The following is a 72,089-nucleotide window of genomic DNA, read 5'->3' on the forward strand; positions in this document are numbered from 1 at the left end:
CTTCTACCTGCATCTCATTCCAATTTCCAACGAGCCACAGGCAAAAGCATTCAGCCCTTCACCATTAAATATGATATTAGTTGCTTTTTTCATAGACACCCTTTACCACGTTGAAAAAATTCCCTTCTATTCCTAGTTTGCTAGAGTTATCATCAGGATGGATGTTGTATTTGTTGTCGAATGCTTTTTCCATGTCTATTGAGATCATCATGTAGTAATATTTTTTAAATCGGACAATATGGTGAGTTACATTGATTTTCAAATGTTAAACAAGCCTTGTATTTCTGGTAATTAATCAATTACTAATTAACCCAAGTGGTTAACCTTTCTTTAGAGTTTTAAAATATATGTTTATGAAAGATAATGAACTGTAGATTTCCTTTATTGTAATGTTATTTGTCTGATTTTATTTTCAGGATAATGATGGTATCATAGAATGTATTGGGAAGTAGTTTCCTTTCTTCAATTTCCTGGAAGAATCTGTATAGATTTGGTATTATTGCTTCCTTAAATGTTTGGTGGAATTCACTAGTAAAGCCATTTGGCCTGGAGTTTTCTTTGTGGGAAGACTTTTAACTGCATATTACATTTATTTAATAGATGTAGGACTATTCAAGTTATCTATTTCTTCTTGGATGAGATTTGGTAATTGGCATATTTCAGAGAATTTATCCATTTCATATAGGTTTTCAAACTTATTCACATGAAGTTATTAATAAAATGTCCTGATTTTAACATCTGCAGCATTTGCAGTAATATTACCACTTTCATACCTGAGGTTGGTAAATGATGTTTTCTTTTGTTGATCTCAAAAAATTAGCTTTTATTTTCATTGATTTTTTTCCTCTGTTTTCTGTTTTGTTAATTTCTTCTGTAATTTTTACCACTTCATTTCTTCTCCTTTGTTTTTTCTTTTTACTTTTCTTTTTGTAGTTTCCTAAGTTGGAAGATGATGTCATTGATTCGAGACCTTTGTTCTTTTCTTTTTCTTTTCTTTTTTTTTTTCTAGAGAGAGGGTCTCACTCTGTTACCCAGACTGGTATAAAGTGGCATGATCACTGTGGCCTTGAACACCTGGGCTCAAGTGATCCTCCTTCCTCAGCCTCTCTGGTAACTAGGATTGTAGGTGCACTCTGCCATGCCCAGCTAATTTTTAAATTTTTTGTAGAGATTGGATCTCACTATGTTGCCCAGGCAGGTATTGATCTCAAGTGATCCTCTCACCCTCACCCTCCCAAAGTGCTGGGAATACAGGTATGAGCCACTGTACCCAGCCTTTTCTTTTCTGATTGGGATATTTAGTGCTATAATTTCCCTCTAAACATGGATTTATTGGCACCCCACAAAGGTTGAAATATTGTTTTTCATTTTTATTCAATTTTAAGTACTTTCTCATTATCTATTTAATTTCTTCTTTGATATTTAGAATTATGATTTTTAGTTTCCAACTATTTGGCGATTTTTCAGAGATCTTATTGTTATCAATTTGTAATTTAATTCCATTGTGGTAATAGAATATATTATATATAACTTGAATCCTTTTCAACTTACTGAGGATTGTTTTACGACCCAGAATATGGTCTCTCTTGGTAAATATTCTGCATGCATTTGAAAGTATTTGTATTCTTGTTGAGTGACGTGTCCTATAAATGTCAATGAGGTTGAGTCGGTTGATAGTGTTGTTCAAGTTTTTATATCTTACGGATTTTGTCCAGTTGTTCTATCTATTTTTGGGAGAGGAACACTGAAATCTTTGGATATAATTGTGGATTTGTTTATTTCCCCTTATAGTTCTATAAGATTTTGCAGTTCTATAGCATATGTTTTGAAGTTCTGTTATTAGGTGAACAAGTGTTTAGGTTTTTGTGTCCTCTTGATGAAATTGACTCCATTATCCTTATGAAATGACTTTCTTTGTTCCTGGTAATTTTTCTCAAATATATTTTGTCTGATATTAATATAACCACTTTAGCTTTCTTCTGAATAGTATTAGAATGATATAGCTTTTTCTATCTTTTTACTTTTAATCTACTTACATCTTTATGTTTAAAGAGTTCTGTGGGCAGTGTGTAGTTGGGCTTTGCTTTTTTATTCAGTCTGATAATCTCTGCCTTTTAAAAGCAATGTTTAGATCATTTATATTTAATATAATTTTTGTACAGTTAAATTTAAGTCTGTTATTTTGCTATTTGTTTTCTATTTGTTTTATATATTCTTTATTTCTTGTTTTCTATTTTTATTACCTCTTCAATTGAGCAAGTTTTATGATTCCATTTTATCTTCTTTTTGACCTATTATCTATAACTTTTCTTTCTTGCTTTAAGGTTTATGGTATATATCTTTAATTTATCGTAGTCTACTATTATGTGATATTATGCAACTTCATATGCAGTGTGAAAACATTGCAATAGTATATGTCCATTCCCTTTATGTTATTGTTGTCATACATTTTACATTTTACTTATAAATAAGTTACAAGCCTCACAATACATCATCATCTTTTGTGTTCAGCTAGTTGTGTTCAGCGGTTAACTAGTTGCTATGATTTGAATGTCCTTTCCAAGTTCATGTTGAAATTTAATTGCCATTGTCACAGTGTTAACAGGTGAGACATTTAGGAGGTGATGAGGCCACGAGGGGCTCCTCCCCATCAATAGAGCAACGCTGTTACTGCGGGAGTGAGATCATCATCATGGGCGTCTGGTCCCCTTTCTCTCTCTGTCTTGGGTCCTCTCTCTTCTGCCATGGGATGTCAAAGCAAGAAGCCCCTCAGCAGATGCCAGCGCCATACTCTTGAGCTCTCCAGCCTCTAGAACCATGAGCCAAATAAACTTCTGTTCTTTTTAAGTTGGTTTGTCTGTGGCATTGTGTTAAAGCAGGAGAAAATGGTCTCAGACATTAGCAAGAGGATGTGCACAGAAAATTTAGTAGGGTAGTCAGTGAGGATGTCATTAAGAAAGTGCCTTTTGGGTAAGAGTCTAAATGAGGAGAGGGAACAAGCCAGGTGAATATCTGGGGGAAGGATATTCCAAGCGGGAGAATAGCAGGTGCTAAGGAATGTGGTAGGCTAAATAACGAACGGCCCCTTAAAGACGTCCAAATCCCAGTCTTAGGAAGCTGAGTATGTTGCCTTGATGGTAAAAGGGATGTTGCAGAAGTAATTAAGGATATTGAGATAGGAGATTATCCTGGACAATCCAGGTAGACTTAATGTAATCACAAGAGCCTTTATAGGATGTAGACAAGAGAGTCTGAGTTTGGAAAGGAGGTGTGATTGCACCATGCCACTGGCTTTGAAGATGGTGGAAGGAGCCATGAGCCACAGAACACACGTGGCCTCTAGAAGCTGACAAAGGCAAGGAAAGGGAGTCACCCTTCGAGCTTCCAGAAGGAACTCAGCCCTGAGAACACCTTGATTTTAGCCCAGTGAGGGTAATTTTGTATTTCTGACCTCTAGAACTGTAAGATACATTTGTGTTGTCTGAAGCCACTACCTTGTGGCAATTTGTTACAGCAGCAGTGAGAAATGCATACAGGGGTGATTGTGCCTGATGTGTTTGGGAGGTAAGGGGTGCAGAGGTCACGTGGGTCTTTGCAGGCCACGTGGGGACTTTGACTTTCACTCTGAGTGTGGGGATGATCTGGTCTATACATGATCACTCTGGCTGTCGGGTGCAAAATGCGTAGCAGGGAGACCAGCAAGGGACTATGGCAGTAATCCAGGGGAGAGTCACCGGTGGCTCTGTGACCGCTCCTCCGCCTCGCTTGGCTGTGCTTCCCGGCACCCGGTTACCTCCATGCTGGCCTCTCAGTGTCCCTGGCCTGGCAGTCCTTTGCCACATGGCGCAGCACCCTGCCCGCAGTCCCACCTACTGAATCTCAAGTGGAGCTGCCTCCCCTCCCTGACGGGCAGGTACGGCCCGAGTCTGATCTTCTTTCTTATTTTTCCCGCCCTCCCTCCCCACCATGTCTGATCTCGACTGTTGTCTTTTTCCAGACTCCGTGGAACCTGAAGCCCGAGGTCTGTTGCCTTTGTGTGTTTTCTCTTCTGTACTTTCTGATCAGTCTTAAGTGTGCTTTAGGTGGTTAAAAAATTCATCCAGGGTAAATTCTGTATTCAACCAGAAATAAAATAATTTGATTAATAGCGAGTATACTTACACAGGGCTTACTAGGCTTTAGGATCTGGTTGAGGTGATATATAAAGATTAAATCATATAGTTGGCACAACTCCATAAGGGAGATGCTATTTTCACTCCTTATTACAGACGGGGAAACTGAGCTACAGAGAGTTTGAGCATTTCTTCTACATCACATAGCTATTAAATGGCAGAGCTGGGATTTGAACCCAGGAAGTTCAGCCCCAGAATTCATGCTCTCAAATACCGCTCAGTACTGTTCATTAAAAGGAACCAACTATTATATTACCCCTTCAAATAGTGTTATTTTGTTTTAGTTTTTGCTGACCCTGAGACTTCAGTGAATGCAGACCGTCATCTGATGGGAGAGGCAGGAGGGAGAGACGGAGGAAGGAGCTGTTTCAGGGCAGGGGTCTTGGCCAGACGGGGGAGGCGGTGGCCCAGGGCGCCTGGCTCCACCGAGTCTGTGCCACGAAGTGGAGCCCGCAGGAAACCGGGGTCAGGGGGAAGGATCGATGCCCACACCCCGCCTTGCTGGAACACCAGGGCCCATCGCTGGGGCTGGCAGTCATCTGACAGATGCATCTCAAAGGTTTCGTTTTGGTTTTAGTTCTTCAAAAGTCACAGGCTTGGACCCCTTCTCACAGTGGGAATGATGCTTGCTGTTAGGGGTTGAGTTGCGTCTCCTCAAGAACAATGTGATTCCTGAGGTGTCTTAACCCCCAGGACTTCAGAATGTGCCCTTGTTTGGAGACAGGGTCTTAACAGAGATACTCAAGTTAAAATGACATCATTAGAGTGGCCCCTAATCCAGCATGACAGGTGTCCACATGAAAAGGGGAAATTTGAACACAGGGAGAAACGCTGTATGAAGATGGAGGCAGAAATTGGGGTTCTGCGTCTCTAAGCCCAGGAGCCCCACAAGCCAGCAAACCACCAGAGGCCAAGACAGGTTTTCCCGCCGGTCCTCTGGAGGAGCCAACCTTGATCTCGGAAGTCCAGCCTCCCAGCGTTTTTATTGTTCCCCTCCCAGTTGCTGGTGCTCTGTCACGGTGGCCACGCAGACTGACACCTGGGCAGACGTCTACGTCTCACTGGGCAGAAACCCGCATCTTCCCATTTTCTCATTCTCTCATCTCTCTTATTCTCACTTCCCGTCCCCCACGTTCCCTCAGGCTCAGGCGGTCTCTCTGCCCTGTCCCCCCCGCCCCCCATCTGCAAAGCATCCCATTCTCGCTTCCGTTCCGGACTGTCCGCTTCAGGTGGACAAAGGACCTGGGGAGCGTCTCATCTTGGGGACAGATGACTAATTCCTCCCCTCGGTTAGTGCATTGCCTGACTTTCGAGACCAGAGCGAGGCAGATGCTGGCGCTGGGGCAGGGCATTGCCGGAGCGTGGAGAACGCGAAACGGAAAGAAGCTGAGTCAACTCAGCCCTTTGGGCTCACTGAGCTGCCCCTGGCTTGGAAGCGTATTAATTGTTAGACACTTTGAACCCGCTCATGACGCAGGAGGGCACCGTGCGCCTTGCTGTGTGTCCCCCTAGGGTCTCCCGCTGAAGTGGAAAAGGGGGGCAGAGCCTCTGCCTGTGACCCCACCTTCTCCTGAGATCCCCCCACCGTGGGTTCCCCAGGGAGGAGAGACAGGGTCACACCAAGGGCTCAGAGTCAGTTAGCTGGGGTCACGCCTGGCTCCTCCACTCGCTAGCTGTGGATTTTTTTAAATCTCAGTTTTCCTCACCTGTGAAATGGGGACAGCAATTGACCTCCTGAGCTCGTTCTGTGCATGAACTGACATGAGATGTGTAAGTCACTTAGAACACGCCCTGGGAGACGGGAACTGCTAAAAGAAAACCGCGTGACCTGTTGTTCTCCCCAGCACCAACATGGGGAGGATGCATTTGCCACCGACGCCCCACGACAGGAAGGGCACCGGTGTGACAGCGGCACGTGCTGAGAGGAAAGAGGAAGGTGGCAGGTCACATGACCAGCTCCTGCCCGGAGGAGAAGGGCACGCTCCAGTTCGTCAGTACCGACTGGCGGAAGCTCTTTTGGATATGAGCAGGTGCTGCCATGAGTCAAGGTTCTCTGACAGTCGGGCGCTTGTGGCCAAGAACTTGCTCTGCAAGAAGGGCTCTCCTCCTCCCCCCCGCCACCCCGCCCCCGGCCGACGGCTCGCTGCATGGCCTTGGCCGCCGGCAGCCGGGTGTCCTCCTTGCAGTCACAGAGCCTGCGGTGCTGCAAGGAAGGGCCCCGTGGCCTCTACGGACCTGGGGGCTGTTTATTCCAGACTCGGGCTCACTGCTACCTAGAATTGAAAAAGCCTCATTCTGAGCCACAAACGTGTTGGTGAGACCCTCTTCCTGCTTACTGTTTCTCCGACCCTGCTTAAGGCAAGGTTCCCTCCCATCCTGTTTAGTGTGTAACTGTAGCTGTGCTTTGCAAGGCATGGTGATTTGCAGTAAGGGTTCCCTTCTGCCCGGCACGTGCCTGCACGGTTAACGCGGAACTGGAACTGCTTCTCCCTGCACAGCAGTCAGTCGCCCTGGGCCGGCTGGGAGGAGGGGCTGCGTGGATCCTTGGCAGACTTAGAAGTGTGTGCAGTCAATAAGCACCATCTCTGAGTTCCAGCACAGAGCACTGGGGGTGCATTTTGAGGTTCTCTCTGTCCTCCCGAGGGCAGGGGGAGGCAGAGACATTGCTGGGTTGGCAGCATTAGAGTTTGGATTTTGTGGCTTGGGAGTGGCTGGTGTCGACTCTGCTGCTCAGAGTAGATCTTCATACCAAACGGACAGTGAAAACCTAACAATGAGTGTTCCCGTGAAATTGTCAGTTTGTGACATTCCGCAGCCCTCACCCAACCCACCACCGGCTCTGATGTCTCTGGAAGCATACTCACCATCCAACCATGCTCAGCCCGCTGAGCTTCTGAGACACCCCGGTTAGCAGGGGGCTCCACGCTACTGCTCTTCAGCAGCTGCTTGCCGAGACTCCGCCGCACGCGTGGTCGGGACCATACGCTCCCGTAAATGCAGATGCCCCTACGTGCTCCTTACCGGGTTTCTGTCTCGATTCCCTGATTTGCAGTCCACATGCCACAGTGGCAACAAACACTTCCCGAGCACCTGCTGCATGTCAGACGTTGCTTGCTTGTTACAAAGACGAGTCAGACATGGACACTGTCCCCAAGGGGCACCGGTTCTAAGTTGGGAAGATGAATGTGTCCAGTGCAGGGTAAAAGAAGAGGTGAAAACAGACACTGCAGGAGCCTTCGGAAGGACCCCACCTGGACGGGGACAAGCAGGGGGGATCCAGGGAAGATTTCCCCGAGAACCTCCCACTCCATTCATGCGATGAAGCCCTGATTGTCAGTCTTGTCCAGAGGCTGCATCCCGTTCCCTGTTTCTGCTGCAGATGGCTGGGCCCTGCTGTCCCTCCACAGCCCGTGTGGACCTAAGACAGTGTGCACTGCCTGAGGACCTCTGGTGCCATGCTGCACCCCAGACAGCCACCGGCCGGGCCACTTGGGGGCCCGGCCCACAGGGTGCTGTGGCTCTGGGTTCTGCTCTAACAGCCTGGCTGAGACCCTCCTGACCGAGTCCATTTAAATGAAGGCAGGACCTTCTGTAAATTGTCACTTCCATGCTCACTACACAAAAAGAGTTCTCCATTGTTCCTGGTGATACTGATTTCTGCAATATATATTAACTTTATTTTGGCCATTCCGTCTGATGCTAATGATGTCATATTGGTGTTGCCCTCGTCTTGACCTTCAGTGGGCTGGCTTTTGGGTATCTTGTATATACTTGCAAGTGCACAGGTGAGAGGCCAAGGGCAGATTCTCGGGAAGCAAAGAGCCGGGCGGGAGACGGGCTGGCTGGTCCCCTTGCAGCCCTGCAGAGGACCTGCCCGTGAGCACGCGCAGTCTGCCTGGCAGGGAGTGTGCCGCTCCCGCCATCCTGGCTGTGGGGCCAGACGTTGTGTGCGAACGTGGGGGTGTAGGTTTTGATGCAGTTTCAGTAGGTTAGGAGTATACATACAATGAAAATACCTAATTTTATAAAATAAATCTTTGGTAAGAGCCCATTCAAAACCCACTTGTGACATCTCCCTAAGGCTCTATTTTCCTCTTTACTTAAAATTCCTCACCAAACTGGGCCTTGATCTGTCCAACCCACTTGGAAACCGACTCCGGCTTTCCTGGCAGTACTTTTCCCACTTGTAAACTCTGTCTCTGCCAGAGGCGGCCGAGGCCTCGCGGCTGTGTCCTGCTTCCTTTTGTCACCCTCCCCCCCACCCCCGGTTGTCCCTTTCCTAGAACTTTGCCAGGCTCATGTGAACCTTGCTCACCAAGTACTGGACTATGGATGTCATTTGTTTTTCCATCCAACCCTTTTTATTTTCCCTAAGTGAGTTATATTTTCAGTTTGAGCCATCTTTTAGGGAGGCAGTTCTCGAAGCTTCTGTGACGGAAGCGAACTCTCCTGGGGGCAGGAGTGTTCTTCCTTCCTGTGCTGATGCGTGGGTGTGCTTTTAGGAGTTTCTAGAAGGCAGGTGAGGAGGAGACCCCAGGGACCTGCCACCCCTGGGAACTGCGAACTGTGAAGTGTGTGCGCAGGGCACGGACGCGGGCAGAGCAGAGTGGGCTGGAGCGACGGGGGGGCTACCCTCCCTTCCACGCAGGGGCACCGAGTTCTCCCGCAAGAAGTGTGGTGACTTCCCTGTCACAGCAATTGATGCCAGGCTGAAACTGGTCTCCGGGCAGGAAATGGCCCCACGTGGCTGCAGGGAGGTGGGAGTGTGAGAGATTTCAGCATCAGACTCAGCGGGGACCTCAGCGCCAGCAACCTGACCTTCCTCACCGCTCTGCCTCCGCCTCCGCATTCCGAGCGCTGCCTCTGCCGGGACCTCCCGGCGCTCTACCACCGGGCCTGTTTTTCTAGTGATTCTAATGCCAGCTGGCATGCTGCAATCCAACTTTAGCACTAACGGCTTGGAGTTAGAGCAGGCCTCCTAGGTTAAAGGACATGGGGCACTCACTACAAGACTGTCCCCACTCCCGGCTGGCCAGCTAAAATCTGGGGGTTTCCTATGACCCTCTTGGGGTTCAACAATTCACTAGAATGACTCAAGAACTGGGAAAGCTACTCTTGGGATGAGAGCTTCATCATGAAGCACGCAGGTCAGAAACAGCCACATGGAGAGGTACATAGGGCCGAGGTCTGGGAGGGTCCCAGACGCAGAACTTCCATTCCCTTTCCCAGTGGAACAAGGACTTCTCATCTTCCCAGCACGTCAGTGTGTTCGCCATCCAGAAAGCTCCACTGGGCCGTGATGTCCAGACTCTTTACTGGGCTTCCCTTACACAGGCATGATTGACTGCCTCATTGGCCACGTGATCGCGGTCCATTTCCAGGCCCCTCCCCTCCCGGGGGGTTGGGAAGTCAGGTTAATATCACTTCACTCAAAGTTCTAACCTTCCAATCACACGGTTGGTCTTTCTAGTATGACCAGCCCCAAGCCCGAAGCTATCTAGGCACCCACCATAGTCAGCATAAACTTGAGCTTGATCAATCTAGAGCCTCCTGAATAGCAGAGACATTTGTATGACCTGGGGAATTCCAAGAATTTAGAGTCCCCCTCCCAGGAACCAGGGACAAAGGCCAGTCAAATTTTTTATTATACACCACTACCTCTTAGACTTCCTGTTGTATTTTTTTTGAGATTCTAATTTATGCATTAACTTAGGAAAGTTATGATATTCTTTTAAAAAAATTTTTTTGTAGAGACAGGGTCTCGCTACATTGCCTAGGCTGGTCTCGAACTCCTGGCCCAAGCGATCCTCCTGCCCTGGCCTCGCAGTGCTGGGATTAGAGATGTGAGCCACCGCACCCAACCAGTCATGATATTCTTTAAAAAGAACCAAATAACCAGAGCTGTTCCCTCTCTCCCGAATCACTCAGGACAGAGAGCGCTGAGGTTTCCGTGGCTTTACCAAAACCAAGCGTTTTTACTCCCTTGTGCTCTATGTGCCTCAAGGTCAGAGCCGCTTTGCTCCTCAGGGTCTTCGCCCCGGCTCCCAGGCTCACGCGGTGGCCTCATCAGGAGCATGGCTAGCCACGGTGACAGAGGGGAAAAGGATCGTGGAAAAGCAGGCATGGGGCCTGGGTGCGCTGCCCGGAGGACAGACATCGCTTCCAATCGCGTCTCAGAGCAGGGCTTCTGTCGAGGGGTAGCTAGGACCTGACCTGAGACTTAGAAAGATTAATGGCATTAATGGTCACACAGGTCGGACAGGAGAGAGATGGGGGGCGAGGAGTCCAGCACAGAAGTTGTAATTCCCGTCAAGGTAGAAGGAACCGAGGCAGAGACAGGCATGAGGGAGAGGAGGGTGGGAGAGGCAGGGCTCAGGCCAACTGGAGGAGGAGCAGTTACCTGGGGAGAGGCAGAGGGACTCCGAGGCTCCTGAGGGTCCAGCCTGGGTAACACGGGGTGCTGGCTCCAGCAGGCAGGAAGGGACAAAGGGAAGGGTATTTGCTTTTGCACCACAGGATGGTGCTGGTGGCAACTTTCACTGCCTGGGCCCCCGGCCCAGACACAGAGAGAAGACGAGCTTTCTTCATCTCACAAACAGTCAACCCATCGATACGCAGGTGGGCCTGTCGCTCTGAAAGCCCTGCGTCAGCCGATAGCCGGGAGGACTTTGGCCAGGCAGGACCACGCCGCATACCTGGTTTCAATGCGCTATTGTTTTCCTCCTTGGTTGATTTTTCCCTCATGAAAATGATTCGTGTGCCACGCTGGGCAGGAGATCATATTTAACCATTTCTTGGCTTGACGTCCGTGCAGGGCGTTAACTGGCGCGCGTGCTAGGGTGCAGAGTGGTGGGAAACAGACTGAGGCAACTCCAAGTGCTCGAGCCGCTGCTGTGGGCGGTGGGGTCCAAGGTGGGGGCACCTGCTGCTTTCCAGCCTGGCGGGGCCAGGAATGGTCACACTTTGTACTTAACCAACTCGTAAGTCCAAGGAGTTGACAGTGGAAGAAGCCAGCGGTGGAGGGGGGTGCTGGGAGCCGGGCGTCTCTGACTTATTTCTGCCCCTGCCGGGAACTCGGGCAGACAGTGCCCTGTCCTGCAGATTGACCAAGTGCTCACGCGCAGTGAGGGGTGAGGCTTGGGGGTCACGTCTGCTGGGATGTGGAGGCTCACAGAGAGTTCCGTGGAGGGATTGCAGCTGCCCAGCCACCTTCCTGAGAGAACGAGACGCACGTCTCCTCCTTGTCACGGGAGAGAACAGGGGCCACGACGGTGTGTGGAGGCGGCTTCGTAACCTCTCTGCCCTTCGCCAGCCAGAGCGGGTTCTGTCCTTGCAAGCTCTGCTCCTGGGAGTCTACAACTCAGCGTCAGGGCAAGGGGGAGAGAGAAAGAACTGGAGAATCCAGGAGGCAGGTGGCGGCTGGGACGTGCCACAGAAGACTGGGGATTTGCCTGCAGGACACAACCATAGCAGGCCTGAAACGCAGGAAATGGGGAAGGAGACGAGGTGCCCGCACAGGCCGTGGGCACGCGGGGCTCTGCTGCGAGCAGAGGATGAGCGCGCTTTGCAGGGTCCGTAAGAGATGGAGAAAGAGGCTTGAAGAGAAGTTTTGCCGGGCATTGAACTCCGGCCTCTGTGCCTGGAGAATCTAGGCAGTAATGCAACTGCTCCTCGTTAGCATTTCCAGCCCGAGAGCTCTGTCTTCCAGTGGGGGGGTTGCAGAGCCTCCCTGGGACCTAACTTCTTCTGTAGCCTGGGTCACCGTGGACCAGCCTGTCTGGGAGCAGGAGGTCTGCACAGAGGGCGCTGGACGGGGCGGGCACCTCCTGGGGCCTCGGTTTACCTGTCTGTCCCACTGCGGTGGCCCTGCCTTTTCCCCTGTCTCATGCTCCTGGGCTCTCGCGCCCTCATTGGGCTGAAGGCTCCTGATGACAAAGCAGGTCTGTGTCCTCATCCCCTCGTCTCTCCTGCTGCCTGGCGTGCACGGGGCAAGCGCTTGCTCCTTGGGAAGCGGCAGCGCAAGTGCCCGTGGCTAGCGTGACCCTTCTTCAGGACAGGAAGCCTGTAGCTATGTTTCTTTGGAAGCTTTTCTTCGCCTGCCTCCTCCGTCCCTCTCCCCCAATGAGGGGCTCGCTGCACCCTGCACCCTCCAAGTCGGAAAGCAAGGAATGTTCCCCGCACTGCAGTGCCTCCCCTTGTTCCAGCAGCTCAGAAGTCTGAGTCCCCGACGTAGGGCTCTGCCTTCCGGGCTAAGATGCGGCCGGTGGGTTTGTTCCGTCTCTGCTCCAGCCTCCTCTGCACCTCCAGCCTCCTCTGCGCCTCCAGCCTCCTCTGCACCTCCAGCCTCCTCTGCGCCTCCAGCCTCCTCTGCGCCTCCAGCCCAGCGACAGCTGGAAAGCTAGGCCTGCGCCCCCCAGACCCTCACACTAGGGGTCTGGATGTGATGTGGGTGAGGCAGGAGATGACACTACTTTGAGGTTGGGTTAAGCTGGGAGATAGAGGCTGGGGGGGACACACACATTTGGGGGCGACACTCCTAGAAAAAGCCCCACAATTGTCGCCCTGGCTCCCCGCTTGCCTGGGGCCTCTCAGACCATGGTGGAGACAGGCCCTTTGGCACCAGCCCTGTGGTGTGGCTGTGGGAGGTGGACCTGGAGGCCCAGCCTGGTCTGCATCGGCCTTCCCGACGACTCTGCCGTTCAATTCCCTGTGGGCTTCCCTTCCTGCTTCACGTGGACTTGGCGCTGGCGGCCAGCCAGCCTGGCCCCGCCCTCTCTGCGCATTCTGTAGCCTGCAGGTGGCCGGGCAGGGCTCCCTCTCCCGCAGGCGGCCGGGCAGGGCTCCCGTCTCCCGCAGGCGGCCGGGCAGGGGTCCCTCTCCCGCAGGCGGCCGGGCAGGGCTCCCTCTCCCGCAGGCGGCCGGGCAGGGCTCCCTCTCCCGCAGGCGGCCGGGCAGGGCTCCGTCTCCCGCAGGCGGCCGGGCAGGGCTCCCTCTCCCGCAGGCGGCCGGGCAGGGCTCCGTCTCCCGCAGGCGGCCGGGCAGGGCTCCCTCTCCCGCAGGCGGCCGGGCAGGGCTCCCTCTCCCGCAGGCGGCCGGGCAGGGCTCCCTCTCCCGCAGGCGGCCGGGCAGGGGTCCCTCTCCCGCAGGCGGCCGGGCAGGGCTCCCTCTCCCGCAGGCGGCCGGGCAGGGCTCCCTCTCCCGCAGGCGGCCGGGCAGGGCTCCCTCTCCCGCAGGTGGTCGGGCAGGGCTCCCTCTCACGGTACACAGGCTGCAGCAAACAGGGTAGGTCTGAGGTCTGTTAGACACATAGGAAACATCTTGGGGCTAAAAAAATTCTGGGTCATTAATAGAGCTCATGATCAGGCTAGAAACATCTGGTGAGTCCTAAATTGGGTATGAAAGGTTCTCCTTGGTCATCAAAAGAAAGGAAAATTCACTTTACATAGATACCAACCTCTTATATTTTGGGGGCTATGTAACCATAGTGAGTTTCATAGTGAATTAATTACGTAGCCCCCGAAATATAAGAGGTTGAGGGGATCTTTCTTATTTTATACAGCAGGCCACACAGAACAGAACTATGGAGTGGTTTAGGGGTGGGGGAAAGAAATTGTATTAATTTTTGTCCCTCTAACTCTCTCCTATGGTTGTTTCTTCAACTTCTGCTAGATGCACGCTCCCTTCAGATTTGATCTCTAGATTGAGAATTTTCGAATTTTTTGGTTAAGTCTAATCTCCCTTATGTCACGGTCTGTAACTCAACTTACCCATAACACGAAGTATGTGCAGAGAGAAAGTTCAAGAATGCTTTTTTTAAAAGTTTAATTGAAGGCTTCCTTAATGGTTCAAAAGTTTGCTTTTGGGTTCATGGAGAAGAATCAGCATTTTTGGATGGGCGTGGATGTCAGAATTGGACCTTTCCATGCGAGGCTTTGATGGTCCCAGCAATAGGCTTGCCTTCCATAGTACATTCCTGCCGTAGCCACATCCTCCATGGTTTCCACCGTGTCATCTCTCAGAAGGCTAATGCTACGCAAGTCTGTTTTGATTGGGGTGGTCAGTCCGTAAGTTATGAATGTGTATATAGGTTCAAAACTTGTTCTGGGCTGGGTGTGCTGGCTCATGACTATAATCCCAGCACTTTGGGAGGCTGAGGTGGTAGGAGCATCACTTGAGGCCAGGAGTTCAAGACCAGCCTGGGCAACATAGCAAGACCCCACTTCTATAAAAAAAATAAGAAAAATTAGCCAGGTATGGTGGCCTCATACCTATAGTTCCAGTTGCTAGGGAGGCTGAGGCAGAAGGATCGCATGAGCCCAGGAGTTCGAGGCTGCAGTGAGCTATGATGGTGTCACTGCACTCCAGCCTGGGTGACAGAGTGAGATCCTGCCTCAAACAACAAAAAACTTGTTCTGCTCCCATTTTGAAAACTCCTAAGCTCCAGTGCCTGCCATTAAGAATTATATTTATTGTATTTGACAGTATAGTAGGGAAATTATAGTTAACAGTAATTTATTGTGTATTTCAAAACAGCTAGAAGAGAAGAATTGTAATGTTCCCAACACAAAGGAAAGATAACTGTTTGAGGTGATGGGTACCCCCATCACCCTGATTTGATGATGACACATTGTATAAGGTATCGAAGTATCACGTGTACCCCTAAAATATGTACAACTATTATAACTCAATTTAAAAAATGATAAAAAGATTAGGTGTACTGGAATTAGCTTTGAAGGGATTAGTCTTTGTTGTCTGACTAAACCTGCTTAGTCAGCATATATCTTTAAATTCCTTTGCCTACATATATGTTCTTCAGTTACAGTGTTTTTATCTCCTTTCGCTCAGGATCACCTTTTCCAGTCCCCGCCCACGGGCCTCCTGTGCTCAGCCTCACCTTCCTCCCTGGCCTCTTTGTGCAGGGTCCTCACGCACTGTGCTGGGCTTCTCGTCTTACATGCGATTTATAAAGAAAACTGAGGCTGTCAGATCCCCCCATCCTTGTCCGAATTACCATGTAGTGAAGTAACGTGTCTTGGAAAAATATTTGAAAAGAACTTTCCAGGCTCCTTCAGAGATTCTTTTGCCTCCAGTTACAGCACAAGGGAGTGCAGCCAAATGGCAGATGGACACATTTCTCTTTTTCATCTTTACAGACGCCAAATGCATCTTCCCTTATTTGATTTTTCATAGTCATACTGATCCTCCATCTAACCCTGGTCTGTTCCCCATGCCCCAGATCTCCCTGTTGCATTTGTCATGAGAACAACCTATGGAAACATGGAACGTGGGCTCCTGGGATGTCCATCTGCTTTGGGAGGACAAGCTGGACTAGAGGATGGGCACGGGGGAGGTGCGGGGGCAGCACCACTTCCAGGCTAAGACTTAGGGTTCAGGAAAAGGAATGTGGGTTCTCCTTTCAATTAGGGGCACATGGCAATGGGTGGGAAACCCAGCTCTTTTAAGGAAGGAACTAAACCTTCCTTGTCTTATAGCATGGATTAGAAATAAAACTAAGATTCCAGGCTGGGTGCAATGGTTCGTGCCTGTGACTCCAGTGCTTTGGAACACTGAGGCAGGAAGATTGCTTGAGGCCAGGAGTTGGAGACCAGCCTGGGCAACATAGCCAGATTTAATTTATGAAAATTAAAAAAGTATAAAAATAATTAGTGGGGTGTAGTGGCTAGGGCTTGTAGTCCCAGCTATTTGGAAGGATCGCTTGAGTCCAGGAGTTCAAGACTGCAGTGAGTGACAGAGCAAGACCCCATTTCTTTAAAAAAAAAAAAAAAAAAAGATTTCGACTGGGCAACGTACCACCCGGATCTTGGATGCTCTGTATGGCTTCTGTGAGGGTCAGTTTTCCATTGTGCATCATGGGAGTGACTATATTTTGATTTGTCTTGATTAGTCATTTCAGACACATTTACCTAGCGTGGGTTGTGGATAAACCACAATTTTTAACACAAAGTATAGATGTCTTAGGCCTAATGACCCGCAGGGAATAATGATTTAGTGAAAGGGTGAGACAAGTTTATACATAATTGTTTTCCAAAAAGAATATAACTACCAAGACAGAGATTCCATGAGGGGCAAAGAGGGTTTGGAAAAGGGGCAGGTCATGTCCTTTTGAGGGCAGAAAGGAAAGGAAATCCGCTGTAGGGGCCCAGGGAAGCAAGATACAGGAAGGCTTAATTTTCCCAGCATGAATTTTGGGAGTTGAAGAATTTATGGGAGGCAAAAACAAAGTGTTTAAAAAAACCTATCTGCACGATTAAAAATCATGTTATTTGTGTGTCTCTTCTATAATATGTATTTCACTTAAAAATGAAGAACAGGAGTACTCTATTCTGATCATTGATTGTAAGAATAATTAATTACAGTACTAGTCACAATTCTGCTACTCAAGGTGATAGTTTTTTTTTTTTAGGTCAATTTTCATTGATAATTTTCATTGTCTACTTTCATTAAGAAATTAATGATTTCTCACTAAATCGCAATCATTAACAATTTGTTAATGAAAGTGGAGAGAAAGCTGACCTAAAAAATATGCTGTCCTGGGCAACAGAATTCCAAGTAGGGATGCAGGTAATTACTAAAGAATCAACCGCTGATCCTTGAAGAGATTTTGCACGAGCCTGGGTATCGCTGCACGTCCCCGTACTGCGGCTCACGTGCAGACGATTCAATGACGCCGCTGTTACAGCTCCGTCTCCTGCTCTTGGGTTGAGGCTCGGAAGCCAGTTAATATGTGCTATTAGCTCTTTCTGAAGAAGACTCATTCCTGCCCAGGAAGCTGCCGGGAGCCTCAGGGCCCCTGGAAAGTCTGGGACCAAATGCAGAAGAACAATTCTATTCCAGGAAGATTAACTTTCCCTGTAGCTCCTCTCAGGGCTGTCCAGGCCTCCCCGGCTGGTGGAGACTCAGGATTCTGAACCTGGAGACTTGGGCTCTGTCCCCTGGGGAACGTGATCAGGAGGCAGATCGCAAAGCCGCTGCCCTGGAATGTTCGCCTGCTCAGGAGGACCACTCCCCGGTGCGGAAGGCGAGTGCCGCTCGGTGCCGAGTGTCGTGTGGGCTGTGGCCGCTGCCCCGTGGCTGCGCCACGCTCCCTGCAGCGGCCACTCCCTGACAGGTGCGCCCAGGTGCAGGGTCTGCTGGGAGGCTTCGCTGAGGGGGCGGTTCTCGCACAGCAATGATGGGGGCCTCGGTGTTTGTCAGGGAGTAGGGGGTCCTCTCATGGTTCCCTTTTTGCTTCTAAATTGGAGTGGTTTGAAGAGTCAAGTATTTAATACAGGAGTTGACGCTTCCTGACTCTTAGCTCGCAAACCACGCTACCTCCTCAGTGGACATTGGCTTTGCACTCAGCGACAGGTTTGGGTGAGCGTAGGGGGCTCCCTTCGCAGGGAGTGGGCAATGTCTTTGGACTCATGGACCACCGGGAGGACGGGGGAGGCCGAGCTGCGTCGCCGGGAGCCTGGGCGTAGCGGTGGGGTGGGAAGAAGCGAGATGAACAGACAGGCAGTGAGGAAGGGACTTGCAAGAAGATGGGGAAGCGCAGTGGCGGGAGCCAGAGGCCACGCGGGCCGAGGGGTGGGAAGGCGAACCTTCCGGGGTCTCGCTGCCTGCAGGAGCTGCCTCTGGTCGGGACAAGGTCGGGACCCTAGCAGCCGGGGGGGATGCCAGGAGGGGGCATGTGCCTGAAGCGCAGTGCCCACACGAAGCGGCAGGAGCCCAGCCCGGCAGCTTTGGGCCACCTGTGTGTCTTTGTAAATTGGGGCATTTTCCGAGGGGCAGGAGGCTGGGAGGAGTAATGTGCATGAGAAGCTTGCCTGTGTCGCAGCTGCTTTTCGTGGAGCCAAGTATGCACCTCCTCGAGCCCAGGCAGAAGTTGGGAGCAAGGCCGAGTGCCGTCTGGGGAGGCTGAGGCAGGCTCCCTCCCCGATAGCAGGGTGGCCAGCGCCCTCTCTGCCCCACCGTGCGAGGCCTGACAGGGACCAGGGCCTCCGAGTCAGAACAGCCTGATGCTTCCTAGGAGAGCTGCAAACAGGTCCCGTCTGAGCCCTGTTCCCCACCTTTTTACAACCCACGAGGTGCCAAGACAGGAAGAGCGGGCCGTACGACCAAGCTTCAGGAGGCTGGTTCCAGGGCTCCCACCTCCCTGGTGGGCACACCCCGACTCCTGAGGATGTGGTGCTTCAGCTGCAAAGTGAGTGAGCGTAAGAGACTCTCCCAGGATGCACCTGACAAGGGACCAGCCACCTCTGTCACCAGAAGCGACAACAGAAGCACAAAGAGAATGCTCTCCTGGGGCTCGGAGGGTGATGGGCTGCCTGGCACAGAGAGGGTGCTCAGTGGTACCTGACCAAAGGCCCCGGCCGAGAGGATGAGGAAGGTCTAGGCTGGCTCCGGTGGCTATGGCTGGGCCCCTGGGACGGGGGAGTGGGGTCAGGTCTCCCAAAGCAGGGGACTGAAGGTGGACACCACTTGGCACTGCACAGGGGAATCAAGGAGGGGCTTGAGGTCAGGGGGTTATTTTTTTAATTTTAATAATATATTTTATATATTCCAAGATATCTAAAATACTTGCAGCATGCGTTGCTAGCCACACGTCAAGTGCTTGAGAGTCAAGCGTGGTAAGCGGCCGCCCTGTTGGAGAGCTCGGAGCCACACCCATTCTCAGTGATTCTTTGTAGCCAGACAGAACTTCGGAGCGTGCAAAATCTTCCCCAGGTCTTCCTGGGTTTGTGTCCTAACAGAGCAATCAATAGGTTTATCATCTCCCTGTTAGAGGTGAGAAACGAAGGCGAGAGAATCAAACTGATTTGTCCAGAAGCAGCAGAGGTGACACAGATCGGGCCACGCCGTGTCTAGTTCTGTATCGAATAGCAGGAGTTCCCACACTCCTCTGCACATTCGAATCACTTGAATCTTTTAAAATTTCCAAAGCTCAGTCATACCCTGGAGTCATTAAATCACAGGACCCGGGGGTGGGCCGCAGGCATCGCAGGTTTGTGAAGCTCCCTGGTGGTTTCACCTGGGCAGCCGCTTTGGGGGTCGCGGGCTACGTTCTTGCCGCTCAAAGTGTGGTCCCTGGACGCGCAGCCTCAGTGCCGCTCGGGGGCTTGCCTTGTGGGAAATGCATCGTCTCAGACCCACCCAGACCCACCGAGTCAGAATCTGCCTTTTAACAAGACCTTCCAGGAGGTTCTGGTGCCCAGGAAAGCCCGAGAAGCTCTGATGTGAATCTCGGCATTCTTCCTTCAGACGAGAGAGCGCGTGGCCCGCACACCCTCGCCGGGGTCACTGTGAAGGGCACAGCCACGGTTTCATGCTGCAGCCTTTCTGCTTTCATGAAGTCAGTATAACGTCAATATAAAGCTGCTTCTCGATTTCATTATGACTGTACTTCTGAAGGATTATAACATGCTCCTTTTCTATTGCACAGACTTTGCTTAAAAAGACTCCAGACAAACCACCCTAAATCTCTTTCCATCTGTTTCTCTGACCTGTGGATGGAACCGCAGCTTTGTCTAACAAGAGTTCAGCTTTTCCCCTTAATTCAATCAGCAGATCCTACTGAGAACATACACTACACGTGATGTCGGAAGGTGAGCTGGGGCATAAAAAAGGACTTCAGGTAGCTTTGTGTGCCTCTCGGGGCTCACGGCTCGAGCAGAAAGCTCACACTGGCACTCAAGCGTCTGTGGAACAGAGTGTGAGGCGCCCCGCGAGGGTGCGTAGAGAGATGCCCTGTGTGTGGCTCATGGGGAGGAGAGGTGACGTCCCGCTGCGGGGATCAGGGGAGTTGTCATTAAGGAGGTGAGGCCGGGGGTTATTGCAATCGACCCCTGAACTCTCTCCTGCCTCCACCGTGCTCCTCCCCAGCTGCTGGTGAAGATGCTTCCCTAAACTCCCACCCAACCACGTCACTCCGCCGCTCACACCCCCCAGTGGACGCTGGCAAGATGGGAGACATCCCTCGTGTCTTCATGAGATGTTCGTGGTGGCCCAGGGGTGACACCAGGCGCCTGTGGAAAGACGGATGTCAAGGAGCCCGCAGGCCCCCAGCACCGCGGCACGTGAGCCTGTCCTGGGGCAGGGCTGCCCTGTCGTGGGGGGCAGAGTGTGGAGGACCACACGGGCTCCTCCTGCCACCGAGGCTGGGGGACCACGGCGCCTGCTGTGCCTTCAGTGCAGCCCCCGCCTTAGCTGCAGGGTTTGCTCCACGCCCTCCTCTCGCCCCGTCTTTGCTGGGGTCTGAATTCCCCTCGGTACACGCCGCCACCGCCAGCGAGGTGTAATCTTCCTGCCCTCGCCTGCGCGACAGTAGCTGTCGGTCCCTCCCCTTCCCCAGACCCTTCCTGATGTGACCAGGCAGAATTCACTGGCGACGTTTCCAGGAAAGAAACTCTGTGGATCCACTGTCATGACCTCGCCTGGCATGGCCACAATTCACGTGTGGAAATCAGTCAAAACCTGAGGATGTCCCCATTGAACGCGTTACCCAAGGGAGGTGGCAAAGGAAGGCATGACACAGTCTTATCCTCGGGGCTCCGTCCCGAGACCCCCAGCAGGTGCCTGAAACCTCAAATAGGACCAAACCCGATCGTCTTGGTCCGTTTGGTGTTGCTGTGTAGGAATCCCTGAGGCCGGGTAATTTATAAAGAAAAAAGGCTTATTTGGCTCACGATTCTGATGTCTGGAAAATGTTGAGATTGGACATCTGCCTCTGGGAGGGCCTCAGGCTGCCTGCACCCAGGGCAGGGGTGCAGGAGGTGCCAGCATGTGCAGGTCACGTGCTGGGGGGAGAGGCAGGGCCCGAGGGGAGGGAACGGAAGCGGCGAAGGGAGAAGGTGCAGCCTGGGGGCCCCGCCATGGTGTCTGCCGTCTGGGCTGGCTCCGCAGCGGCCGGGCCACCTGGCAGAGGGCTGGGCACACGGGCCCTGCCAGCCCGCCAGAGCCTTCCTCCTGGTGCCCAGGGTGTCTCAGCATCGGAGATGCCAGAGCCAGGAGAGCTAGGGGGCATTTCAGGGGAAGAGTCATCTCCTGGAAGAAAGTTCTAGAAGTTTGAGGGCATTTGTAAAAGCACGTATGTGGAAAAGCACGAAGGACCTTCCGCAGTGATTCCCGATGGGCACGGCAGGCCTGTGGCAGCCGCGAGGTTCCGCCTGGCGTGGGCATCCTCACGAGGGGAGAATCAGCCTGTGGTTTCCATTAACTGGGAAGGTTCCGTCGGATGCTCCGGGGGCCCCGTCACCTGCTTGGTCCAACTGCTTGAATCTCTTTTCTAAATAACTCTGTGAGGTTTGGCTTGGCTTGCAGTGAGTGGGAATTAAAAACAATCTGTTTCTCCGTCTCCGGGAGAATTGGTTCCACGCTCCACAGCAGCCTCCTGAGCTCCAGAGGAAAGGGCTGGGTCTGCAGGGCCAAATGGGCTCGCTGGACCCCGCTGGGCGACGCTGGGCCTCACAGGTGTGTGATCCTGGCCTGGCCAGCATGCCCGGGCCAGCAGTGACCTCTCACATGGAAAACCCACCCAGACAGGGGGGCTTCCTCTCTTTCCAAATCTGCAAACAGACCTTCACTCCTTCCGTTTAGGATTCCTCAGGCTCTTCACCCTCACTTCAAAAAGGTGTCCCTTCCCTTGTCAGGACATGGGTGGCCCTGCCTCATATCCCTTCTGCCTCTCACTGTGGTCTGATCAGCCAAGATGAGACACAGAAGCTGTAGGAGGCCCAGAAGCCTCTGCCTGCCTCGCAGACGTGCAGCCCGGCCCAGGTCGATGGCCAGGCCGGGCCACGGTCTGTGCCCAGGAAGGCCTCCTTGCCTGGGGACAAGGCCGGGCGGGGCTGAGGGCCAGAGGACGTGCAGCTGGCTCAGGAATCTCCGGGCCCAGAGGCATCGGTGCCTGCAAGTCCCTGACCGCACCAGGAGAGGCCGAATTTAAAAACAGGACCAACACTATGTGCATGTGGTCTCCAGTGCAGAGCCAGGCAGCAGGGACACCTGCCGGAGAGGCAGCCGGCCATTAGCACAAAGCCGCAGACCCATTCTGGGGCCCACACCCAGGAAATGGTTTTATCTGTCTGGGTTTCTTTTTTCTTTTTTTGAGACAACAAGAGTCTTGCTCTGTTGCCCGGACTAGAGTGCCGTGGTGACAAGCTCACAGCAACCTCAAACTCCTGGGCTCAAGTGATCCTTCTGCCTCAGCCTCCCGAGTAGCTGGGACTACAGGCATGCGCCACCATGCCTGGCTCATTTTTTTCTATGTATTTTAGTTGTCCAGATAATTTCTTTCTATTTTTTTTTTTTTTTTAGTAGAGATGAGGTCTCGCTCTTGCTCAGGCTGGTCTCAAACTCCTGACCTCGAGCCATCCTCCCGTCTCAGCCTCCCAGAGTGCTAGGATTACAGGCGTGAGTCACTGTACCCGGCCAAGAAATATTTTTAAGTACTTAATTTCTAGTAATCATTTTCCTTCTTAGTTTTAATTCTCCCTTTTCCTAACTTTTAGGAGTCAGTTTTTGTTGTACTTTAAGTGCTACCTCATTTGAATACAGAGTGGAGAACTTCAGATCCCTGATATAGTCAACTCTTACTTTGTATCTTGAAAGATGTTCAGTAGAAGGGTTTTTGTGTCGGCATCTTCTCCATTTCCAGTGTAAAGATCGACAATCGAGTGCTCAAAATATGGGGCCACCTTTGACAAAGCTCGAAGCTCAATCAAGTATAAAAAGTACAGGTTCTTTAGCCTTCTTGGACCTTCTCCCTTGGTGTCCACAGGGTCAAAGCGGCGTTTAAATTCTTTGATGTTAGGTCCCCAACTAGGTTTACCCCAGGTTTCTAAAGAGAAACAGAATACATTACCTTTTTTAGTACACAGGATATTTTTTTGCTTTAGAGATAGGAATTTCCCTCCAATTAATTTTTACACTATTAGAAGGCAAAACTTGCACTTAAAAATCTGGTTACCTTCCAAAAGATAATTTGCACATAGATGTAAATTGATACTGGCATGAAGTCCCGATATAAGCTTATAGAAGACTCTTTTCTCCAGACACAAACCTATTCAGAAAAATATTGAAAAATAAATCACACCCATTTTGATAACAGAAATATTGAAACAAGGAGATTCAGTAGATAGGCTTATTTTCAAAGTTAAGATTCAAAGATGTTAAAAATAAATCAAGGAATAACATGAAAACAATTAGATCAAGATTCTTTTACTAGAAGACAAAATAGGATTCTGGCTTTAGAATGGAGTTAACCGAATATAATGAGAACTTAATGCAGAACAAAGCAGAAAAGTTTGGGCTACTGGAAGTCCAAACGCTATGAATACAGTTGGCAAGTTCCCATGTAACCCAGAAGGCAACAGCACAGGTATTTTTGTGATTTAGGCTAAAAATTTATTAAAGCAGACAATTATAAAGTCAGTGCTTTGACTTAACAATAGCTGTTTCTTCTTTTCCCTTCTCTCTATGTGTTCTTCTGTTGAACCTACTTGACAGTGGAGAAAGAAGGGTCTTACTAACTTCCTGCCCTGGAATTCTCTTAATTTCATTTACCTATATATTCCACTTGCAAGGAGCTGAAAGTTGGTAAATAGACATCTAGGAATTTCAACTAATAATAAAAGTATGTGGACTACTTATTAATATTTCAGTAGCATCATACGAGATGGAGTTCAGGATATATGAAGGAAAATTATTTTACACAGCCTTCTTAACCCATACAGGCTTTTGCTCAAAACTTGTGACAGAGGTCAAGATAATCCCACCATCCTATCCTACCCCTGCCTCCATTTAAAATTTTTTTCTCTTATATACTAACACGGATTGTGAATATACTTAATATCACTACATGGTAAACTTAAAAAATAATTAAGATGGTCAATTTTGTGTTTACCACAATAAAAAAAATTTTTTAGAAAAATATTTTTATAGGAAATTTTAAAATAAATAAAAATGCAGAAAAGTAAGTTTTAAGAAGTCACTGGATACAGAGCAATTAGCTTTTTCCTCTTTCACCATCCAACAGTTTTTTTGTTTGTTTTTTAACACTCTCCATGGGGGAGAAATAGCTTCAATAGTGGAAAGTAAGATACTGCCTCATTTATATGCTGAGGGAATTTTTTTAAATGTAAGATTATTTATGTGGCTTACTTTCCATGGGTTCAAGGTTTTTTAGATCAATTTACTCTCTTTTTATGTCCTACTATAGATGGCTTTGAAACAAGTAGCCTCTAATAAGAAAAAATAATTCTTTTGAGATCTCATTCCCTAATTCAGAATTCTTGCTAGAATATTCAAACTGTCATGGATGGGGACCAAAAGATAGAAATCAAATTCTATTTTGTAGCTTCCTCCTAAAAGTATATGGCTAATTCTTAATGTTTACAATATTAAGAGATACAAACAGTATGAATAAATTTAATAAAACATTAAGTACTAGCTTCTCTAGTAAAACTGTTCATCAAATCTTTTATCAAGTAGCAAAATAATCAGATTTGAAGTTTACTTTCTTTTCTTTCCAATGTACATCTCTATAAGCAGTACTTAATGCCCAATAAAATGGCTGAAGACTAGAGAAGGGACAGTAGGCAAAACAACGCTCCAACTACCTCTTGTAACCTAAGTCACTACTTTCCACAATTTGTATCTTTAGAGTAGAGCTTAATAATGAAACAAAGCTAAGCATCTTCTACATGGGCCATTTTTCAATATTACTCTCAACAGTATTTGCACATCAAAATGTTCACTTTATTAATGGCCAATATATGTACATAAAAACGAAGAAAAATCATGTTCATAAGATAACATGACCAATTAACAAAGATAAAACAGAATTAACAATTTAGTTTAACTCTGTAGAGTTCCTATAAGGTTAGGCTATGAAATATCAATTTTCCTTTATCATTCAACTTGCTTATCTTTCATTAATATATTTTAACTTTTAGTTTCACAAACTAATAGTAATCTGGTAAAGTAAATTTTTTAAAGCACCATATATTCAGTTATTAACCTAAATTTGTTAAAATCCTAGAACACTTCAGCTTTCCATTAATAACATTTTTTACTTTCAACACTGGAAATACAAGAATCCAAAAGTACCTAAAACATTGGGATCTATGTTGCTTTATCTTTTAATTCGACACATTCAGACTATATTAACTCATGCAAACATGGTTAGAACCTTTTAAATTCAAATTTATCTTCCCTCAGTTTTTTCTATAAAATGTACTTCCTTCCAAAAGGAACATCTCAGCTTTAAAAACAGATTTGCATACTGGTTACTAGAAAAGTAGTTTGGATGAGCATTACACACAGAATGGAAACAAGACCAGGGAACCCGCTGTGAACACGTGACGACAGTATCTGGCCTGTGTATTTATATAACACTAGTTTTTGGCTGACCACTATCCTCAAACTTTTTATACAATTTTATCCCAAAATATAACAACCGAAAACAAATGTTATTTTCTTTCAAATACCGTCAAAACTAGTTGTCTAGGTAATAAAATTCTAAAACTTACAAAATACGGTATGTAAACTATGCTCAATAAAATACATTTTTACAAAAAGCCAATGTATGTATTTTTTTTTTATTTCATCTTATTGTTATGGGGGATACAGAATTGCAGGTTACATATGTTGCCCATGTACCGCCTTTCCCCCCAAGTCAGAGCTCCAGGCGTGTCCGTTCCCCAGGTAGTGCACATTGCACCCATCAGGTAGGTATATATCCCTCCCTTCCCCACCCCCCCCCCCCCCGAGTCAGCACCTTCAAGCGTTACCATTCCCCAAACGGTGCGCAATGCACTCATTGTGTAGGCATACCCCCATCCCCTCCCCCACCCCCCACCTCAGTCTGATGTCCAATTGGTGTCGTTCCTAGATGTGTATTTAGGTGATATTCAGGGAAACCAATTTTCTGGTGAGTACATGTGATGCTTGTTTTTCCATTCTTGGGATACTTCACTTAATATAATGGGTTCCAACTCTCTCCAGGAGAACCATAGAGATGTCGTATCTTCATTATTCCTTATAGCTGAGTAATATTCCATGGTATACATATACCACAGCTTACTAATGCAATCATGTATTGATGGGCATTTGGGTTGTTTCCACATCTTTGCGATTGTGAATTGTGCTGCTATAAACATGTGTCTTTGTTACAGAATGACCTTTTTTGCCAATGTATTTAAAACACAGACTTTAAGTTTACCTTCTAGCCATGTATAGAATGATTCTCCTAAAAAGAGAGGCACAGAAAATTGGGTTAAAATATTTTATATGGTCATTTATAGAATGTTAGGTCTATAAAATATTATGACAGATTTAAGTAATATCTCTAGAAATGTCTACTGCTTCAGGTGAAATGGAAAAAATAGGCATATGATTCTAGAAAATAAAGCCCACAAGTAATTTAAGTAACTTTAAGATAATGTTCTTACAAGTAATATTTTAACTATTAAAATTTTTGAGAAAATATTTCATTCAAAATATTACACAAATCTTATTCATGAAGGTTTAAATATCCAAAAGCATGGGGGTAAAGAGTTTAACAATCTTAAATTTGCTTTTCACAATAACAACCATAGTATTTTTTTAAAATTTGAGGAAAAAAGTGCATTGTAATTAATATAAAAATCAAAATATTATTTATTCCATTTTTCCCAAGACAATAAAGCTAAGTATATTTCCTTGATTACCTAACAGTATTAACTTTCAAGGGACAATAAAAATTCCTTTAATTTTCAATATAATTCTTCAGAAAAGTTAATGAATAAAATATGGAAGGGCTTGACTAATCAATGTGCTAATGCTGTAAGAACCATTCCTGTTGCTGGGAAGATGTTGGTCAAAGGATACAAAATTTCAGATAGGAGGAATAAGTTCAAGAAATCTATTGTACAACATGGTGACTACAGTTAATAACAATTTATTATTTCTTGAAATTGCTGAGAGATTTTAAGTGTTTTCACAAAAATGATGTTTGTGAGGTAATGTATATATTAATTAGCTCCATTTAGCCATTCCACAATGTATACATATTTCAAAACATCACGCTGGACACAATAAAGATAAATAATTTTTATTTGTCAATTTTTAAAAAAGAACTATTCCTGGCCCAATACTCTTCCTCTGAGTGTTGAAAAAAAAAAAAAAAAAAGAAAGAAAGAAAGAAAAAGATGGCAGTCAATAAGGATCAAAATTGTTTAATGTACCTCCTAAGTTACCTATCCTTTTCTTATTATTTTTAAATTGAGAGTGATAGAAATTATAGAAAACCCAGCACAGAGATGAGCTGAGTAAGAAGTCTGTGGGATAAATTAGATGATGGGAAATTACTTTGCCACCTTTGCAAAAAAACACAAACATCTTTCTACAGATTCATTCATTCAACATACACCTCCTGAGGATCATTCATCATTATCTCACTTGTGCATTCAAAAAACCTCAAGTGCCAATAGGAAAAGTCTAACTCCCAAAGTCCTCAATAATTTGATCTCTACTCATCTTTCTAATTTAAACTGCCACTATACAGTCTCTCCTACTGCTAAGAGTCTCCATACCAACGGTCCCCTACCTTTTTGGCACCAGGGACCGGTTTTATGGAAGACAATTTTTCCATGCCAGTCAGGGGCGGGGGGAGGCGGAGCTCAGGCTGTGATGCAGGATGGGGAATGGAGCGGCTGTAAATACAGATGAAGCTTCACTTGCTAGCTGCTACTCATCTCCTGCTGTGTGGCGCCCCCACCCTTTTCCTAAGTTTCAAGGAAGACAATTTTTCCATGGGGTGAGGGTAGGGGCGGTGGAGCTCTGCAGCCCAGTCAGCCATCAGCATCCAAGGGGTTGGGGAATGGGGACTGCAGTCCTTACTATCTCCCCAAACATGCCTGACTCTTCCTTTCTCAACTCCTAGGTTCATGCTATTTCCACCAACTAGCATGTACTAATTCTACTGGCCTAAATCTGTACCATTATTCAAAATTCATCTCAGATGCCACCTCCTCCAGTAAGCTTTCCCAAATCACTCCAGTGAGATATGATTTGTTTCACCTCCAAGGAGCTGTATCACCTACTGTTTATACTATAAAGGAGTATTTTTTTTTACTTCATTACCATTATTTATCTATTGTGCTTCTCCTTCCTACTATACTACATATTTATTGTCAGCTCCTAGAGGGAAGGCATCATGTTTTATACATCCTACCTTGCACAGTATGATAGATCACAGTGCCTTTGAACAAAGATAGTAAACATCCAGCTGAAACAAATTATTCTGGCTGTTCTGAGGGTACCTAATAACTGATACTCATTCAGTAACCTGAAGTAACCAATTGTTGGTAAATTGTTCTTCATCATATTAAGTATTATATGGATAACTGAGGCTACAAATTTCAAAGTCAATAAGAAAATAAAGAGGGAACAAGACAAATTATCTGATAAAACTATCTTAACTTCTCTCCATTTCCCCAGAACATACTCAAGTAGATTATAATAACCAGAAAATGGGGAATTTGGAATGTGAACTTGGTTTCCAAACTACACATTTAGGTAAAGTGGTCTTTACACTTTTTTAAACTTTATATTATAAAAAATAATCTGTATTTGTCACCATTCATTGGTAGCTATCTTCTGTTATTTTCTGGATAAACACTTTCTTTTGCATTACATAGAGGAAATATCAAATTTTGATCGTTGTAAACATTTCCTCTACACTTAAAGCAAGCACAAACGTAAGAGTTTCAACTCACTATTATCTTCGCCTAAAAGAGAAAATAATAGAAAAGGTTTTAGAAAATGTTTTACATAGCTCAGATTCCAATTTATATATTTTAATATGGGATTAAAACTGTTAAACTATCAATTATATCATGAACCTTGGTCACTGTGTAGTTATCCTGGAAATGAGACCCCTTAAAATAAGAGTATAAGATTTGCACATATGTTTGATGCAATAAATAATATCAGAAAGCAACTAAAAATAATTATAAAAACCACTAGTTTCAAAAATTAGCAAATATACAAAGTCGCTCCTTTAATCTTCATGTACACAACCCTCTCTGAACATTTCTGTTTCCATGCTGGAATACGTTTCTCTTTGCAATTACTGCTCTTCAGCACAGACAGTAAGAGTATTTCCTAAACTGTAATCAATGAACCCCCTCACTGTGGTGCTGCTCCAGGGCTGCCAAGACGTAGGGAACACGCTAGAAGGTTGGGCTTTAGGGCTCCATAGCAGCTCCACCTGTGTCAGCTTTATATGTGGGATTCCGATGTAAGATTTCATTTTTGGAAAAAAGGTTCTGTTGCTCAAAAACTGCTTCAAAAATTGTTGTAGAAGCCTAACTGTTATAATTTAGGAATTGCGTAGAAGAAACACAGTTAAGAAGACATGGGGCCAGGCACAGTGGCTCATGCCTGTAATCCCAGCACTTTGGGAGGCAGAGGTGGGAGGATCACTTGAGCCCAGGAGTTCAAGGCTGCAGTGAGCTATGATCAAACCACTGCACTCCAGCCCGGGCTACAGAGCAAGACCCTGTCTCTAAACCACACACACACACACACACACACACACACACACACACAATAAGACTGAAGAAGAGCTGTTAATCAACAATTTCAATGGAGATAGGACGTAAATAGCACCAGCAAGAGCTATTTAATTACTTTATGGAGTACCCCTGTAACAGTACGGCCCATTCTCTTTCCCCTTACCTAGTCTTTTGTCTTTCTTTTATATTTTGTTTTCTTCTTTTCTCCTCTTCCCTCCATCTTTTTCTACATAGTGATTTCCTTCCTCTCCTCATGTTTCCAGCAGTTTCATGTCTCTAATTTATCATAACATGGAAGTGAAGTATTCTACAACTTCAGGGTTTTATTAAGTGAACAAAAATATTTTCTGCTTTAAAAGTAACTGACCATAGAAAAGTTCTGGAAGAATGCCCTCCAAACTCTGTACTATGGAACAGAAATTGGGGGTGGGGGGAGAGCTTTCCCTTTTGACTTTATATAACTTCTGTATTGCTTCAAGTTTCATAAAATTTTGTGTCATTAAAACATTTAAGTTGAAAATAGAAAAGTTATGAGGTAAAAGCAGTAAAAGAGACAAAGGATAAGAAGCCACATGTCTTTTTAATGATCCAATTCCCTTTTCCAGGCAGTTTCAAAATGAGTTTGGGGAAGAAGATTTGCCACATTGTAATAGAGTGAGCAGGTAAAAGCAGCCCATGGTTCAACCCTTCCAAGTCTATTGTGTTCTCAGAAGGCCTAAAGATACAAATTTAGACCAGGAAATTCAATTTCTTCAATCAATCCTGGTCTAAAAAAACGTTGGAATGGTAGGTCAATTACAGAGTATTCCCAGGGTTCAGTTCCTCGCTGAGACTAGACTGAGGATGTGCCCAACCGACTGCAGCAATGCTGTCCCATTGAAATATAATGCCAGCCACACAGGCAATGCAAAATTTTTCTAATAGCCTCATTATTAAAAGTAAAATGTGTACACGTCCTAAAACACAACAATAATGTCACATGATGCAAGGGTTAATCTTACCAAAACAATAAAGTTCTGTTTAGTGGTAATAATATTTTTACACTGCTTCGGTTTAAATTTAAATGAACTAAAATTAAATAAAATTTAAAAGTCAGTTTCCCATTAGCCACATTCATGTGCTCAGTAGCCCCACGTGGTAACTGCCTCCTTTACTGGCCAGTGCCCTGCAGAGCACTCCCGAAGGCAGCCCAAGTTTCTGAAACTTCTCCACATTCTTTCTACTCAGAGTGTGGCACATGGGTCAGCATCCTAGGTGGCACCCAGAGCTTGTCAGAATCCTGGGCCTCCCCCAAGACCTACAGAATCAGAACCTGTATGTTACTAAGTCTTCCAGGTGATTTGTATACACACTGAAGTTTGAGAAGCACTGGTGTAAGCCATCGGTTCTCCAACTTGGCTGCAAACTGAAACCATCTAAAGAGTTCAAAACATACCAGTGCTTGGGTTCTTATCCCAAGGATTCTGACTTAATTACATGGGCAGGGCCTGAGCATCAGATTCTTAAGAGGTCCCCAGGAACTCTCTGATATATATGGATTGCTCACATGTTCTAATTTATTTTACACAAAGCTTCTAGTTTAGGCGATCAGGGGCACTGGGTTAGCAACCGTCCAACTAGGCACCGCAGCAGGAGGGTGGGGCTCCCACAACCTGGGGCTTTGTGTCTCCTGCCAGCCTGCCAAGCTCAGTCATCTCTACTGCTCTTTCTCTTTTGCTCCGGGAGGCCCAGGTGACTGCCACACAGCCTCTGTGGCCCTGTGACTTGCAGGTACTGAAGATCCACAGGGAGGATGCCAGGACAGCACAGAAGTTGGGAAGTGTTAACAATGGCCACCATGAAGAGGCCCGAAGAGACCCAGGGAGACCCCTGTTGTGACGGGAGGTCAACACGCTGGTCGGCACAAGCCCCTGGCAGCTCAGTTGTCTCCCCAACCTCACTGGGAGAAACTCGGGACAGAATTAAAGATGCTGGATATTTTACCAAGGCTTGACTGAAATGGCCTATTTTCAAATATTCCTAGACTGCTTTGAGGAATCAGGTTGACTTTGTAAGGCCAATAAAAAGCCCTTTATGGGGAAAAAAAAAAAGCTGCTAGTTTGGCATATAGCAGGTACTTGATAAATGACAGCAGTCATATAAAACATGTATAGAAACCTTGAGATTTGACTACGAATCTTATTCTTCTGTTGATCAAATTAAGAAAAAACATAAAATAGTTGAAAATTTTTTCAGTGTAAAGTTTAGTTGCACAGGTATTTTACAAACAATATCTAAAGAGCATGAAAATGTAAGTGTAAAGCACCTACCCCGGCTGGGTGCCAGAGGATTTAAAGGACGATAAACAGATCGGGGCCTGGAAAAGAAAGCACAACACCCAAACAGAAAATGGTTTGACTTTTATATATAATTATTTTTCCAACAAAAATACTCCTTTCCTCCACCTTCCCTGTATCCTCCTGCCCACCCCCTCCAGTTACTTGAAACAGTTTTCGTCATAGATGCTGTTCCACACTCTCCACGCAGAGGCCCCTTTATAGCCAGTGTAGCGCTCCGGGTTCAGCAACAGGTCTACATATTGAGCAGCTGGAGATCTCTCATCTGAGCAAGAAACAATTCATAAAAACCATCCATATTTCACCATTTATCTGAAATTTAGTGTTACAAAGCAAATAGGTCTAGGGTAAAGAAATACTATGTTTTTTCAAGTAATCTCCAACTTAAATGTAGAGTGGTTAGCATACTTGTAAATGTACTTGACCCAGGATTTATAGTAACTTGGAAAAATTACTTCAGAGAGAAAAAAACACAACTATTCCCTTTCCATTGGAAACTCAGTGCTCTTTTAAGTAACGTAACATCCCTCACCTTATTAAAGACACTAACCATTTCTTAATTTTTAACCACCCGGCATTGAAAAGACCAAATAGAATCATAACCTGCTTTAATATTTTATGCAATTTCCTCTCTAAGCATATATCTAACTAACCACATGCTTGAGAACATTTTGTTAATATATATTGTATTAAAAATAGAGATTTCCTTGCTACTCTTTACTTGGACTTATGAAGTAAATGGCTCAATAACTTTGTGATTCAAATCTGATTATTCATAAAGCTACACAATGCTCTAGTTTAAAAAAATACATATTACTTATTTTCACCAATGTTAACATATTGAAGTGTTTTTTTTTCCACTCTCAAACTAATATAGTTGGCACAACTTTCAAAAACTTGTTGAAATATTTAAAATTAAATAACTGTTTTGCACGTTGAAACTCAAATGAGTATTTACTAGATCTCTACTATTTTGACATTTTAATAGAGATCTTTGAGGAATACAAAAGATAAAGAAAAATGGTCTTAATTATTGTTCTGCACATTCTAGGTAGAAATGGGAAAGACATGCTTTCATAACAAAAGAAAAATTATAATGACTGTGATTCACAAATGTATGATCATACTACATATAAGCTCAGGTGCTCTGTATGTTGGCACAGATGTATTCCTTAATTTATTTGCTTACTACCTTTTGTTGTCATGAGATTCAATCAATAGTACATAGGCACCTGGTTTAAAACAAGGGTCCAAATATGATATTAAATGTCCCTCTTCCTTTCATTACCTGATGGTATGTATTCCTGTCCGTGAACAATATTCACTGGACATTCAATGATCATAGATTGGGGTTATCCATAGTAATAAGGGGAAAATGGCATCTTGATTCATGCTTTCCAAGAATTACCTGGTACTTTCATGATGTAGGAAGAGTACAAAGATAATTAACAACTTACTATTATTACATGGGTTGTATATAACTTACAGAAAATGGAAACATGATTTTGCAGACTTTAAGAATATCAGCTCTATTTCTAGCCCTAAAATTATAAAGATATTCCACTATACAAAATAAGGCAAAGAAAACAATTTACAGATGGGTAAACAAAAACTGTCCAAGAACACATATTGATTCAAGACTAAAACGATAATTTTTAAAACTTTGATTTAAAAATAAAAATTCAAAGTATGAAGTCATTAAAAGTATGGCTTTTAGTAAAAATACAGTAAAAAGTTAAAATTCATTATTTAATTTGTTTTTTTGATTTCTTGGAGCTGTTTTTGAATAAATTCATTTGCAAAATTGATTCAATTATATAAACCAAACAAACATTAAATATATATTTCTGATGCATATATATGTACGTACACATTTATAAATAATTTGTGTGTGCACATGTGTAGGGGCATCTATGAATAGGCAGACTGGACTCTAAAACCAACTAAATAACTAATAAAGAAAAAAATAATTCAGATATTAAAGCATAATGATTTAAAATATTTATTAAGGGAACTAACAATTATCATAGTAAAATCAATTATATCAGGGGTTTTTTTTTTGTTTGTTTTAAGAGGCAGGGGTCTTGCTATGTTGCCCAAGCTGGATTCCAACTTCTACGTTCAAGCAATCTGTCTCCCTCAGCCTCCCAAGGAGCTGGAACTACAGAGGTGCACCACCGCACCTGGCTCAGTGATGCTGGTTTTTATGACTACTTTCTCAGGCAAAACTCGTATTTTCAGTGTCCTTAACGTTTATATCTTTAATTCAATCAAGAGTTATTTTTTAAAAATCTTTTAATACTTTTTCAAATCACAAAAAGGGTGGGTTTTGTTAACCTATACAAACCTATATAGTTTATAAACTATAGCTCATGGACCAAATCTGGCCCACTGCCTGTATTTGTAAATAAAATTTTCTTGGAACACAGTCATATTCATTTGACTGCATTCACACTATAATGACAGAGTTGAGTAGCTGCAACAGAAACTGTATAGTCCACGAAGCCTAAAATATTTACTATTTGTCCATTTACTGAAAGAGCTTGTCAGGCGCTGATCTACACTGATTTCCAGACATCCAGAGTGAGCAACATGTGTGGGAGAAAGCACATTCAGGTTGAGTTCCCTGCAAACACACTAGTGCTGGTGCCCATCCTTACTCCGTCACTTGTGACACTGATTTTAATTTGTTCCTAACTTGTAACTTCTTTCCATTTGTACAGCTGCACCATTCATCCAGATAATTCTCTCTGGACGCCTTCTATTTCCTCCCACCAAAAGTTTCTCTTCTTCCTCCCTCTACGAAGCTGCTCCAAAGCTGTCTGTCCATTTGACCATGCTATTACCTAAGGATTCAAACAATTCCCATTGGATCTAAATTCCTCAATTCCTCCAATCTAAATTGCTAGACTCCAATGAATCTAAATTCTGGGAATTCATCAAGTTGAACTAAATTAATTTTCCTCCTCAAGTATACCATTTTTCCCAACCAAATTTTCTTTTCACAGTCCTAATATTAGGGTTATGAGGTCACACCACATTTTCCAGGATGCTACACATTCCTCCCTGCCTCCTCACCCTGTACATCCCTTAAAACATAATGGTAACATGGGCCAACTTAGTATGCATGCTTTTTGCTTATGGTCACAGATAAAAAGTATATTAATATTATGGACTCAGGATTTAACATATAGCCCTCCATCACTAACCCTATCCCAAATTGCCACTAATACTGTTAAAACATGATTTACACAGTTGAGGAGAATCTACAGTTTATAAAGCTCTCAAGTAATTTTGATACACAGCCAAATTTAGAAATTGCTGTTTTAAACATTTTAAATTATTAATGAACATGTTTTAAGGGGAAAAAAATAAAAGTAAAAATCTATCATACTATTTAGGCTAATTATGAACCAACTACTTCATTCAGCAAATATTAATTAAATACCTACCATTGTCCAGGCACTGTTTAGGCACTAGGGATACAGTAAGGATACAAAAAGATACTACCTGGCCCTCAAGTAGCTCACAGTATACTTGGAGAAGACAGACAACAAACCAATAAACTAATACACCACACACTGCTGTCAGGCAGCTGTTAGTGCTGAAGGAGGACTGCAGGGGACGGGGTGGGGTAGAAACCTGCCGTGCAAAGGGACAGACAGTGACAGTGGTTACTATTTTATACAGGAAGATGAGAGCAGGCTTCTCTGATGTGATGACATTTGAGCAGAAATATGCACCAAAAGAAGAAGCAAGCCATGCATAAAGACAGTAACAAAAAATAGGGTAGGGTGAGGAAGGCAGCTTACCTTAAAGGATATCAAACAGCTAAATTAGTCTATAGGGATCATCTTTTATTCAAATAAAGACAACATACCAACAACAAAACAGTAAGGAGCAGGGGTACACAGATATATTCCCTAATGCACTGGGCTGGATATTCTTTAGATTTTTTTTTTAAATCTACTGAATTTAGATAACAGGAATAACTAAACAATGACTCTACAGCTACCCTGACAGTGATAAAAAAAATATTACAGGTATAAATCAGTGGAACTAAGAAGAGTAGTGGTAATCCAATTAGTAAGTACCATGGTTTTATGTGTGTAAGAATTAAAGAGAAAAATTACTGATTATTTTAAATATAATTCTAAAAACTTAAAGGATGATTTTATATAAACTTTTATATGACATCACTCCCATTTTTACAATTTAAGAAACTAATGCTTTAAAAAATAGTTAACCCTATTTATAGTTATATAGCACATAATTTTATTTATAACAATCTCTGCAACTGAGGAATATTTTTTATTAAATACCTATTTACTATAACAGTAAAATATTACAGAAATAATTTATTAATCTCAAAAACTGTTAAATAAGCAGTTTGAATTTTTTTTTACTTTAATAAAAGAAGAGGTATGAGAAATTTGAAAGAAGTGATTATGAGTGTTAAGTACTCAAATATAACTGGAATGAAAACCAAAGAGCAAATGAAGGAGTAAGCAGAGATACAATGGCTTGCTTTGATAAAACCTTTGGCAAGTCTAAATATCATAAGGTGGCTATATCATTAATTGTCCAGTAATATATTCTTGCTTAAATTTCTTAAAAATTTCCTTGCTAAAACCATATAAACCATGATAACCTTCCATCTTCTGACATTCTTCTCAATTTACCATATTATAGTAGAAGCTCACTGTAACTTATTCCATTATAGTCTAGATTAATAGCACAATTCTACCTGTGAATCATTTTTTAAACCTTTAGAAAGCAGTATGATCACGCTAGATACATGAAGAGTTCAGAAGAACTGCTGTCTGTTTCCAACGAGGCATGCCTGAATCCCAAATTGTTTTTTCCACCACCATAAATACAATACCAGGTAAAAAGAGGCCAAATGAATGATTTCAGCCTACTCAGCACAATCTCTGGGAATATTATCCTATAGATAAAAATTCTGAGTCACTGCAATTATCTTCTGTTAAGAGAAGTTGTAGTTACTCTGGCAGAAAGTGTCCAGTCTTTGTACCATTCCAGGGGACTCTTGGAAAGGCGGCTGTGGGGGAACTAGAATTAACAGTTCTCTCCGTTATCGGAAGGCATCGTCACATGAACTTGTTAAGACCTACAGCAAATCCCAGTGTAAACATTTTTATAATATGTTCACAGACCTATAACTAAGTAGCTTCAATAGAAGGTCTTGTGTAATCTTGGGCAAGTTAGTCTTTTAGAGACTCAGTTTTCTCACATATGAAAATAATACACACCTATTAAGGTAGCTGGCAAAGATTAGAAACCATGTATTTAAGGCACCTAACACAGGGCCTGGGACACAGGCTCTCAATAAATGCCATTATGAAGAATAAAACCTGCTCAGCAAAACCGAGTATTAAAGCTATTAACTCAGATTATATTCATTGATTTAAATGTCTTACAAAAAATGTTGAAGTTAAAATAATTTAATTATAATAGTTTGATTTTATTACCATCAAGTTCACAAAAGTGATCCTGTGAATCATCATATCTTGCCCAGTCAGTGAAAGCTTCTTTGCTTTGATTACTATGGGAAGGAGGAATAAAAAAGAAAAATGATTAAATTTGGAGCTGAAACTTTTAACATTGTATTTTAGTGTAATTAAAATAGATAATCTGAGGTCACTTCTTTATTAGATGATATCACAAATTCCGTTATTAGTGATTACATGAAAGAATGATAAAAACAAGTTATATGAAAAGCATATATTAACTTCCATGAATGATTTATATTCCTTAACTACACTAAAATTATTATTAGCCCTAGTCCAATAATAATTATTTTCACTAGAAATTTACAAATACATATAACATGTAACACAAAAATCAAGCTGGCCTTTTCAATTGACTTAGAAGTTGTAATAATGTTTATATTTCTTTTGGAAGTAGGAATTAAATTTACTTCTGGAATTCTTTAAATTGCTCCTATACTTACAGGACCCCAAATACCGAGAACTGCATTTCTATTGTCTCCCATCCAATGTGGTATCCACTGGTTACACCAATGCCACTTACATCCTACACCTCACATTTAACAAAATCTTTGATCGAGATTTCTAACTTGAATAACTGATAAGAAACAACAACGTTCATTCAAATAAACTTTGATCTACATGCACTTCAACCTACATTCAGGCCTTCTCTGTCTTGGCATATGATGGCAGCATCTATCAGGGAAGCATCATTTTCCTACCTTTATTTATTACACAAAAGGAAAAAACAAGATACAAAAAACTGCTTGTGTGCCAAGTACAAATCAGGTAATTCCTAAATCCAGGACTGTCACAGTTAAGAATGTATTCGGTATTTGAAACACTGCTATATAACATAAGCACTATGAAGAAGTGTATAAGGCTGGGTGCTGCTCTACATCAACTTCATCAGTGCGTTTTCCCAATTCAATTTTCTTTGGAATTTTTTCCCAATGGGAATATATAACTAACTTAAACAGTAAAAGTTAATGGAAAAATTTCTGTCAGTTGACTCAGTTGAAATATAAGAGGCCATATCAACTGTCAAACTTAGTACTTAAGGAAATCGGACATTTCATACTTAATGACCTAATATTTACATTAAGAATTTCTTGGGCTTAACCCAGGGCTTCCTGTCAAGATGGTGCTGTGGGGTTAAAGGAGTAGTCTTCAAACTGGGAAACAGGCAGTGAGAGGAGACTGGATGGAGAGATTACCAAGGGGCATGAGAAACCTGGGAGCGATAGAGATAACAGTCTTAACCGTGATGTTTTATAGATGTGCCCATATGTTGAAATATCAAATTGTGCACTTTCCATATGTGCAGTGAATTTTATGTCATTATTACCTTAATATAAAGCTGTTTAAAAATTACAGTACCAGTTCTTGGAGAAGTCTGGAACAAGGAACTCTCCTATACTGCTAGTGGCCATATAATTTGGTAGAAATTTTGGAAAACCATTTGGCAGTGTCTGTATTAATTCTACTCCTAGATATATATTCTCCATAGACATGCATATGTGTATTCAACCAAATATTTTTGAAATGGCACCAAAAGTGTAAAACATCCAGCTATCAAGTAGGATGGAAACATAGCACATTTGTACTATAGAATACCATATACCAAAAAGTATATTAAGTGTTAACTTTGGAAGGTGACAGTGACTAGGAAATTTCACATGGTAATCTTTGGGTAGCAAGGAAATTGCTCTGGATGGTGGCTACAGAGTTGAGTTTACTTTGTAACATTAAATTAACCTTTACACTTAAGATTTTTATATTTTACTGTATGTATTAATATATTTAAATTTAAAAGTTTGAAAAATTAATAATTTCTGTTCAACAAAAAAACTATGAGCAAAATTAAAAGACAAGCCCTAACAACCCAAATAGCCAACAAAAGATTATCACCAGATTATATAAAGGATGGTTAAAAATCAATAATATTAATAATTTAAAAATCCCAACCTCCCAGTGGAGAAACAATGACAGAGGATATGAACAGGCAGTTTACCTCAAAACCTTGTTAATGACTTAAGCCTAGTCCCTAGATCATTTCTCTGTTTACACTCTCTCTTTGGTGATCTCATTCAGGTTAACGGCTACTAATTAGCATATATTGACTGTCTCCAGGACCTATCCCCCAATTCAGACTTAGATATCCAACTGCCTACTTAATATCTCCAGCTGGATGTCTCACAGGCAGCTTAAATTTAGCAAGTCAGAGCTGAACTATAATTTTCCATCATGCTTGCTCCTCCTGCAGATGTCCACAGTTCAGTAAAATGGCAACTCCATTTTTATAGTTTCAAATCTCATAGTTATCCATAAAGCTCATCTTTTTCATACCCCATATCCAATCCTTCGGCAAATCCCATCAGCTCAATCTTCAAAGTATGTCCAGAACCCGACCACTTCTCATCATGTCTACTGCTCTCACCCTGGTCTGATCACTGTGTCTTAATCGTGTTACAATAGTCACATAACCAGTCTTCCACAATAGAACATCAGGCTCCCCTATCACAGGCCCCTGCTTAAAATCCTCCAATGACTTTGCATTCCACTCAGTTGAAAAGCAGTTTTCATTATAACTGCCTGCAGGGCTCTACAAGATCTCCACCCAACACTCACCCCCTGTCCCCATCCCCAGCATCTTTGGACCTTGTCTTCTACTACTTTGCCCTTGATCACTGTACTCCAGTTACACTGGCCTTGTTGTGTGGTTCCTCAAATAGTCTAGGCATGATCCTGCCACAGGGCCTTTTAACTAACACTTGTGTATACCTGGAATACCCAGCGCCCAGGCAGCCATATTATGACTCACACCTTCACCTTCTTCAGTAACGGGCCCAAATGTCCTATTATCACTTAGGTCTTCCCTGACCACCCAGGTTGAAACAGTGCTACCCTCCTCACTCTTAGCCCTCTCCTTTCTTTTTCCCTGCTTTATTTTTTTCTCTAGCACTCATCATCATTTTACTTTTACTCATATATCTTACTTGTTTATTGTCTTATCTCCTCCAATGAGGATTAAGCTATATGAGGGCAGAAATTTTATCATGTACACTACTGTATTCCTAATACCCTAGAACAGTGCTTGGCACATTGTAGGTATTCATTTGGTGAATGAACAAGAAACTCAAATGTCCAATAAACAGATAAAAAATGCTCACTAATAATCACGAAGTATAAATTAAACAAAAATGAGATACTATTTCACACTCACCAAACATGATCACCTTTTGGCAAGGATGTGGAGAACAAAACAAGCTCTGTCAGCACTGGAGTCAGTGCACATTCACATCAAGTACTCTGGAGTGCTATTAGGCAATGTCAAGAATAGTTGCAAAAGGCCAATCCTAAAATTCAGCAATTTTACTTCTAGTGCACAACAAACAACATATTCAGGAATGCTCAAGGTAGCATGTTTGAAAAGTAAAAAATTGGAAATAGCCTAAATGTCCATTGATAGAATCGATAAATAAAATATTATATATTTATATAATGAAAACTATTCATCAGTTAAAAGAATGAGATAATCTCCACATATTTCAACATAGATAGATCTAAAAAGCAATTATGTACAATGAAAAAACATAGCAGAATGTTAAATACAGTATTATAACATTTATATAAAGGAAAAATAAAACCAAATACACAAAATAAAACTGTATGTTATTTATACATATGAATATATACATGATGAAACCAAAAACATAGACTGGTTACACACCAATTCATGATAGTAGTTACTTCTAAGGACAAAGAAAAGAAAACAAGATTAGGGAATAGAACATAAGGGATTTTAAATTTATCTGTGATGTTGGTTGTTTCTTGGCAGAAATGGTAGAAAATGCTAGCACGTATTCATTTGAAATAGAGGATATGTGGGTGTTTATTATATTATCTCTTTTACTTTTCTTTACTATAATTTTCTTCAATAAATAAGGCTGCTAACTTTATTATGACTCATTAACAATTACAGTACATAAAAAATACAAATCTAAACAGAAATTAAAAAGAATTTCTGAAATATTCCATTCCTAGCTATAGATTATGTCCAGTTATTATATACTGCATAATCTGAGGCCATTTATAAATTAGTTGTGTTGGCCTTCATAAGCAAGTTTCTGCTCAAAGCAAATAAGGAAAAGTTAACAGAATAAAAGATATGTGAAACTTAACAGTTATGCTAATAGCAACTTTTATCATTCACAATGTAACATATATATTGAATTACTACTTATAAAAGACTTAGAGGTTCAAGCCCCATTTCCCATGATAATCAGGAAGAATGGACCTATAGTCCTGCTAGGGTCCATTCTTCTCAATTTCTACTTTTTAATAGATTTGCTACTAATGACATATTCTAGAAATGTAAGGACAAATCAGCCAAGCAGAGGCAAGCTATGTGGAATTTTTCTTCCTTTTAAAAATTTATTAGTTGAAACTTCAATGGTTACCAAAAATGTTTTAGCAAAAATCACAAGAAAAACAGAAGATCATTGATTTAAATAAACTAGAGAATATTTTCTTAATACTACTAAAATAAAATTTGCCTTAATGTGCTGTTAATTGCTCCCAGTTTATTAGCTTGCTCGCAGTCTTCTAATTCTTTCGTATTGTTTGCCACTTTCAAGTACCGCAAGGAAGGTTATAAGTTTAGTAATAATTATTACCTTTCTTTTTATTTCAGCCTCCCCCAGCAGAACAATCAATTTGTCAATGATGATACACTAAATATAGGTACATTCTATTATAAAAATCCCTATCATATGTAAGAAATACAAATGAAAATGAGGTACAAATTTCCACCAACTAAGTAAGCCAACACATTAAAGTTTAACAAGTAGCATTGATGTGTTAGTGATGATATAAACTGAAAAAAACCCTCTTGGGAAAGAAATTTAACAAAATATACCTAGAGTTGTAAAAACACAAAAACTCTTAAACTAGCAGTCCTACCAGGGAGACCATATCCCAAGGCAACAATTTAAAAGGAAGGTACAACCACCTTATTTGGTATCATTTGTAATGTTGAGATAGGCACACCCTATGGTCCAGCAATCCTACTTTTAATTACAGACCTAGAGAAACTCTTACATGTGTACATGTGTGCACACTGAGACAAAGGATAAATAAAACTGCTAGTGCCTCATGGTCTAAAATAGAAAAAAAACTGGAAATAACTGAAATGCCCATCGATAGAGGAGCGGCTAATCTGTGTATACTATGTAGCTATTAAGATGAATGAACAAAATCCACATACAGCAACAGAGAAAAAAAATCTCAAAAGCTTAAGAATGAGTAAAAACACAAACTTATTTATTATAGATCTGAAACAAAAGTAAATATGAGACAGTAAACACAAACAGAAGACTACACATGAGAGCAAGCAAGAAGAAAACGGAGACAGGATGGATGTACAAGAAGGAGGCAGAGAGAGGGTACGATGATCTTTACTACGTATGTATAATGTTAAATACAATAGTGAAAAACTAAAAGTAAACAGTTATCTGAAATATATGAATGGCAAAATAAGTTATGGCATGCTCATAAGAGGAAAAGGGCAATCATTAAATAAAAGGAGAATTTTAATACCATTTGAAAGTACTCAGCTCAAAAATATGTCGATAATTATTTTCTCTGTACAATATAATCCTGCCTCTGCCAGGCTGACTAACTGAAACAGAAGACTAAAAATACCTACATGATAAAACACCTGTTGAGTAGGTGATCTGACACTGTAGTTACGTTTTAATAGTTCTTCTAGAGATTCCAAAAACAGAACTGAAGTAATTTCAAAAGAAGCTTAGGAATATATGATCTCCCTGTTTGATGCAAGCATCACGGATTTGGAATTCTGAGGCAAAATGTCTCCATTCCCAACTAACCAACTGTATTATGGTTCTCCATCACAACCACTGTCAATCAGTAAATGGTAAGTTTCACTATGTGAAGCAGAAATAGTCAAGGAAGGAAAGGGACTCACCTTATTAGAATGCCCGGCTTTTATTCCAACTGGAATTTTACTCTTATAGGAAAAAAAAAATAATTAAAAAAATGATCTTTATTTTTGAGATTTCTTCACAAAAGGGTAATGCACTGCTCTAATTCACTGAGTATTTTATTCTAGGAGGAACATATACTCATCCATTCAAATTCCGTTTTCACACTATCTCATGAGGTAAACGTAAAGAGTTATCCCAATATACAGACTTGTAAATCAAACTATAGAAAACTGAATGACACATACAGAGTCAGAGAGCCAAAATAAGCTCTAATAACTCTCCATGTAATATTTCTTTATAGTTTATAATAATTTTTACGTTAGAAAAACTGACAATCACTTTTTCCATAAACTTTCTTACCACAGAAAAGAAAGCTTTTAAAAGTTCAAAATTATTTGAAAAATATTATGCATAATTTTAATTTGTGCTCTCAGATGACGTTTAAAATTTAGAGAATTTTAGATTACTAGAAGGCAAGAGTCAAATTTTTGGCCCTTATGATTAACCTAAGGTTTACCAAAGAAAGAACTGTGCATAGGTCTGATGTTCTTTTCCATAAAACCAATAATTAGAGCTAGGGTTTAATAAACAAATCTGAATTATTACAACTGATTTATCAAATATAACTTTAAAAAATATACATATTTTTACTCTTAAAGGAAAATGAAGATAATAAATTTTTAAAATTTTCCCTTTAGGAGGGACACTGGTCCAGATGTTGTTTTCCTATTTTTAAGGACAGAAAACTAGACAAACAGATTAGGTAAGAAAAGAAATGAAATGAAAACATAGCTTACAACAAATTACTACTGAGAAGAATATAATTAATTATGTTAGATGTCAAAAATCAAAGTCTAAAATGTAGCATTATCTTGGTAATAGGCACATTCTTTTTTAAAATGTAAATGTAACAAATCTAATTTCAAGCCTGACGTTTGCCCACTTTACTCACTCTAATTCCCACTCTCAATTTGAAGTTTAGGTCCAGTAGCTTTTTTTTGCCTATGAAACAAGATGCAGATTCACTAAAGCATGAAATAAAAGTCCAGTGTAGATCCAGGCCTCTGATTTTTCTTTCTTTTTAGAATCAGACTATCTTTCCACATCCAATCACCAATATTACTGGATACGAGTATCTTCAAACCCATTTTGATGGCAAGTATAGAGTCCTCAAGAATCTGGTTATAAAGGGGAGAGCTGAGAGCATATGAAGTTGTTGACATGTCCAAATCCATTGACATTAACCTAAAATAAAAGAGGTTGTGCTTATCTGAAAGTACAAGAGAAAGCAAGCTTTTCCCTTTTATTTTTAATTATTTATACCTCTGGACAGGGCTCCACATGACAGTCTTTTATTGAACAGTGGCCATCTTCTGCCCAGAAAGGGCATGGTCGCTTCAGATTAACCTTGAGGGAAAGAATAAATTATGTTAGCAAACACGTATTATAATTATAGAATGCTTTCAGAGTGTCGCTGTACAGAGCACCAGCGACATGGTGGTAAATAAGAAGGAAAAGCTTCCTATTCTTGTGGCACCTATACAGTTCAGAATTTAAGATGACTGCAGCTTTTTAGACACTGAAATGTAATATTAATTTTTTAAATAAATGGCTGTTAGTCCTCTGACACTTGAAAAAAGAAAGTTTAAGCCCACTGCTCATCTGAAGAACACTGGAAAGCATTTTAGAACTACTTTAATGTCTTCCAACCCCCTAATATTACCTTATTAATCCGTGTTCTCTCATGTATCCATTCACATAACAAGTACATACTGAGCATCCACTAGGTGTCAGGCACTGTGCCAGGGGAATTCTCTATGGGAATAAAGAGGCAGAAAAAGAGCTCCCTCCCTGCCCCCAGAATTTACAATCTATTGGAGGAAGTAGAAATTCAATATTTGTATGGTTATTTACTTACAAGTGTGCTAAGTACTACAAAGAAAAGTCCAGTTCTGTAATAGTTAGGCTGGTGGATGGAGGCCTCTGAAGAGGTAATATTTTAGGATGGATGAAGGCTGGAGGAAGTGTGCATTTAGAAAGAGCTTGGACAGTTCTGGGAACTGATAAACACCCGTCTGGCTGATGTTTAGTACAGAAAGGGGAGGGTGGCAAGGAATGAGGGCACAGGTAGGCAAGGGACAGATCACGTGGGACATTTTAACCAAGGTAAAATGGAATTTCATATTCTAAACATTATGGGAGTTCAATAGGAGTTGCAGATGGATTGTCCATACCAAAAATCTGGGTTTTATTCTGTTTCTTCCTTTTTCTTATTCCTCTTCAAACAATTCATTGTCCACTTCTCACCACCCTCCATTGTCACCACTTACCTCTTGCCTGAACTACTCCAACTGCCTCTACTGTCTATTCCTAACACAGCAACCACAGTTATCTCCTTAAAACAAATCAGATCACATCAATCCCTGCTCAAAACCTTCCTGTGGCTTCCCATTGCTGTTAGAGTAAATCCAAACTCCACAAGGCCCTTCACAGCCTGGCCTCTTGCCCATCTCTCTGACCTCCTCTCTCACGCTCCTCCAGCCACGCTGGCCTTCCTGCTGGGAGCACACCACGCTCCCTGTGTGTCAAGGCCGTTACACTGGCTGTTCTCTTTGCTCGTCCTGTTGCTCCTCCAGACCTTCTGACGGCTCACTCCATCTCATCCAGGTCTCTCTCATGTACCACCTCAGCAGAGAGAACCTTCTGACCAGGCTCTCTAAAGTAGTGCTCAGTATGCAATCTCTACCCCAACATACTGTTTTATATTCTTTTATGGTACTTATCACTACATGAATATCATTTACTTATTTATTGTCTGCACCCTCCGTTGTAAGGACTGGAATTTTGCCAGAATCCCCAGGGCCTAGAACAGTGCCCAGGACACAGAGCAGACACCTCAGTAAGTATGTGTTATGTGAAGAAAACAATATCTACATTACAGAGGAAGAAGCAAAAGTAGGTAGAGAGATTGGCAACACAGAGAGGGTATCAGCTCTGACTTTGGTAATAAGTAAAATGTATATGACTAGAAGTGTTTTAGAGAAAGATTCTAGATCGAGGGGGCAGGATATTCAAAGACAAAGAAGCTTAAAACAGCATGGCACGTTTGGGGACTACAAGTTCTCAGCCTGGATACCTCCCTTAAACATGTGACCTGTATATCCAGCTGTCTCCTAGACATTTCCATGGGGCATTTAAAGGCACCTCAAATTAAGTATTTCCAAAGCTGTGCTCCTCCTTCTAGTAATCCTCACCATCTTAGCAAATAGCAACTCCATTATTCTAGTTCCTAGTGACAAAATCTTGGAATTATCCTTGACACCTCTTTTTCTCACCCCACATACAACACCTCTGAAAATCTGGTCAGTTCTATCTTCAGAAAATACTCAGAATGCGGAGTGATGTCAGCAACGTGGCAGAATAGGCTTATAACTATCCCTCCTCCCACAGCCACACCAAGCAAACACCTAAACACGGATCAATTCTCTCCAAGAGAAAGGCAGAATCCAATTGAAAGACTCCTACACACTCAATGTCTGAGAAAATATCCACATCAAAACTGGTAGAAAAAGAGGAGAAAGGCTGGGTGCAGTGGCTCAGATGTGTAATCCCAGCACTTTGGGAGGCCAAGGCGGGAGGATTGCTTGTGGCCAGGAGTTTGAAACCAGCCTGGGGGCAACAGAGCAAGACCCTGTGTCTACAAAAAAAAAATTTTTTTAAATTAGCTAGGCATGGTGGTGTGTGTCTGTAGTCCTAGCTACTGGGGAGACTGAGGCAGGAGGATTGTTCGAGCTCAAGAGTTTGAGGCTGCAGTGATCTATGATCATGCCACTGTACTCCAGCCTGGATGACAGTGAGACCTTGTCTCTTAAAAAAAAAAGTGCAGATACATTCACACCAATCCCACCCTAAGTACAGGGCCTTATGATGGCCTTATTATCGGGAAGGAAACACCAACTCCCAGCTTCTTCCAAGGGGTGAGAGGATTATATCACACATATTAGTGCTGAACTTTTACGGTCCCTGCTGGGGATTTATTGGCTCTTAAATCACGGTGCTTGAGGAAGGGTAGGGACAGGACATCGGAATCAGAGAATTTCCCTTAGGAATAAGACCAAAGGGGATTCTGAACCATGCAAGCACTCCCAGTAGCTGTGGCCTCCGGGAATAGCCCAGCTCCCACCTTCTCCCTGGAAAGGGTTTAGCCACCGGCTTGTTACAGCTCCCTGTCTCTCACAAGCCATTACCTGGGAGCCTATGAAGCAATAAAGAATAAACCTACTCCAGCCTGAAGGGGAGGGACAGCACTCCACACGCCTCTTCCCCTGGCTTGCTCCAGCGATAATCCCAGCCATGCTCTCTCCATGGAAAGACACTGGCGGCCTCTGCCAGCAAGAACAGCAGGGATGGCATTCCCACGCTTTCTTCCCTGGCCAGCTCCTGAGATAAATTTCTGCATCTGTCATTTGAAGAGGCAGGGAGAACTCCACAATCAGAAAGGGTAGGGGGCACTCCCCGTGACTTCTTCCCTGGCTTCAATGTAACTTTAGACCAGAAGACTCCCCCAGCAAGGAGCATCTGAGACTTCTTGCTTGAACAAGAGAGTGGGCACTCCTTGTACCTCCTTGCCTGGCTTGTTCCAGCAATAATCCCAGCCCTGAAGCCTCTCCCTGGAAAGAGGCCAGGGTCCTCCGCTAGCAAGAACAGAAGGGACTACTCTCCCCACGCCTTCTTCCTTAGTTTGCTCTAGATAAATTCCTACAATCTCTCACTGGAAGGAAGTGGGGACCTCTCCATGCCTAAAAGGGATAGTGGGCACTCCCTGTGCCTTCCTCCTGCCTTGCTGCAGTGACAACTCCAGACCAGAAGTCCTCCCCTGCTAGAAATGGGTGAGACTTCTGCTTGGCTGAATAGCAGAGTGGGTACTCCCCATGCCTTCTTCCCTGCGCGCTCCAGCAATAAGTACAGATCTGTAGATTCTTCCTGGAAATTGTTTTTGAACACATCAAGCACCCCAACTTGTAGAGCCTTCACCCAAGGGACTGGTTTCCAAATCAGCTACCTCTGGGAACTGATGGAGCTCTGCACTCCTGAGTCTCCTAGAGCACAGAGAACAAAAAGGTGACTTTTAAACTTACAGATGTTCAGCAGCTATCTCCCCCAGGTGAAAAATCAGAAGTCAAATCCAGAGTACAGGTATCTGCCTCAGACCTCTCCCTGGTGTAGGGCAGAACAAATGGGAGATGAACTCTGGCTCTCAGCTTCTCTGCAAGGAAAGAAGAAACTAGAATACACAGGTATCACTCCAATCTCTCTAGTTGCAACCCAAGGGACTGGCTTCTCTCCTGCCTCTCTCAAGGCAATAGCATGACTTGACACTCTAATTTCTTAGGGGCCAATAAGAACAAAGACAGTAAGTTAGACAAGCACAAAGAGTTTAAGGGCACCTAGAATCCTGACCAAGCTGGGACTACAGGTGTGTGCCACCATGCCCGGCAAATTTTTTCTTTTTTTTTTTTTTTTTTTTTTTGAGACAGAGTCTCACTCTGTTGCCCAGGCTAGAGTGAGTGCCGTGGCGTTAGCCTAGCTCACAGCAACCTCAAACTCCTGAGCTCAAGCGATCCTCCTGTCTCAGCCTCCCGAGTAGCTGGGACTACAGGCATGCACCACCATGCCCGGCTAATTTTTTCTATATATATATTTTTAGCTGTCCATATAATTTCTTTCTATTTTTAGTAGAGATGGGGTCTCGCTCTTGCTCAGGCTGGTCTCGAACTCCTGAGCTCAAACGATCCGCCCACCTCGGCCTCCCAGAGTGCTAGGATTACAGGCGTGAGCCACCGCGCCCGGCCGGCAAATTTTTTCTATATATATTTTTAGTTGTACAGCTAATTTCTTTCTATTTTTAGTAGAGACGGGGGTCTCGCTCTTGCTCAGGCTGGTCTCAAACTCCTGACCTCGAGCGATCCACCCGCCTCGGCCTCCCAGAGTGCTAGGCTTACAGGCGTGAGCCACGCGCCCGGCCTGGGTTTCCTTTTTAATACCCCTCATCAGTTGTTCCTAGAGGAGCACGTTGACAGGAAATGGCCAGCTCATTCCTGCTGCCCTGGAGACCGCACGGGCTGTCCGTCCTGTGGCCTGAGCCCAGCCCGCCCCCAGGCCCCTTCCCCTCACTGCCCTGCTGCACCTACACCCTCTGCCGCTGGAGCACAGGTGATCAGCAAAGAAAAGAGTTCTCTGGTCCCCTCGAGGACAGCAGGCTGCTGGCAGTGTGTCCCCAGGGCCAAGGCCATCCAGACCCTTCTCTTCCCCCACTCCACTTGCTGCCCAGGACAGCTGTCAATGACAGGGAGTGAGAGAAGAGAGAGGAAGAGTGGATGGGCACCGGGTGCCCTGATCTGGGCCCGGCTCGGACATGTGCCCCTTGTGGCCATGGGCACGGCTCTTCTGCCCTCAGCCTTGGTTTTCTCACCCGCAAAATGTCCAAAGTTACGGGCGGGTGTGGTGTGTGAGTGTGGTAATGGATGTGAGTGCGTGGACGTGTGTATATGGGCGTGGATCCGTGCGTGACTGTGTTTGCGTGTGCACGTGAGTGTGAGTGCACGTGAGCGTGTGTAGGAGCGTGCGCTGTGTGAGCGTGCGGCTGTGTGTCTTAGTCATTCAGGCTGCCGTAGTAAAGTACCTGCGGCTGCGTAGTTTATAACCAACAGAACTTACTCTCACGGTTCTGGAGGCCGGAAGTCCAGGTTCTGGGCATTGGCAGGTTGGCCTCTGGGGAGGGACTGGTCTCTGCTTCCCAGACGGAGCTGTGTTTCTGCATCCTCTGGAAGGACAGGGACACTGTGTCCTCACACCGAGGACGAGAACAAATTCACTTCCTCCAGCCTTTGTGTAGGCTCACTAATCCCATCCCTGCGGGCTCTGCTCTCCTAACTTAATCACTTCCTACAAACCTCACTTCTTCCTGCTGTCACATCAACTTTTAAGTTTTGACACATGGATTTGGGGGGACGTTCAGACTGCAGCACTGTGCGAGGTGAGTGGGCGTGAGTGGGAGGTGAGTGGGAGGTGAGTGGGAGGTGAGTGGGCGTGAGTGGGAGGTTAGTGGGCGTGTGAGTGGGAGGTGAGTGGGAGGTGAGTGGGTGTGAGTGGGAGGTGAGTGGGAGTGTGAGTAGGAGGTGAGTGGGCATGTGAGTGGGAGGTGAGTGGGAGTGAGTGGGAGGTGAGTGGGAGGTGAGTGGGCGTGTGAGTGGGAGGTGAGTGGGAGTGTGAGTGGGAGGTGAGTGGGAGGTGAGTGGGCGTGAGTGGGAGGTGAGTGGAAGTGTGAGTGGGAGATGAGTGGGAAGTGAGTGGGAGTGTGAGTGGGAGGTGAGTGGGCGTGAGTGGGAGTGAGTGGGAGGTGAGTGGGAGTGTGAGTGGGAGGTGAGTGGGCGTGAGTGGGAGTGTGAGTGGGAGGTGAGTGGGAGTGTGAGTGGGAGGTGAGTGGGAGTGTGAGTGGGAGGTGAGTGGGCGTGAGTGGGAAGTGAGTGGGAGGTGAGTGGGCGTGAGTGGGAGGTGAGTGGGAGTGTGAGTGGGCGTGAGTGGGAGGTGAGTGGGAGTGTGAGTGGGAGGTGAGTGGGAGGTGAGTGGGAGGTGAGTGGGAGTGTGAGTGGGCGTGAGTGGGAGGTGAGTGGGAGTGTGAGTGGGAGGTGAGTGGGAGGTGAGTGGGAGGTGAGTGGGAGGTGAGTGGGCGTGAGTGGGAAGTGAGTGGGAGGAGAGTGGGCGTGAGTGCGAGTGTGAGTGGGAGGTGAGTGGGCGTGCGTGGGAGGAGAGTGGAGAATCCCTTCTGAGGCTCCTTCCTGTTCTAGCCCTTCTGCAGGAGCCCCAAGGGCGGGTGCGGGGCGGCTGACTCCTCCTCCCGCAGAGGGGCGGCAGGTGGAAGGTGGGCCGCATCTCCTCCATCCGGCCGCCCCATTCTCTCGCTGCCCTGTGGACATCTCCTCCTCGACCCTCCCCTTGCCTCCTCCCCAAGCCCCGGAGGGTCCTGTCCCAGGTCCTGCCAGCCACATGGGCGGCTCCTCGGGCCCCTCAGCCCTGTCCCCACTCTCCTTGGCCCACACTCCTCAAACCCCTCACTCAAAGCGGGAAAGGGGCCTTGGGAACTTAGTCCTGGACACTGAGCCTGTGCCCAGGCCCTTTCCAAGGGCTCTTCCCTCTGCGCCAGGAACGTCTGGCGTGAGAGCTTGCCGGCTTTGACTGCTGGGCCCCGCTGCCTCGCTGGGCTCTGGGTCCCCATAACGTCTCCACTTGCTCCTTCTGGCCCTGCCCGGAGGCCGAGCAGAGCGGGAAGAGTCTCTGCAGAGACAGCCCTGTGCTCTCTCCAGCCCCTCCTGACCTGCTCTTCCAGACCCAGCACCCCCACCCCCACCCCCACCCCGCGCCGTCTCTCGGCCGCACCACCCACTCTGAGGGTACTGAGGACAAAAGCCACCTGGGCTTGGAGTCCAGAAGATCTGAGTTTAAACCCCAACTCTGCCAGTTCCACCTGTGAACTGGGGACCACAACCTCTCCCCATTTGTCAGGAGGGTGAAATTAAGATGTATGTGAATGCACTTTGCAAAGTACTCATTATTTACATGGAGATTGTCAGTATCCTTTCTGGCACTGTCTTGTAATCATTTCCTGAGTGTTTCTCTTATCTGTGATTTTTTAAAGATGTAAATTTAATATTAACTGAATTAAGCTTTGGTTGAAAATTAATGTTAGCATTTAATATTTAAAAAGAAACTTTCTGCTTCTTGCATGCCCACGGAAGCTGCCATGCTGGTCCCAGCAGGGCTGGCGCATCTGGCTCCTTTCCCAGGCTGACCCCTCTCTCCGTCCCTGCACCCTGGGTCTTTTTGACAAGTCGTGTGGCTGACGCTCTTGGTTGGTTTCCCAGAGCCGTCTGCACCTGTCTCCTCCCCTCCTGCCATGGAGGCAGAGACAGCAGCTTGCCTTGCTGTGGAGGACGGCACGTGGGACACAAGGTCAGTGTGCTGAGCAGTGAGGGGGGCGTTGGGGTCCCTGTCATCCTCCTGCTCATTCTGCCTTGGAGCCTGGGGAGGAACACAGAGGCGCCCACGTCACAGTTACGAAACCAGCCCTGGGACCTTCCCAGGTTTCTGGTTAAGTAAACGATGAATGTTTTCACAGTTTAAACCACGTGGGCCAAACCCAGCACGCTGCCTGGTTTTGCAAATTGCATTTTCTTGGCACACAGCTCCTCTCCTGTGCTTACGTGTCATCAGTGGTGTTTTTCAGCTGCAGGTGCCGGTGTGAGTAGTTGTGACAGAGACTGTGTGGCCCCAAAAGCTTCAAATATTTGCATTCTGGCCCTTTACAGGAAAAATTGTGACTCCTGATTTAAATTATTGGCTAAGTTGGGTTTTTGGTAAAGATTGGCCAAATGCATCTTAATTGGTCCCGTGACAGAAAAAGCAACCCCCAAGAACTCAGCCATGAGGTGAAAGTATTGTCTCCAGGAGCACGTGGTGAGAGAGGGGCTGGTTGGTTCAGAGGCTCCACCACGAAGCCCCCTACCCCCTGGGGGTTGTTGTAAATGATTGTGCAGTACACAACCTGTACAACCATAATTATGCAGTGCACAACTTGTACAACCATCCACAGAAACCAGGCTATTCCACAATTAATTTATTACACAATATTTACTTAATAACTGCATGTGCTAAGTTATGGAGATAAATAGTGAGATGCAATGGGTACCAGCCTTCAACAAAAGACAGAAAGATATTAATAGCACCTCCTTTTGGGGACAGTATAGTAAGTGCTTTAATACAAGGCTCGGGGAGGACATTGTGGGAGGGTAGCGGAAAAGCTTTTAGCCCAGACTTGCTGGGAATGGGGGAGAGAAAAGGGAGGGCTGGACCAGGAGAGTGTGCTCCTGGCCTGGAGAACTTGAAAGTCCTTTTCAACTGTGCTGTTGTCCTTGCAAACTCTACCACTGAGTCCTCATTCTTCTAACAGCGTGGTGTTACTGGAAACGCACTCCCCCTCCTGGAAGGGAATGCCCGGCCCTGTGGGCACGGATGAGGAGAGGAAGATGAGGGGGACAAGGAGCCGCTCTTCCCTGCTGCGGTTGTGCCTGCGTGGCCCGCCGGGTCCTCTATCTGTGATCAGAGGGGTGAGCAATGCGGCCGTTCCATCTAACTGCGGAGTGGGACTCCAGTTGGCCAGGGTTTGAACCTCACCCTGTTTTCCACAGTAATCATTGTTTAAACAAAGTGTCAAAATGTTTTTCAAACCGGGAAAATGTAATACAGCAGCACAGCTCTTATCCAGAGGGTGCTGAGCCAGTAACCAACCAAGACCCAGGAAGGAAGCGACAGGCTTCCAGGGAGCAGAGCAATCATGGTTATCTCTGGACAGCGGGGCGAGCACATCCCACCAGAGGGGCCCTCGAGCCCTCCCTCACAAATGTGTTTACTCTTCGCACAACATCCCACACTGGTGTGTGGCGCTAACCCCCAGGAAACCCCGTACGGCGCGTGCCGCCTCCCCCAGAGCTGCGTCTCGCAGACGCACCGTCCTCCGCACCCCACCCCGCCCAGTCGCCATGTCACGGCAGTGCCACCATCTGCACAGGGAGACCAGCCCCTGTGTCTCCTCCCTGCGCCCCCCAAGTTGCCCCAACAGTGTCCTGCACCGTGCGGTCCCAGGGGGTCTCCAAACTGCAAATCGGATCCATTTCTCTAACTCACACAGTGATGTGAGTTCTTCCCTGTCTTCGGGATAAAACTCAGATGTCCCCACACAGCTCTCGGGGGCCTCTGGGGGTCAGGCTCTGATTCTTCTCCCCCTCGTCGCTGCTTCTCACGGCTCCCAGAGGTGCCAGCGTGCCTGTGTCCCTGAGCTTTCGCCCCGGGCTGTGTATTTTGTTCCCAGTTAGCTACCTCCTCGTTGTCCCTTGGAGCTCAGTTTGGAGACGGCTTCTTTGGGAAGTTCACCCACCCCTGGCCCAGCTGGTGAGGCGTCCCGGCGTAGGCACTGCCCTGGCACATTGGGAGAATGTCTGGGAGGGCACGGGTGGGTCCTCACTGGGTCTTTTGTCGGACCAACAGCTGCCTGAGGCCATGGTGAGACCTCTGGGCAAACTGCGGAGTGTGGCACAGCAGGAGGCCCCCGCCAGCACGCACAGGGTGAACGAGCAGAGGAGCCTGAACTGCAGGGAAAATTAGGAGAAATAAATCCTTAGGGTTTGGAGTACTTGGTGAAGTCAAATATACTGTTAATTAGTTAGAAATACTTTTCTTTCTTTTCTTTTTTTTTTTTTTTTTTTTATAGAGACAAGGTCTCACTCTGTTGCCCAGGCTGGACTGCGGTGGCACCATCATAGCCCACTGCGACCTCAGACTCCTGGGCTCGAGCGATCCTCCCGCCTCAGCCTCCCAAAGCACTGGGACTACAGGTGTGAGCCACTGTGACCAGCCTAGTTGACAATATTTTGAACTGAGAGTGACATGAAGCCTTCAGTAATGGTGGCATGGAAAAGGACTTCATTTCTTGTTCTTACACAAGTTCCGTTGCCCATAGCTGCAGAAGCGGTGGGTTCCTGGTGATGCTGGGAGAGAAGGCACCTTCCAGAAGGTGCGCCTATAGGCTGTTTTTAGCCCTCCTGATAATTTTGTGAATTGTCCAGATCTCTTAATAAATCACTCTTTCTGCTTTAACCAGCTAGTATCGATTCCAGTTGCCTTTAGCTAATAACTCTGGTAAATCCAAACCTTTATATGAATCTCACAAAATCTCAAAGCAATAGTGTCTAGTTTTGTAGGAGTCACCGGGGAAACTTAACAAAACGCAGCTTGGGAAGTAGCTGAGATGCCAAAAGCTGACTCCCAGGAGGAGAACCAGCCCCTGCTTAAAACCCACGTGTAGCCCCAACTCCTTGTTTTTCTCCTGTGTGCGGTTGCTGAATTTTAGAGCTGAAGGGATAAGAAGATTCACGGTGGAAACACACTCATTTGCTGGACAGAGGCTGAGGTGCCCCCGCCATGTGGCTTCTCAGCAGCTGGGGTGGGGGCCGGGGCGGCTTCTGCCGCTCCACACTGCCAAGGGCGGGCCAAGCAGGGGACCGAGGAGGAACTGGAAAACTGATCACGGGGCTGAGCTTATCTAACTGGCTTAAATAACAAATCTGTGTAACTGTACTTTGCACACTTAAGAAAGCCTGGAACCAATCTCCTTTGCACTCAGAACGGGCGAGGGGCGTGTGCGAGTCAGACCTCTCCGTGGACAGGGCCTGCGGGGAGCGGGGACCCGGCCGGCCAGCGCCCAGCTCTCTGCCTGTCGATTTTCTAGCCTTTTCCATAACAGCATTTTTACCTGGAAGGTTTAATCAGATCCCTTGAGTTTTCCCTTTACTTGGGCTTAACTTAATATTTCAGTGTCTTAAGTATTTTCCCAGTACTGGGCCTGGCACCTTTGGAAGCTGCATTTACTTTTCCAGGCACTGGGGGACCACTGAGTGCGGGGAGGTGTGGACAGGTCCAACAGCACAGTTATTACTGGGCTGCGGGGTGACTGGCGCTTGTCGGGGGGCCAGAGCCCAGGCTGCCGGGGCAGGTGCTACAGAGAGACAGGGGAGGAACCGCGGGGAAAGCTAACGAGCTCGTGTGCTCCCAGGCCCTCCCTCCCAGGCAGCAGGGCTTCCCTTGGCATTCCCTGGCCTTCCGGGGCCCAGCTGGCTTTGACCCTCTTAGGCTGACAGAAGCTTCAGGGAGGGGCTGTTCTCTGGCAGTTTCCAGAATGAGTCCTCTGTGGTCCATGCCCTGGTCATTGCCCTGTGAAACCTCAGCCCCCTATGCCAGCCACGCCCTGAACACACGTGGAAGGGAGCTCAGTGTCGCTTCTGTGACTGGTGAGGGCTGAGGCCTTTGTCCCCCTCCCCGCAACCCCACCCAGGACGCTCAGTCCCGGCTTTGGCATGAGGAACGTCGAGTGTGGGTCCTGGCCTGTGTGGGGTGTGGGGCTGGAGGCTGGTCAGCCTGGCTTGTCACCCTCTAGTGTGACCTGGGGGCAGGACTCCCCTTAGGCCTTAGGCTGTACCTACAAACTTCCTCTTTTTTGGTTCCTGGTTCCAACAGCAGAGTGTGGGACTGTTTCAGAAGCTTTTCCAAAGCTCTCGTGCTGTCCTTCTCTCCGGAGGGCGTTAGGAAGGGGGCCCAGTGGCTGAAACACACACACGTATGTACATATATGTGTATGTTTATGTACATACATAGGGAGAGCTCTCTGTCTGCTGAGCGAGAGAAACGAAAGCCTCCCAGTCTGATTATTCCCTCCCTTAGCTGAGAAACACTGGCCCAAATTAGTGGTTCTCAAACTCCTGTCTGCAAGAATGCTTCGAGTGAGATTGGTTAAACATTCAGATTCCCGGGCCACCTGAGAGCCACTCGGTGAAAATACCTGAGGCAGGACCCAGAAATCTGTATTCTAACACGTATCTTGGGGTGTCTTCGCCCTCAGCAAGTTTGGGTCGTGCTGGGCAGGGGGTCCTGCAGCAGTGGTCCAGCCCTAGTCGCGGCGTGGGAAGCAGGATGCTCCGGGTTTGGGTGGCACTTGGGTCCCTTAGTAGGGCAGCTCTTCAGAACTTCACAGCAGACGTCCTGCATCTCCCCTGGCCTGGGAAGGCCACCTGCCAAGTCACTTCTTGCAGCACAGAGTGAAAGGGCGCCCTTGTCTGGTTAGAAACAGGCACAGCTGTGCCGTATTGCGTAGCGGGGAGGAGAGGGGGGGAGGTGGACTAACGCCAGCCTTGTGTCGACACACTGCACAGTCAGCGTTTCCTCTGCCGGTTCCCAGTGGGCCGTGGGGCTCCCACCGGCTCTTCAAAAGAACCAGCCTCGTCCTTGCCAGGCCCACTTGCCTTCAGCGAAATGGACTCGGGTGCCCAGAGCTGCCGAGAGCCCTTTCTAAAGGCGGAACAGCTGCTTTGTCCCCTCCCCAGTCCCTCTCCTCTGCGCAAAGCACTTTCGGATCCCTGAAAGATAAGCTGCAGTTTGGCTTCAGAATGTTGGTGAAGGAGGGAGAGTTCTACCCAAGAGCAAACGCCCTGAGGTTTGGGTGAAACCTCAGGGTATTGGGCAATGAGCTGATCAGATGATGTAATTTCATTATCTCTGCATGTCTGCATAGACCTATTGGCTTTGGGAGGCCAAAAAAAAAAAGAGTTTCAAAAGAAAAGTCTAAAAAAAAAAATCAACAAACAGTGAATTCACAGCTGTGTCCTAGATGGTAGGCCAGGTGGTAAAAAAAATAAAATAAAATAAAATAAAATAGGGGCCAGTGAGCATGCAAGGAAGGCATAGCAGAAAGACCAAAAGCATTGGAGGCAGCAGACCCGAGTTCGAGGACAAACTCTGCCACTTAGGAGCCATAAGACTAGGTACAAGTTCCCCAGGTTCTCTGAGCTTATGTTTCTTTACATGAGAAGAACAAAGCCCATTTCCCAGGACTGCTGGGAGGAGGAAAGGACAGTGGCCCTGGAGGTGAACGTGCTTTGGAAATCATAAAGCGCTTCCCAGATGTCGGAGCTTGGCCAGGCTGGGCGCAGAGCAGACCGAGGGCCCGAGAAGGGGAGTACAGCTGTTCTGACGCACAGGCTGGAGCAGGACGTGGAAACCCCGCTCAGATCTGTGGAGTCACGAGTGAGGCGGACTGCGCGGAGGCAGGGGACTGGCCCCAGTGGGTGGCGGTGCTGCCCGAGACAGCCGCGCACTCTGCAAACGGAGGCCGCTCGCTGCCTGGACGAGGACGATGTCCAGGGAGACTTCTGATCCATGAGGTGGCCGCCCTGTACCTGAAAGAGAAAATCCATTTCAGGGGGTGGAACTGTGGACTCAGTGCACACCGAGTTGGCGGTTAAGGAGCATGAAGCAGCGCTGGGAGGAGGCTGGTAAGAGAGGAACAGAGGGAGCGGGGAGAGTGGACTAGCTCTTCACCTATGAGACTTTTAACAAGTTCTGTCTCTATTTTCTTTCTTTTTTGAGACAGAATCTCGCTCTGTCACCGGGGCTAGAGTGCAATGGTGCCGTATAGCTCACTGCAACCTCCAACTCCCAGGCTCAGGCGATCCTCCGGCCTCAGCCTCCGGAGCAGCTGGGACCACAGGCATGCACCACCATGCCCGGCTAATTTTTTCTGCTGTCCATATAATTTGTTTCTATTTTTAGTAGAGACGGGGTCTCGCTCTTGCTCAGGCTGATCTCAAACTCCTTACCTCGAGCGATCCTCCCACCTCAGCCTCCCAGAGTGCTAGGATTACAGGCATGAGCCTCTACCCCAGCCTCTACCTCCATGTTCACTCTCCTCTTCCTGGCACTAAAGCTGCCATCTGTCGCGGACGCCAGCGCAGCCTGAGCTGACTGCAGACACGCTCGCAGGCCTTTCTAGCGACAGAAAGACCCTATTCGAGCTCTGCGGGTCAGAAGAGGCCATCGTTGGGTGTTTTTCCTTTTCTAGCACGACCTTCAACCTCACAAAACATCTGTGAGCCAGCAGGAGGGGCCCAAGGCCGCGGGGCAGCCCTGGCCGCAGCCTCCCGCAGCCCCGAGGGCAGGGAATGGCGCGATCCCTCCCGGCTCCGGTCTTTGGAACAGCCTCACACGGAACATGTGTGCTTTTCTTTTGAAAGCTGTCACTTGGGTAGCAATCTGTGTGTCCTCCTATTATATAGTTTGATGTCTCGTTAGACTAGAAAGATTTCAAAATTAGCATCAACATTTGAGAAGAAATCGAGTCTCTTCCATATGCTCCTTCGCTTGGGCGGCACCAAAAAAGGCCGAGCTGAGCCCGAACGTCCTGTTTGCAGCCCCCGCCCCGCGGCCGTCCAGACGTGTTCCCAGACGGCGGCCTCCACAGGGCCTCACTTTGGCTCCCCTGCTCCTTCCTCCCCCACCCCCGCCCCCACCAGCTCCTCGCCCAACCTCTGTCTCCATCGTCCCCATTCCGCCCTTGCTGTCCTTCCCCGATTCACACGATTCACACTCCCGGGCGGTGGCATCAGTGCTGAGACCGCCAGCCATCCGGGAAGATGCCTCCTCCTCATTCCCTGCTGATTCCCATGGAGGTGACACTGGCCTGGGTGTCTCTCGTCAAGCCACACCCTATTCTCCCGGGAGCCCTGCCCGGACTTCCTTTACCCTAAACAAAAACAAATGACACTGACCTTGAAGTCAAGGCTTCTACAGAACTCCAGATTAGAGAGCAAAGATCCCCGGATCAAGGTAGGCACAACTCTCGTGGCTCACTCTTGCCCAGACAGATTCTGTTTCCCAACCATTCGCTGGAATCTTTGGGACGCATCCATCAGCATATTCTAGAGATGTGGTCTCTGGGAATGTTACAGTGCCCTGCTGGGCAGAAAAAAATCTCAGACTTTTACCTTTTTTTTTTTTTTTCTGTTAAACAATCTCCTAGGTGTTATCCACATAAATGATATTTTTCTTGTTCACAAAAACTCCCATGGTGAGCAGTGAATTTTAATGCAAAGAATCTTAGCAGGCAAGACTTTCTTGCTTTCTGGAAAAACGCCTTTTTATTCAGGTTATCTAGGTTGGAAAACTACTAAATGGTCCTAACAGTACAAAAATTCATTAATGTTCCTCCATCCTCTCTTTTAGCCTTTTATGCAGCCAGAGCATATAAACTCCACTGCCCAGGGTCCAAGGAAAACAAAGCGAATTTAAAATTAATAAAAACTAATTTATATAATTTATTATATTAATAGATTGAAGTAGAAAGATGTATTATTTTCTTAATATACACAGAAAGAAACGGTCAGTGTTCAACATCAGTGAATTCTAAATCACTGGTGATAAACTTGAGCTTCCTTACTTGGGCCTTTTGTATTTGGCTCAGATTAATTTACTGAATCAGATAGTGGACACCTTGGAGGTTTTGGAAGTCCAAGGTCAGGTGAATGCCAGTGGAGAGGGACGGGGAACAGAAATGACAGGAATGGGGTGGGGACCAAGGCCTCCAGGATGGGTGTAGAGTGCACGCTTCCCTCAAGGCTCCCAGAAGGCTCGGTGGCATCTTCAGGTGGCACTAGGGCACCGACCAGTAGGAGTGGCCCTCCTGGCCTCCCTCCCCTCCCCTGCCATCCTGTCCTGTGTCGTCACACTCCCAGCTCCTGTCCCCAGCCTGGTCAGACTGGAAGGAAGTGTGGAGGCAGCCTCCCGCTGGCTCTCCTCTCCTGTCCCCGGCGTGAGCCAGTGCAAGGTGCTGTGGCAGCCACCCGGGCTGGCTCGCGGAACGGTGCAGAGCGGGGGCCAGCCAGGCATGCAGACTGCTCCGGGAGGCCATCCCCAGACCCCGGCTCCTCTTCTCTTGCTGCTCTGCTGCCCCCCGGGTATGTCAGGTGAATCATCGTAGGTGTTGGTGGGGAGCAAGAAGCAAGTCCTACGAGCAGCAGATTATAGTGGTCCCCATCCGTGCCTCTCTAATGTCCCCATGCAGACCCTGACTCTGTGTGTCTGGTGCATCCTGACAGTCCACGTTTCCAACCAGCTCCCCGCTGCTGCAGTTGCTGCTGACGAAAGCCGTGACGGTCAACTTCACGTGTCCATGTGTCTGGCCACGGTACCCAGATAGTTGGTCAAACATTATCATAAATGTTTTCATAGAGCTGTTTTTCAGGTGAGATTAACATTGAGATCAGTAGACTTTGAGTAGAGCAGGAAATCCTCCATATGGGGGTGGGCTTCATCCACTCGGCTGAGCACCCCCAGAGAGAACAGGCAAGCACTGTAAGAGAAAAAGGCTGAAGTTTCCAGAGGAAGAAGGACTTGTGCCAGCAGATGGCCTTTGGATCTCGCAGACTGTAGATTTACCTGGCCCCTCAATCATGGGAGCCCATTTTCAAAATAAATTCTCTCTCTCTCTACACACACACACACACACACACACACATATAAGCAATATAAACACACACACATACACACATCCTGTTTATCTCTGTTCAAACTCCAGGTCTTCAACTTACTGTGAGGTTTTGGATGAGCTAACCCAAATCTTTGCTTCCTTCTCTAAAGTGGAGATTGGGCTGGGAGCAGTGGTTCACACCTATAATCCTAGCACTTTGGGAGGTCGAGACAGGAGGATCGCTTGAGGTTCAGGAGTTCGAGACCAGCCTGAGCAAAAGAGAGACCCCGTCGCTACAAAAAATAGAAAACTCAGCCGGAGCGTGGTGACATATGGCTCTAGTGGCAGCTACTGGGGAGGGTGAGGCAGGAGGATGGCTCGAGTGCAAGAGGTCGAGGTTGCTGTGAGCTATGATGACTGCACTGCACTCCAGCTTGGCCAACAGAGTGACAACCTGTCTCAAAATAAATAAATAAAGTGGACATTATGCATTTAGTTCCTGCCTGGCACTTAGGAAACTTAGTACATTAGAAAAATAACCTTCCTCAGGCCATGACGACCGTCACAATAGCACTGGGAGAAACTGTAAGACGTCTCAAAGCAACATCTTTTCTTGAAAATCACAAGGAAACGAGACTGTAGAGTCCTTTCCCAGAAATCCAGCGTCCTGGGACTAAGTCCCTCCAGCTGTGTTTCCAGCCCCCACGTCCTCTCCCCTGTCGAGTGCGGCCCGTCCCTCCTGGCGCGTGAAGGTCCCGATGGCCCCGTCCTGCTTCTCCGCTCTCCACCTGGCAGCGGGAAGGAAGCAGCAGACAGGGTTTCCCAGTCAGGACGTGCGTGTTGTCAGCTCGTCCACTGGACAGAGCCGGCGTTTCCTTCGTGAGTTACTTGGCATCGATCTGTTTCTTATCTGTGCAGTTCCCTGGAGAGACCAGAAAACCAATTTCCTGTCGGAGTAGCCAAGATTGCCGACCTGCTTTCTGCTCTCTGGCTGTCTTTAGGACTAACTTGGAATTCCTGGCTCCTCCTGCCCCGGCCAGGCAGGCACCCTGAGTTGTGTGCAGAGGCCTCAGCTAGTACCGGCAATGCTCTGAGGACCAGGAGTGGCTGCAGACATTTTATACACAGGGGGCTCAGAGGTAGGAGTTTGGTTGAAACGGGAATTATCCTGTAGTTGTATTTGCAGAGCAAAATACCCATTGATTTAGATACCATATGGAGGCGACAAACTCTGACCAGTGGGCCAAATCTGGCCCACCACCTGTTTTTTAAAAATAAAGTTTTATTAGAACATTGCTGTGCCCATTCATTTACTTACTGTGTGTGGCTTTCACATTGTAGCAGCAGATTCAAGGAGTGACAGCAGAGAATGGAGATCTGTAACAGCCTAAAATATTTACAGTCTGGTCCTTTACAGAGAAAGTTTACCGACCCCTGTAATAGCGCAATAACACGGCACATTTTTTAAAAAAATGCTTCATTTATAACAATGTGCATGTAAAAGGGAAAGTATTCGTTGCCCATTTCAAATAATTCCATTTTTATTTGGGCATGTCCTGGTCAGTGGGGATAATGAGGACCCTTGGTGGGGAAGGGAGTATAAATTTTCCTAAGCTGCCTGTTTGTGCTGTGACCATGGGGACTGTCCCTCCTGGCCTAGGTCCTCCGAATGTCGCAGAATGCCAGCCTCAGGCCCTGCGTTTCCGCTGTGTTTTCGGGTTCTGGCCTGTGGCCGGCAGCTCCGACTCTCCTCTTACTCTGTTGGTTTTCAGTTTTTGTTGCATCGTGGCTCCCACGGAAAATGGCGCTATTGACACCAGGATGAGGCTGCTCTCAGCCGAGGACACGTTCACGGGGACCTGTCTGGGCTCCACGCAGGTGCGCAGGGCTGAGGCACCACCTCTGCACACGCGGAACTGTTAACGGCGTGGAAGGCCCGGTCTCGGGGCACCGGGTGGCTGCGGGGTGCTGGGTGGCTGTGGAGTGCCAGGTGGCCGCGGGGTGCCGGGTGGCCGCCGTCGGTCAGCGTCCCCTGCTGCCGCCCGAGCTGGGCCCTGCCAGCCCCCGAGCTGAGGCGTGGCAGCCGCACGTTCCTGTCGCTGCGCCAGGACGGGGCCCAGAGCCCGTCAGGGCCGATGGCACCACCTCAATGAAGACCCGAGGGAGCATTCTAGATTCTTAGGTGAGTTGTCCAGTGTTTTCTCCTGCATGTCATTTAAACCTAATTAAGGTTCTGACTTGGATCGGGCCAGGGAGGCACGGCTAGCTCTGTCTCACAGCTCAGGACTGGAACCCAGGTGGTGACACGAGTTGCTCCAGCTCTCACAGGCCAGCGGCTCCGGGGCGCGTGACTCTGAGCTCGGGTGGCTGCTGGGCAACGGCGACGTCTCCCGCACTGCGTCTGCCCAGGCCCTGGTGTGGCCCCCATGGAGGCTGCAGCCGCCTTGCTGCCTCTGGACGCGGGTCCCCAAAGCTCTCGGGGCCTCCCTGCCCTGACCTGCGGGCGAGTACACGGGTGTGTGGGGCTCGGGGCAGACCCGCGGGAGGGGCTGCAGGTGCCTTCTCGTGACTCTGGGACCGCGGGGGTCGGCGCCAGTGGGGTGGGAGCCTTAAGCATGAGAGGATCTGTCACACCCCACCTCAGTCACCCACATGTGGCTAAAAATAGATACAACACTAAGCCATATGTTTAAGAAAAATCCAATGAAGTCAGAGCTTTTTTTCGTGATGCCTGTGTAGACCATCAAAATCTTAAAAAATTAAAAGGCGTTGGGGTCCCTGTGATGCTATTGCCCTGAGCATGTGCTCAGCCTTTCTGTTGGGGGACCCAGCCCGGGGACACTAGGTTTGAGAAAGATAGGTGTCCTGTATCTTTCAGGGCCCTGATGGAAACGTCAGGGGCATTAGGGGTGGTCTAGGGCTGTACTTAGACAAACGCCCTGCAGAATTGTTCCTAACCCGCTGTCCCACGGCTTCTCTGAGTCACCAGTTGTTTCGTGAGCACCTCAGGCAAGGCACTGGGGGAGGGGAGCACGGCCTGCTGTCAGGGCTGGGGCTGCGGAGGCAGAGCCAGCTTGTACCCAGGGGGTGCTGCTGCCGGGATGCCTGGGCAGCGCACGAGGGCAGGGGACAGCCAGGGAGGGGTCTGGAGACCACTGCGTGAGCGGCAGCTGCAGGAGGCTTCCGGGGTGCGGAGCGGAGCTGGGCCTTGAAAACAGACGGGGTCCAGCCGCGGGCATGGCTGGCCCGGCAGGCTCAGGGCCCCTCTGAGTGGCTTCTCCTTCCTCTGTGTCACCTGGGGGACCTTGCGTGTCCCTTCCATTTTCTCTCCTGGTGTGGCCCCGGAGCTAGGTCCTCAGGTGGGAGCGCAGCCTTGACTCCTACGTTCTGGGCGGGGTCTTTTTGGGCTTCCCCGCTTGGCGTGATGGGGGTGGGGAGAAGGATGCCTGCTGCTGTCCAAACGCAGGAGGGATGGATTAATACCAGTCACTCCGACGCTCCCGAAAGACATCTTCACGCCCCTCTAGTGAGCTCATTGTCCCATTAGGTAGCGAGAGGTGGGTGACTGGCTACAATTCAAAACACTGGTATCTGGTCATCTTTTAGCTCCTCTTCCAGCTATTTCCAGCACCTTCCTTTAGAATCTGCAGGTGCCGTTAAGTGCTCTTTTTAGCAAAGATCCTAACACAACTGGGGAAGTCCTCGGGTAACATCCTGTTCCATTCTCTAGAGTGATGCACCTCCTGTCTAGATGACTGAACCGATTGCCAATCCAGTGAAAAGTCTCATGCAAGACCTAGCAGGGGTTGACGTGCAGTTTCCTCAGGAGTCCGTCTTTCAGCGGGTTGGTCTCAAGGGCTCGGTGACCTGGAGAAGCCTGCGGCCTGCTGGCCTGCAGCGTAACGTGCCATGACCAGCTTACTCCGTGCCCTCGGCTTATTTTAGACTCCAGGTCTTCTAAATCCTTGCTTAGAATCCTTTCATGAGGTTCTTTTGTCTCCTCAAACAAACGAACAAAAACAACCCTTAGGCTGGGCATGGTTGGCTCACACTTGTAATCCTAGCACTTTGGGAGTCTGAGGCAGGAGGATCACTTGAGGCCAGGAGTTTGAGACCAGCCTAGGCATAGCAAGACCTTGTCTCTACAAAATATATATATACACATCAGCTGGGCGTCATGCTGTGCACCTGTAGTCCCAGCCCCTCAGCAGGCTGAGACAGGAGGATCGCTTGCGCCCAGGAGTTTGAGGTTGCAGTGAGCTGTGGTCCTGCCACTCTACCCCAGCCTGGGCAACACAGCGAGATCCTGTCTCCCAAGAAACAAAACAAAACAAAGCAAAAAACTCCCCAAACCGAAAGCTCTATGGCCTCATCTTTTTAATTTGAATTTTGATTTAACCTAATGTCCTTTCATCATTTAATAGTTGGCTCTGGGACCTACTATGGCTGACTCCTATTTCACCAGCCCTTGTATATTTTGGTAGAATTTGGATTAGATGAGAATTTCCTTGTGAGGTCTAGAAAAATGGCGTGGGGACAGAGCTAGGAAAGGCTCCCTGCTTTCCAGCGTCTGCCTTCCCTCCTGCAGTAAAAATCACCCACTTCCACTGCCCACGCCCACCTCGCACCAGCCAAAGGCCCCCTGCGGTGCAGACACAGCGGGGGATCCGTGTGAGGGGCACCCGGGAGGAACCTCTGCACAGACGGGCGTTTGGAGGAGGTGGGGCCATGGGTACCACCAGCCAGAGCAGCATTCGCTCAAGACAGAGCCCAGCGTGTGGCCGAGGAATGCTTTGCCGAAGGAAAAATAAAATCTCTAAACCTCAGTATTGGGAAACCACAGCGCCTTCAGCAGGTTAAAAACACTACATAGACTACCTGTTCTATTTCTGGGTCCACATGAAATTTACTGTCAGGTTTTGTGTAACTGGGGGAGGGGAGAGGGAAGAGAGGTCGTCCTGGTGACACCTTCTCTTGTTGACCATTCGTCCGTTCACTCAATGCATCTACCATGAGCCACATCGTCTGCTCGTGGCCAGTACTGAAATGACAGATGAGGACAGTAGGGCTGTCCTGGCCCTTATCCAGTGTGATGTCAGCAGGAAGCCTTCAGTGTCTGTGAACATTGCCCTGTTATCACGGATGCCAGCCTCACCGGCCCACCCCGTGCGGGGTGGAATTCAGCCTGGATGCTCTTTCGATTTCTTCCTTCCTCTGCTGCCCCGCTAGGTGGCCTGGGGGCCCTGGGGGATCTGCTGGTGGTCTCTGGATTTCTCTCCTCGGGCCTGGTTTCTAGGTCATGGCCGGGCCCCCAGCTCCCTTCTCTGTCCCAGCTTCTCATGGTCATGGGCGAGAGAATAACTGTCCTCCTGGTTCTGTGGCTTCGAGGGAGCACCACGGAGTCAGCCTGAAGTAACGGGAGCATCCTGACCGTCCCCTGGGAGGGGGGCCCCTCAGCTGAGCCGGTAACTGGTGCATTCAGAGAGCTCAGTAGCTGCAAGCCTTCAGTGCCCACAGTAGGACTTGCGTTAGGCATTGTTTCCGGGCCATTTCAAGACTGGGATGGAGGCTGGGAGAGGTCGAATGTCCTGTGTTGGACTCCACGTCCCCGCGTTTTGACCACACCTGGATCTTTGAGACGATCCCTGGAGAAGGCTGTCATGGCTGGAGACAGCTAGTCCAGCACACGCATTGAACTCCCAGCCTCAAGGGATCCTCCTGCCTCAGCCTCCCAAGTAGCTAGGACTACTGGGGCATAGTGCCTGGCTAATATTTTTATTTTTTTGTAGAGTCAGGGTCTTGCTATGTTGCCCAAGCTGGTCTCAAACTCTTGGCCTTAAGTGATCCTCCTGGCTAGGCCTCCCAAAGCGCTGAGATCACAGGTATGAGCCATGGTGCTGGGCCAACATCATTTTTTTTTTTTTTGAGATAGGGTCTTGCTCTGCTGTCCAGACTAGAGTGCAGTGGCATCATCATTTTGTTTTGGCATCATGATGTTTTCACAGCTGTATCCATGTAGGGCTTTTTAGAGCCTTTACTCAACGTCTATGGTGGACTCTCCAAACCCCCAAATCACCCCCGTGATGGTGACGTGCTTTGCTGGGTGTTAGGATAATTTATCCCAGGACGCCGTCTTGGGCGTGTGGCCGGGCCTGCGCAGCGGGAGGCGGAGGTGCAGGGCCGGGAGCGGGAGGCGGGGAGTTCACGATGAAAGAGGAACGAGGACTCGAAGTCCGAGGAGGGCAGAGGAGAGAGGAGACGGCCCCGAGTGAGCAGGGGCTGCCGCCTGCCTGTCTCCGTCAGAGGCCGTGGGCTGGGGGAGAATTTCTGTTACGGGGAGAAATGTGCAGGGAAAGCACGTTGGTTCCAGGACATGAAGTGGACGTCAGTGACCGAGACTCTGTCTCAAAAATAAAAAAATTAACTCAAACTTTATCAAAGACCTAAATGTAAGAGCTAAAACTATAAAATTCTTAAAAGAAATATCAGGAAAAAGCTTCATGACCTTGGATTTGGCAATGGTTTCTTGGATATAACACCAAAATCCCAGGCATCAAAAAAAAAAAGAATATACATAAATAGAATTTTATCAAAATTAAAAACTTTTGTGCATCAAAGGACACTATCAAGTGAGTGAAAAGACAACCCATAGAATGAGAGGAAATATTTGTAAATCCTATATCTGATAAGAGATTAATATCCAGAATATATAAGCTCCTACATGTCAACAACAAAAACAACCAGATTTAAAAATGGGCAAAGGATTTGAACAGACATTTCTCTAAAAAATATACACAAATGTCCAATAAGCGTATGAAAAGATGCTGAGCATCACTCATCATTATGGAAACCAAAACCACAATGAGCTATCGGTTTACACTCATTAGGATGACATTTATCAAACAGAAAATAACAAATGTTGGTGAGGATGTGGAGAAATTGGAACCCTCATACACTGCTGGTGGGAACGTAAAATGGTGCAGCCCCTGTGGAAGACAGTTTGGTGGTTCCTCAAAAGTTGAACATAGAATTACCGTATGATCCAGCAATTCCACTCCTAGATATTTGCCCAAAAGAACTGCAAGCAGGGACCCAAACAGACACTTGTACACTTATGTTTGTAGCAGCATTATTCACAATAGCCAAAAGTCAGAAGCAACCCAAGGGTCCATCAACAAATAAATGGATAAACAAAATGTGGTATATACATACAATGGAATATTACTAATATGTGGCCTTGAAGAGGAGAGGAATTCTGACATATGCTACAACAGAGATGCTGACTGAAATAAGCCTGCCACAAAGGACGGATACTGAATGACTCCACTTAAATAAGGTGTCATACCGAGAGTGGTCAAATGCACAGAGACAGAAAGGAGAATGGTGGTCCCAGGGGCCGGGACAAGGGACAATGGGGAGTTAGTGTCCACTGGGTACAGAAGGGTGCCCTGGGCTTACTTCACCAGATTGTAAAAATTTTAACTCGATTCTACTTAGGAATTCCCACTCGTCGCCAGGGCTGTGTTGGCGCCGCAGGGCCCACCAGGTACAGGACCCGAGACCAGGCCGGACCCTCGCGGCCTGCACATGGCGTGGTAGACGTCCCCTTCACCCTGCCAACAGGGCCCTCGAGGTCTTCCTCTTTCTCCCGCCCCTCCCTTTCCTCTCTCGTCTTCCTGCACCCCCAGATGTCAGCGATGTCGCTCTGGTGTGAGAGGCACCGCTTTCCCTCCCGTCTCTAGGGAAGGGGTTTTCTTTACACCCACAAATCCTCTCCCTTTCTGGGGCTTAGGCTTCTGGAAACAAGATTCAGGAAACTTTAAGCCCATCTCTTCTTCCTCCCCTCCCAGTGCCGCCTGAGGGCAAGGGCTCAGCGCCCCCCTCCCCCCACTGCTTGAGTGTGGGGATCGGTGGGGACGGGTAGGGACAGGACCTTCACACAACTGAGGGTTGCCGCCCAGCCACACCGTCCTGCTGCACAAGGGACCAGACTGCACTCTAGCAAGCAAAATGATGTGCCCGAGGTCATCAGCCAGCAGCTGTCACCGTGCAAGGTCATTGGTCTCCCGACGCCTAAGCAGGGAGCCTTCTGCTGCAGCCACCAGCCTGGGGCTGAGGACAGCCAGCCTGTGGCCCTCTCTGGTTCCCGTGCCCCATGCCGTGAGCCTAGGAAAGTGCAGCAGCCGTCTCTGCCTTCCAGGCCCTGCGGGCTGCTGTCCTGCCGCTGTGCGAGCTGCACACCGCCCCCCCCCCCCCCCAGCTAATCTGACACAGCTGCCCATGGCGCCTGCAGAGTTGGCTGGACGTCTGTGTCAGCGACACGCGTGGTTTCACACTGACCTTGCAGAGCGACAGTCTTTCCAGCCAGGAGGCTGGGATGGGAGGCTGATCTGCAAGTGACACATGGGAGCTCATTGCTGCCCCTGGGGGTGGAGACTCCTGTTTCTGCTGCTTGTGGTGACCAGGACCAGAAGCGCGGGTCCAGGCTGGGCATACCCCACCCCACGGCTTCATCTCATCCCTCCTCTGCAGACTCTGAGACCGCTGTTTAAAACATCAGAACAGCAGAATAACAAAACAAAACCTGCCTGCCTCATCCCAGCACAGCGTGTTCACGGCTCGCCTTTGGGGAGCACAGGTGCGTGTCAAGAAGCAGAAGCGGCGACTCTGTCCCCGGCACCGCCCACCGGCCCTGCGACCTCCCCTGTGTTCCGGGTGGAGCCCAGCCCCCTCCAGGGGCTTTCTTCCTGCTCAGGAGGGGACAGAGCCTGCGGGAAGGTGGCCGCCCTTGTGCTGGGGCTCTCCAGGGCAGGTTTCCCATGTGCTGGAGCCCAGATGTCACCCCAGGGTGACTTGGTCTGTTCTTTCCACTTCCCAGATTCCCAGGCCCTTTGTCCCCCAGGCTGGATGCTGCTGTTCCTACACCATGCCATCATCCTAGTCAGAGTGGCCATTGCATCCTCTGGGTGCACGTTCTGAAATATAATGTATTAATAGGAAAAGTTCAGGCACCGTGAGGCCAGCTGATCAGGAGACAACTGTCGCTCAACAGAGTTTATTGCGCACAGTTCCCAAGGCCTGTTCCGGGGCCACACAGGGAAGCAGCAGGGCTGGCCGGGAGGCAGAGGCAGCAAGGGGACAACATGGGCAAGGGCATCCAATGTGATTTCTGGGGGAAGGACAGGGGAGGCAGGCCAAGCAAGTTTAGGGTTAAATCATTTCGGGGCTCTGGGACAGAGGGGCTGCCCTTAGCTGTCTGGTACCTGGCCTCGGGGTGATGAGAACAGGTAGGTATTGGCTCCAAGTGTGAAATCCCAGGACAGGAGGTGGTCGGGGTGTGGGCTCTGCAGCGGCTGGTTTGCACACAAAAGGCACCTTTGCGGCAAGCCACCGACTATCTCGAGGAATTAGCCGGTCCTGGGAGAGTCAGTCCCTCTAGGGTCAACACAGCCCCGGATGTCAAAGCTTCAGAAAATAAGACACGGTTACTACATCACAGAAGCCATTTCTGTAGGGTGACACTACCCCCAAGGGCTGTGCCAGCCCTGTTAGGGGTCCTGTCCCTTCCTCCTGCACAGTGGGGACCCTGAAGCCTGCACAGCCTCCGTGGCTCTGTCTGCTCTCCTTGCAGATGCCCGCAGGCCCCTCCCATGTCCCACCCTCTCCAAAGTGAAAGATGACACTCCTCCCTCCAGGCCCCGTCACTGGCTGTGACAGCTCTTTTCCTTGGAGCAGTTGCCTCCCAGGGTGCTCCTCAGAGCTCGATCTATCCCACAAGGTCACCAGACCCTCTCGAGCACGGTCCGCCAGCACTGGGCAACCCACGGGTCACACCAGCGTCACTGTGGCTCACAGAGTCCGTGCTGCACAACATATGATTTAGGAGTGCGCTTTGTTAAAGTGACCGCATGTCATAAACACTTCCCGTGTTACTAAGGACTCATAAACATCGTTTCCTTATTCGCATGATCATCACGTGTGAGTGCATCCTCAACCCCGCTGCCGGACCGTGGGGGGAGCGGCCAGGGGACGGGTCCTGGTGCTTGCCGGCGCCTGCCCTGGGGCTGCGAGTGCTCACACACGGTGACAGCAGGCGACGTTAGCAGGGAGGTGCCTGACAGCCACACAGCCTGATCCCACGAGCGCAGCTCCTCTTCCAAAGGATGTGTCCCCATATTTTCATCAACCACTTGGCTTTGCAAATTATGTAGCTTGTCCTCTCAGAATGTACGACTTCTGATCTCAGCTCCAACTTGCGGTAGACTTTGGCCAAACTTTAGTCTTTTGAGTCTCTGTTCCATCATCTCTGCGCTCCACAGGGGCAGGGGCCGCACTATTAATTTACTGCTAAACCCCCAGCTCCTAGCACGGTGCCTGACACATGTAAGTACTCAATAAAATCTGGTAGAATAAATGAATTAATATCAAAGAAAACATGCAGCTTAAGATCTGAGAAGGAATGCTGAATTTCAGAAATAAGTTCCTTAAGAGCTATAAAGACGCACATATTGAATGATCATTATGAAACCAGGATGACAACAGTAACTTGGAGCATCTATTTCCTGGTCACTGCTCTGGTGATTTACTAAACAGTGG

The 72,089-nt window shown here is 46.9% G+C and overlaps 2 long non-coding RNA genes across 2 annotated transcripts; both read right to left on the reverse strand.

The window, feature by feature from the left end:
- Nucleotides 1-22,822: 22,822 nt before the first annotated feature.
- Nucleotides 22,823-26,422, reverse strand: LOC138393507 (uncharacterized). The gene is made up of 3 exons (XR_011235191.1): nt 26,395-26,422; nt 23,140-23,232; nt 22,823-23,010 (listed from the first exon to the last, which is right to left on the reverse strand). It is a non-coding gene; the product is annotated as an uncharacterized lncRNA (long non-coding RNA).
- A 5,617-nt stretch (nt 26,423-32,039) lies between these two features.
- On the reverse strand, nt 32,040-37,622 carry LOC138393506 (uncharacterized). Its single transcript, XR_011235190.1, has 3 exons — nt 37,560-37,622; nt 32,212-32,332; nt 32,040-32,087 (listed from the first exon to the last, which is right to left on the reverse strand). It is a non-coding gene; the product is annotated as an uncharacterized lncRNA (long non-coding RNA).
- Between the last annotated feature and the right edge of the window lie 34,467 nt (nt 37,623-72,089).

Source organism: Eulemur rufifrons, chromosome 11 (genome assembly GCF_041146395.1).
Source record: "Eulemur rufifrons isolate Redbay chromosome 11, OSU_ERuf_1, whole genome shotgun sequence".
Taxonomy (NCBI): Eukaryota; Metazoa; Chordata; class Mammalia; order Primates; family Lemuridae; genus Eulemur; species Eulemur rufifrons.